The 52,180-nt window shown below is 42.7% G+C and overlaps 2 protein-coding genes across 5 annotated transcripts; one reads left to right on the forward strand and one right to left on the reverse strand.

Annotated features, from left to right (window-relative positions):
- Positions 1-12,715: 12,715 nt before the first annotated feature.
- PNN (pinin, desmosome associated protein) lies at positions 12,716-21,650 on the reverse strand. The gene is made up of 9 exons (XM_004055108.4): positions 20,263-21,650; positions 19,507-19,578; positions 19,061-19,129; positions 18,171-18,243; positions 17,968-18,062; positions 17,739-17,814; positions 16,417-16,572; positions 16,201-16,339; positions 12,716-15,162 (listed from the first exon to the last, which is right to left on the reverse strand). Exons 1-9 carry the CDS (start codon positions 20,373-20,375, stop codon positions 13,790-13,792), a joined length of 2,166 nt encoding a protein of 721 aa, XP_004055156.2. The 5' UTR covers positions 20,376-21,650; the 3' UTR covers positions 12,716-13,789.
- A 3,215-nt stretch (positions 21,651-24,865) lies between these two features.
- TRAPPC6B (trafficking protein particle complex subunit 6B) lies at positions 24,866-49,920 on the forward strand. 4 transcript variants are annotated; one of them, XM_004055106.5, is made up of 6 exons: positions 24,866-25,685; positions 38,207-38,274; positions 39,349-39,466; positions 43,455-43,538; positions 45,894-45,987; positions 47,349-49,920. In XM_004055106.5, the coding sequence occupies exons 1-6, from the start codon at positions 25,605-25,607 to the stop codon at positions 47,378-47,380; spliced, it is 477 nt and encodes a 158-aa protein (XP_004055154.1). In that variant the 5' UTR covers positions 24,866-25,604; the 3' UTR covers positions 47,381-49,920. The 4 variants fall into 4 exon arrangements, with proteins under 4 accessions (XP_004055154.1, XP_018865667.1, XP_055217962.1 ...); XM_019010122.4 differs by having other exon boundaries at positions 24,867-25,817; XM_019010121.4 differs by having other exon boundaries at positions 25,184-25,682.
- Positions 49,921-52,180: the final 2,260 nt, after the last annotated feature.

Below are 52,180 nucleotides of genomic sequence, written 5' to 3' on the forward strand. Positions count from 1 at the left end.
TTTGCCTCACTCAGATAAGAATAGCCATTCAAGAACAGTCAAGGTAAAACCAGCCACATTCTTTCATATTCCAAATTGCTAGTGCCTCCTCTAAAACTTAAGTTCTGCTTCTAAAATAGTGTATGCCAACATAGGGGAAGGAGTGGGCATGGGAGTGGATTTGAAGTCTCAAAATAACCTGTAGTATGATTTGGGGATTTTGGAAAATCACACTATTCACAAGCAAAATAAGCATGGTCTTAATATTCCCTGCTGTATACTCTTAAATATCAAAAAGCAGAAAAATTACATATCTACAGTGATAGCTGGAAACAGTTGATGCTCGTATAGTATCAGACCGCAGTGGTCTTAGTGCTCCCCTCACATGGAAGTGAGGAGAATGTAGTGCAGTGGAGGGTGAAGATTACACTTACGTCACATTGCTAATGCTGATTTGCTGCAGTGGAAGCACTGGAAGACTCCACAGTTGTTCACACAGTGAGGTTTCTGAAAAGGGAGTTTACCACCTTATGAACCAGAGTTTCTTTACTTTCGAATACAAGAGAAACCATTGTTTCCTACAAATCTGATAAACTACCAAAAGTAACCATGCCGCATGATACATTTTGTCCAAATGGCCAACACTGAGGGATGGTGTTATGATCTATAACATATGATCTAGCATGTGTTATGATCTATAACATGTGATACAGTTATGATCTATAACTGATGGTGGAAATCCACCAACAGTTACAGAATATAAAACTTCTTTAATGGCAAGTATGGATACTTAAGGAGGTTACACAAAGCAGGAGTTAATACAGCATTATCCCCACAATGTGTATTTATCAAGGTAATTCATTAGCTAAGTTTGCAAATAACCCATAAATCTCAATGGCTTAACACGACAAAAGTTTGTCTCTTGTTCACACTGCAGTCTGATGTGAACTGTCCTTTAAGCAGCTAACCGGTAGCTAAACCATATGGAAGTTGAGTTATCTAAGGTCACCATGGCAGGCAAAGAGAACTAAAGAACTCAATTAAAAACTAGGCCTGGCCGGGCCCAGTGGCTCATGCCTGTAATCCCAGCACTTTGGGAGGCCGAGGTGGGCGGATCACTTGACGTCAGGAGTTTGAGACCAGCCTGGCCAAGGTGGCGAAACCCCGTCTCTACTAAAAATACAGAAATTAGCAGGGGTGGTGGCGTGTGCCTGTAATCCCAGCTAGTTGGGAGGCTGAGGCATGAGAATCTCTTGAACCTGGGAGAAGGGGGTTTTAGTGAGCCGAGATTACGCCACTACTCTCCAGTCTGGGCGACACAGAGCGAGACCTTGTCTCCAAATAAAAAAAAAAAAAGACCAGGCCTGGAACCCGGAAGTGGTGTATATTACTCCTCTTTTTTTTTTTTTTTTTTTTTTTAATAAGGAGTCTCACTCTGTCACCCAGGCTGCAGTGCAGTTGCGCCATCTCGGTTCACTTCAACCTTCTCCTCCCAGCTTCAAACAATTCTCCTGCCTCAGCTTCCTGAGTAGCTGGGATTACAGGTGATCACTGCCCGCCTTGTCCTCCCAAAGTGCTGGGATTAAATGGCAGATTCCACATGTGAGGAGGTGTGTACACATATATATGTAAACAAAATAAAATAACAGTGGTTTGAATATTCATTGAGGGGAAACACGTGCAATTCTATGACATAAATTAATTAACTAGAAAATTTATATAAAGAAATTATACAGAATTCAGAATAGAGAGACATAGAAATGTGAAAGATAGATTCAAAAATACTTAGAACAGGTCGGGGACAGTGGCTCACGCCTGTAATCCCAGCACTTTGGGAGGCCGAGGTGGGCGGATCACGAGGTCAGGAGATTGAGACCATCCTAACTAACACGGTGAAACCCCGTCTCTACTAAAAATATAAAAAATTAGCCGGGCATGGCGGCGGGCGCCTGTAGTCCCAGCTACTCGGGAGGCTGAGGCAGGAGAATGATGTGAACTCGGGAGGCGGAGCTTGCAGTGAGCTGAGATTGTGCCACTGCACTCCAGCCTGGGCGACAAGTGAGACTCTGTCTCAAAAAAAAAAAAAAAAAAAGAAAAAAAAATACTTAGAACAGATTGAGGTATAACATGTCTAAGCTGAATTCAAGGAGAAAAGAGAGAATGGGACACAAGCAATATTTGAAGAGATGTTGGTTAAGAATGTAAGCCCCATGAGGGCAGAATTTTTTTTCCCCAATACTGTATCCCTAAACCTAGACTAAAGCCTGATATATAAGTACTTAATAAATATTTGTTGAATTATGTTGGATTCTATTTCCAGTAATATGAGAAACTATACACTTACATAAACCATCCAGCTGAAAACATTCAAAACTGGGTAAAATGTAAAAATAAAATCTTCTTAAAATTATTTCTGAGATCCCAAGGAAACTTTTGTCAAATTAGAGGCAGAAGATGAGATAAAGGAGCCTTTGCAGAAACAAATTTGTGTGTATTTTTAAATAAAACCTCAACCTTCAAAAAAACAAAGAAGTTTTGTGGTAGAGCTCATCCTTTTACTGCATTTGGGGGGCATTTTTTTCCTCTATATGTAAGAGGTATTTTGGAGAACAAGTTGAAACAGCACTAGTTATGGCAAGTACATTAAAATCTTTCAAAGGCCACACTATATCCTCTATTCTCTTCTCCCCCACCCTCCACCCACAACTTAAAAAAAAAAAAACAAATCCTCCATTGAAATTTCCCCCCTTCTTCATGAAAAAATCTGCAGTAACAGGAAAAGGGGATAGCTGGAATAATAATCTTTTTATTTGTTTATGTTGAAGAATAAGGTTTTGTTTTGAGACAGGGTTTTGCTCTGTTGCCCAGGCTGGAGTACTGTGGCACAATCACCATTCACTGCAGCCTTCAATTCCCAAGTTCCAGTGATCCTCCCACCTCAGCCTCCCAAATAGCTGGGACTACATACAGGAGTGCGCCACCACAACCAGCTATTTTTTTTTTTTTTTAATTTTTGTAGAGAAGGTGTCTCGCTATGTTGCCCAGGCTAGTCCTGAGCTCCTGGTCTCCAGTGATCCTCCAGCCTCAGCTTCCCAAAGCGCAGGCATTACAGGTATGAGCCACTGCATCTGGCCTAAACATCTTGCTGTCTGGTAGAGAAAGTCTTCACTTTGTTCTTCAAGGTTGTTTTAGTTCTTTACCTTTTCTGTTCCTATACACATTTTAGAAACAGCTTGTCCATTTTCTCATACCTCACCTCCCTCTTCCTACACACACTGCTGAAATCTATACTGGAATTATATTGAATCTGAAGAACAACTTGATGAATATTAACATCTTTATTACAGTGAATCTTCTAAGGATTGAGCCTGGTACATTCTTCTACCTATTTCTTTTAAAAATTGTCTCAATTTTTTATGGTCTTCTGCGTAGACAGTTTTCATTTTTCCTTTCCAATCTTCCTCCCATCTATTTCATCTTCTTGCCTTATTGCACTAAGATGGTTCATCCAGTAAAATGTTGAATACATGCAGGAATAGTGGATATCTTATTTTGTTCCCAATCTCAAGGGGAAAGTGTTCAATATTACACTATTGTGTATCCTCTTCATATATGGCTGGACTTAATCTTCTAATATTTTGTGTAAGATTTTTACATATATATGTGAGATTACCATGTAAATTTCCCTTTCTTGTGATATATTTGTGACCTCCTGCTTTCAGGGTCATATACGCCTCATTAAATGAGCTAAGAATTGATTCCTTTTCCTCTATCCTCTACTCTCTGGAAGAATTTGTATAAATTGATAAAATTAGTTAATGAAATCTTCTGGACTGGAGTATTTCATCTACTCCCTGCCTTCATCTCCCTTCACGGAAAAGGTTTGAATTACCTTCAAAGGAGACTCTCATGTGGCTTCTCAACACAAACAATGGAATGCAGAAAACAGATAATTAAAACAATAATTCAAATTGCAGAAAGAAAATACTCACCAATAGAACTCCAAACAGAACAAATATATCCTTCAGAAAGGTAGGTGAAGTAATTTTATGACAAACAAAAACTGAGATAATATCACCAGAAGATCCACATTAATGGAAATTCTCAAAGATGTTCTTCAGGCTAAGAAAATGTGGCATGTATAAGCAATGGAATACTATTCAGGCATAAAAAGAGAATAAAATCCTGTCAAATGCAACAACATTGATGAGCCTGGAGAACATTACATTAAATGAAATAAGCCAAGAATAGAAAGACAAAAAACACATGACTTCATTCACTCATATGTTGAATCTAAACAAAACTGATCTCATAGAAGTTGAGAATAGAATAGTAGTTACCAGAGACTGGGGAGAATAGGAGGAGGGGGTAAATGGAAGAACGTTGGTCAATGCGTACACTGTTACAGTTAAACAGGACTAAGTTCTGATATTCTATTGCACAGTAGGGTGACTATAGCTAAAAATAACATATTGTTTTTTGCTTTTTGTTTTGAGACAGGGTATCACTCTGTCACCCAGACTGGAGTGCAATGGCACAATCTCGGCTCACTGCACCTCTGCTTCTGGGCTCAAGCGATCCTCTCACCCTAGCCTCCTGAGTAGTTGGGACGACAGGTGCATGCCACCATGCCTGTCTAATTTGTGTGTGTTTCGTAGAGCTGGGGTTTTTCCCAGTTGCCCAGGCTGCATTATATATTTCAAATAGCTAGAAGAAAGGATTCTGAATGTTCTTACAATAAATAAATCATAAGTGGCCAGGTGTGATGGCTCATGCCTGTAATCCCAACACTTTGGGAGCCTCAAGCCCAGGAGGTCAAGGCTGCAGCAAGCCGAGATTGCACCACTACATTCCAGCCTAGGCAACAGAGCAAGATCCACAGATGTAAGAAGGTATGAAAAGCAATGTTAAAAAGCGGTATTCAATAAATGAATACTGAATGTTGTATAAATCAATAATAATGTACTGTGAAGCTTAAAATATAAGTAGACAAACTACATAGAAAAAGTACCATAAGTGGACTAAAATGTTCTAAGGATCTTGCATCATGTATGGATGTGTGTTGTAAATTCTAGGAAAGCTGAAAACCACTGAAACAACTGTAAAAGAATGCAGAAGTATCAATTTAACAGAGGGGGATAACAGATTAATAATTATTCATCCAGTTCAAAGGAAGAAAAGAAAAACACAAAATAGGCAAAACAAAAAAAAAAGGCGGGGGTGAGGGCAATTAGCCAGGGCTCGGTAGCTCACGCCTCTAATCTCAACCCTTTGGGAAGACAAAGCAGATGGATCTATTTAACTGGATCGCTTGAGCTCAGGAGTTTGAGACCAGCCTGGCCAACATGGTGAAACCCTGTCTCTACCAAAAATACAAAAAATTAGCTAGGTGTGATGGTGCAGGCCTGTGGTCCCAGCTACTTAGGAGGCTGAGGCAGAAGAATCACTTGAGCCCGGGAGGTGGAGACTGCAGTGAGCCGAGATTGTACCACTGCACTCCAACCTGGGTGACAATGAGACTCCCGTCTCAAAAAAAAAAAAAGGCAATTAGTAAAATGCTAGATTTAAACCTAAACGTGCCAATAAACTTAAGCCGACTGCCAAGACAAAGGCTGTCCTAATTTTTTTTTTAAACCTACCTATAAGACACATTGTTAATAAAAGGATTACAGAAAGCTTGAAAGTAAAAGGATACGAAAAGATAAACCATACCAACATTATCCCAAAGAAAGGTTAAGTAGCTATACTAATGGCAGCAAAGTAGACTTTAAGGCAAAAGCCTTGTTTGGAATACAGATATCTGAAAATTCCAAAAGGATTAATTCATAAGGAAGATAAAGCAATTTTAAATGTATATGCACCTACTATAATAGCCTCAAAATATGTAAAATAAAAATAGAAAGGAGAGGCCAGGTGTGGTGGCTCACATTTGTAATCCCAGCACTTTGGGAGGCCAAGGCGGGTGGATCACGAGGTCAGGAGTTCGAGGCCAGTCTGGCCAACACAGTGAAACCCGTCTCTACTAAAAATATAAAAATTAGCTGGGCATGGTGGCAGGTGCCTGTAATCCCAGCTACTCGGGAGGCTTAGGCAGGAGAATCGCTTGAGCCCAGGAGGCGGAGGTTGCAGTGAGCCAAGATGGTGCCACTGCTCTCCAGCCTGGGCGACAGGACAGAACTAGGCTCCATCTCAAAAAAAAAAAAAAAAAAGAAAGGAGAAAGATAAATCCACAAATCACAGTGGAAGATTTTAACATACTTCCCTTGGTATGTGATAAAACAAGCCCACAAAGACTTGGTAAGGATATAAAAGATTTAAATAATACAAGTAATAAAACTGACCTAATTGGCACAAGCTAAACTGCATATAATAGCTAAAGAATCAACTTTTCTTTCAGGGCCACATGCCTGTAGTTTCCAAACTTAATCATATGCAGGGCCCAATAGCAACTCTCAACAAATTTTAAGTGATTGAAACTATACAGAGAATGCTCTTTGATGAAAGTGGAATTAAGCCAGAAATAGATAATAAAAAGATAATTAGAAATTCCCATACATTTGGGATTTGGTTTTCAAAAGTTTTATTATGATGTGCCCATGTGGTTTTTTTAAAAATTACTTATTTTTTTGAGATCCGGTCTCATTCTGTCACCCAGGCTGGAGTGCAGTGGCACAATCACAGCTCACCACAGCCTCAACCTCCCAGGCTCAGGTGATCCTCCCACCTCCACCTCCGGAGTAGCTAGGACTACAGGTGCCCGCCACCATGCCCAGCTAATTTTTGTATTCTTCGTAGAGGCAGGTTTCGCCATGTTGCCCAGGCTGGTCTCGAACCCCTAGGGCTCAAGCGATCTGCCCACCTCAGCCCCTCAAAGTGCTAGGATTACAGGCATGTGATTCACCACACTTGGCCAGTTGTGGTTTTATACTGAGAAATAAAAATAAAATGCCAAGTCCCCGACTGAATGGACCCCCTCTTAGCCAAGGGGACCCCAAAGAAACCTGGGAAACAGTTCATAGCTATGAGGGGATGAGAGGTCCAACATGCCTCATTATACCTACTCCCTCACCAAATGCCATTAGGCTTTCCTCCCCAAGGGCTAACCAGAAAGCAGCCCTTTCAAGACTCCACATTGATAATGTCGATTACTAGCTTATCTCCCCAGAGAGAGAACAAAGACAAGATTAATCAGTCCTTCACCTCTCTGCTTCCTCTATTCCTATTTCTTCAAATGTTCACCTTACCTTATGTAAAATGTAGATCTACTGGGCACTAACTAAAGTCTCATAAGTCTGCAATCATTCATCTCACTGCCACCCTCACCCTCCTCAGACTTTTAAAGGAAAATGTATAAATACTAAACCTCCCGAGAACCTCTTTGGAAAAAAATAGGCACAGATACATCCGTGAAACAAGTTTTTTTTTCCACCGGGCATGCCCACAAGCTAGCTCAATAAACCTCGATGACTAAGACTTAGGTCTCAGTCACTTATTTTGGTTGTCGATATTTATCCAACTTGGGTTCAAGACCATAGGCTTGTTGTGTTTCTCCTGTTGTAGCAAATCCTCAGCCATTTTCATTGACTATTACCTCTATGAATTACTTTACCATTTTCCTCCCTTGCATACACTGCTCCAGCCACAAGGGCTCTTTACTGTTTATTGAAAGGACCAGTCTTGTTATTCCTTTGCTTGGAATTCTCTTCCCTCATATCCAAATGGCTTGCGTCTTTACCTATCTGATCTCTAAACATCACCTCAGCGAGGCATTGTGACCATCCTACCAAAAACTGCAAAGCCATCCCACTTCAGAACTCCTAATCTTCCTTCCCTACTTCCTCTCTGTAACATTTATCACTCTAATTTGGCCCTTTTCTGTCCCTCCTGCAAATGTAGGCTCTATGCAGGCAGAAACTTTTGTTTTGTTCACTGTTGTAACTCAGTAATGAGAACAGTACCTAGAATACAACATATGCTCAAGAGCTATTAAATAGCTTTTCTTTATTCTTCCAGGTCACTTCACCTGCAAAGCCTTCCCTCAATTATCACATCATTTGCATGAGAATAACATTTTGTAGTTTTTTTTTTGTTTTTTTTTTTTGAGACGGATTCTCACTCTTGCCCAGACTGGAGTGTGGTGACACAATCTCGGCTCACTGCAACCTCCACCTCCCAGGTTCAAGTGATTCTCCTGCCTTAGCCTCCCAAGTAGCTGGGACTACAGGCATGTGCCACCACACCAGGCTAATTTTTCTATTTTTGTAGAGACAGGGTTTTGCCATGTTGGCCAGGCTGGTCTCAAACTCCTGACCTCAGGTGATCTGCCTGCCTCAGCCTCCCAAAGCACTGGGATTACAGGCGTGAGCCATCACACCAAGCCTAGCATAGCCTAGTATTTTGCATTTCTAACACAAAGGTCAGCAGCCTTGAACATACTGCTCTGTGGGTATGTACCTATAAACAGAAGCACATACACAGGGCTGTGAGAACAAAGGCCCAACAGGCATTAACAGAAAACTTAAATTTGAAGGGTGCATTTATTTTGTGGCCCATTCCCCACTCACCCCTATTTCACTCTGGAGCACCAGGGGATACTGAATTCCACAATAAAAGATCATTCCTTATAGTTAACGTGCTGGCTGTCAAAAACCAAATTTTTGGAAAGGTCAGGATTGCCTGATGTAGAGTCCAGAACATCACAAATGGCAGGTCTTAATACAGAAAACTAGACGAAAGGATTGTGATTTGAGGGAGGGGTATCTGGATGAAAAAGAAGTCTGAGAGTATGAAAGGCAACTAAATTCACATAAATAAGAAATTAGAAGAGAAACAAAAGCCCTTTGTAATCTTCATTATATAATCTCGGTTCCTAGATAACTTTGTTCTTCATCCATCAAAACAGAGATATATAACATATTTAAAGAGGTAACACTAGTTCACTAAGACAACAAAGATTCTTAAAAGGGTTGGACTGTATCTGAAATCTCCAAAAAGGCTGAGTAATTTCACAAAGAGCCCCAAATAATTTTGATTCCTCCATACTCCTTTTCAGATCTACTATGTACAAGGAGCACTCTGGTCACCCTTTAGCTGCACAGCACACAAAATATTTACAAAAAATGTCACAGAAACTGTTGTTTCCATTATTTGGAAGAAAACGAGGACAAATTTCAGGATGTGACTTGGCTCACCGTTTCAAACATATTTGGATGTGCTGAAAGAGAGGAAAGAAAGTGGGAAAGAGAGACCAAGCCACTTAACACCAAAGATTTTTTTTTTTTTTTTTGATGGAGTCTCGCTCTGTCCCCCAGGCTGGAGTGCAGTGGTGCAATCTCGGCTCACTGCAACCTCCGCCTCCCGGGTTCACGCCATTCTCCTGCCTCAGCCTCTCGAGTAGCTGGGACTACAGGTGCCCACCACCACGCCTGGCTAAATTTTTTATATTTTCAGTAGAGACGGGGTTTTCACCATGTTAGCCAGGATGGTCTTGATCTCCTGACCTCATGATCAGGGGCCCACCTCAGCCTCCCAAAGTGCTGGGATTACAGGCATGAGCCACCGTGCCCGGCCATCACCAAAGATTTGGGGACAGTCATGGCAAGGAGTGGCAGCTATTACAAATTTGAATAGGGTAGTCAACTGGCCATGGAAAGTGGAGTTGCAGGCATTTGAGTATCATAATTTTTTTTAGTATAATTATTTAAGTTCCTTTTTTGAAAAGATTGGTTGGACATGGTAGCTCACACCTGTAATCTTAGCACTTAGGATGGCCAAAATGGGAGGATCGCTTAAGCTCAGGAATTCGAGACCAGCCTGGGCAACAGGGCAAGACCCTCATCTCTATTAAAAAAAAAAAAAAAAAAGTCATGCTAGCTGAGACAAAGACAGGCGTAAGAAAAACGTTCTCAGATACCTCTTGTTTATTTTTACCAAGTTGTAGTCTCTACCCCGCTGGCTTACTAGAGTAGTGGTATTGAATCAAATACATAGCTACATTTTCTGGGCTATGTGATTTAATAGCATTCATTTTAACCTCAAAAAGGGAAAATGGGTTGGATTTGTCCAGTTGGATTTCAGAAGATATTTTAAAGTTTGACTAGTCATAAAAAAATTCTTACATAATATTAGCCATAAAAGAAATTCTTGTTTATGTACTTTAAACCCACATCTTAATGACTGACTCTAATAGCATTGGCCCATGTAATCACTACTCTCTTTCCTTTTGAATTTATGTCAATACATTATTGGTGTGGTGGCTTTTGCTTTGCCCAAATTACCTGAGTAATCATGTGAATCGTTATCATTCTACAGATAGTGTGTAGAAGGACCCTAGATTGGAAATACAGCTCATTGAAGTTCAAACTATCTTTATTTTGGTGGTTACCCAAACCTTGGTATCTTAAAAGATGTTTCCTTAATAGCCCCTTAGACATCTCTGCCAATTTTTTTTTTTAGACAGTCTGTCACCAGTACGGAGTGCAGTGGCGCCATGAGAGCTCACTATAACCTCAAACTCCTGGGTTCAAGCAATCCTCCCACCTCAGCCCCCGAAGTAGCTAGAACTACAGGTACACACATGGCTAAATTTTTCTATTTTTTGTAGAGATAGATTCTTGCTGATGCCCAGGTCAGTCTTGAACTCCTGGCTTCAAGCCATCCATCCTCTACCCTCAGCCTCCCAAATTGCTGGGATTACAGGTGTGAGCCATAGCACCCAGCTTGTCTTTCCTCATACAGCTCTAAACTCATTTCAGTCCTAACTCGCCATCTCTATCCCCTTTCAGCTCCTAAGTTTTCCATAAACACTATTTGGGTTTTTTTGTTATTTTTTAGACAGGGTCTCACTGTCACCCAGGCTGGAGTGCAGTAGTGTGATCATAGCTACTTCGCCTCAACCTCCTGGGCTCAAGCAATCCTCCTGTCTCAGCCTCCAGAGTAGCTGGGACTCAGGCTCATGCCACCACAATCGGCTAGTTTTTCTTTTCGTAGACAGGTTTTTGCCATGTTGCCGAGGTTGGTCTCCGGCTCCTGGGCTCAAGCAATCTTCCCACCTCAGCCTCCCAAAGTGTTGGAAATTACAGGCCACTGCACTTAACCATAAACACTAGTTTGTAATCTCCAGTAGGAAGACCACTGCGTGTTAGCTGGGTGCCGTGGCTCATGCCTGTAATCCTAGCACTTTGGGAGGCCAAGGCAGGTGGATCACGATGTCAGGAGTTCGAGACCAGTCTGGCCAGCACAGTGAAACCCCCAACTCTACTAAAAATACAAAAAAAAAAAAAAAATTAGCCAGGTGCGGTGGTATGCGCCTGTAATCCCAGCTACTTGGAAGGCTGAGGCAGAATTGCGTGAACCTGGGAGGCGGCGGTTGCAGTGAGCCGAGATCTGCACTCCAGCCTGGGTGACAGAACGAGACTCCATCTCAAAAAAAAAAAAAAAAAAGACTACTGCATGTCTTTTCCCCCTGGGAAACTGTCATTACTTTTACATTCTTATTCCTTGTGTCTCTTCAAGTGCAATTCCACGGTTCTCTGAACATTAAGTTCCATAAAATTTTAGTTCAAGGATAAAGCACTGATCGGAAACAAAAAAATCTAAAATCTTGTATTTAAAAAATTAAACCTTCCAACCTAAAAATGAATACCACTTAAAAATGTTAGTACAATCTGTTATTAAAATTCCTGTGCTTACTTCAGCAGCACATACTAAAATTGGAACACAGACCAAGAGTGGTGGCTCACGCCTGTAATCCCAGCACTTTCAGAGGCCAAGGCAGGAGTTCGAGACCAGCCTGGGCAACATAGTGAGATCCTGTCTCTACAAAAAATAAAAAATTAACCGGGAATGGTGGTGCACACCTGTAGTCCCAGGTACTTGGTAGGCTGAGGTGGGAGGATCCCTTGAACCCAGGTCGAGGCTGCAGTCAGATGGTTTGTGCCACTGCACTCCAACCTGGGTGACAGACTAAGACCCTGTCTCCGAGAGAAAAAAAAAAGATTAAAATGGCCCCTGCACAAGGATGACATGCAAATTCATCAAGCATTCCATATGAGAAAAATTCCTTTCACATACTATGATCAGTAGCACTTAACTGAAATTATTGAAAATTATTTTCCCCTCAAGCATTCATTATACCCCCATTACTACCCCCTCCTATAGTAGAGCTTCAAGCCAATACTAGCCTTTTCTATAAGCAACATGAATATTGTTCAGATTTTCCAGGTACAAATCAGTAGACAAAACTTAATTTGTACAAAGGATTTTAGTGCATACAAACTGTCATCAAATAAGGTGCTTTTTAACCAGGTTAAATTTTATGATCATCCCTTTAATTCACTGTTTACCAACCTCTTTCCTGCCAGGGCACACAGGAAATGAAACATTTTGCTGGATAAGCCACAGATGAAGGTACTAGTGGTGGAATTGGCTCATGGATACAGATTGCTGTGCAAAGCTCTATGCATTTACTGTTTTAATAATTACTCCAATAAAAGGATTTTAAAAAAGAGATCTTTTAACACATCCACTTACACAAGTGAGTTATATACACACAAAAACTAACTGGAAATACTTCTTCACATTTTCACTGTAACCATTTACTTGTCAAGGGAAGGCAAAATGAATATTCAAAGTCAAGGCTAAAGTTACAGTGTTAAACTCAAAGAAGGCTGCAATTTAAGTGCTCTCTTGTATAAAGCATCAGAAAGTTAATACAAGTACTAGTCTTAAGCAGTCACACAAGTCTAAGCCACATTTATTTGCACATGTATAGTAATGGCCAACAGATACTCCAAGTTCATACAAATTTGTAAAACAACAAAGTTAATAATCACTTGGTACACTTGTGTGTTATCTTGCTTACATATTAAAACCTAGATGAACTTCCTTCATTTTGTGGACTTCCATACAATACTTCCTTAAACAAAATTCTTGAAAACACATATCGGCATGTTTAAGTTAGAGCCAACACAAAGTTAAGACAAGACACAAACTCAAAAACCAAGTTTAAAAGATACTTTTCTACCTCCCTCCCCTAGAAAGAAGTGATTTTCTTTAACAGATGTATGCTATATCACACAAGTAACCATGAAGACAAAAGAATGACGCTCCCATCATCAGGAAGAAAATGCCAACCAGATCATACTGTTTAGTTATCTACCGAACATATGGTTAAAATATGAGAAACGGGGGAAAATGCTTAGATTAAAATAACAAGAGAGAATAGAAAATAGCAAATGATTTTAAAGAGAACTGTTCCCCCTCAAAGCTGCAAAGCTCTGACTCTGACAACTAAAAATTGTCCAAGGCAAATAAAAACGAGGAAACCTTCAAAAACATTCTAATCACGTGCAGTATCTAGTGTTAAAAGCTGAAAATGATAAAGAGGATATTATACAAGTGTCAACGAGGACATCCCAAAAATAATGAAATAAACACACATTTATTTCTACAAAAGCAATGTATGATACAGAATTAGAAGGGAACAGACTTAAAGATTTGCCTATTAAAATATACAGATTCTTACTGAAGAGTATAGGATATTTAAAAAAGATGACAAGGGATGTTAATCTTTTTTTATTATTATCATTTTTACATATTTTGGAACCTCACATAATTTTGATAAATAACTCTTACAAAATTATGCAAAAAGTACAAGAATGTCTGGTAAACAAACAGTCTGTATTTTCCAAAAAGATTTTTTACAACATGCAATTCTTAAGGCAGCATCCTCTTTACAAGGAAAGGTAATCCTTTTATATCAAGAAATCTTCTGCTGCAAAGAATGGCTAAGAAAGCCTGGCTTCTTCCATTAACGCCTTTTGTCTTTCCTGTCTGATTTTCGGTCTCTTTCACTTCTTGAAGATCTTTTGCCTGATCGACTACTCTCTGATATAGACCTCTTTCTGTCGGACCGGGAATTCTTATCCTTTGATCCTTTTGTATCTCTACTACTACCACCTTTTGAAGATTTGTGACTTCTTTCTAGTCCTGAAGTATCCCTTCTCTTCCGATCCACGCTCCTTCTGTGCTTTCTATCTCTATTATGTCCCCGGCCCCTACTCCGACTTCTACTCTCACTACTACTACTAGTGCTACTGCTACTATCTCTGCTGCTGCTGCCACTTGTACTGGAGCTGCTACTGGAACTACTGCGACTGCTACTACTTCCACTGCTGGAACTACTTCCACTGCTGCTACTGGTTGAACTGCTACTAGAACTGCTACTGCTACTGCTTCGACTTCTACTCTTGCTTGTTTTATTTCTAGCTCGACCTCTACTTCTGCTCCTAGTTTTGGTTTTGCTCTTGCTCTCTGGATGTACTGTCAAGACTGGCTCTACTGGTACCTCAGTGAGTTTTACAGATTCTACAGGAAAATCCTTCCTCTCAGGTAGTAAATGCCCTTGCTCCTGAGTAACTTGGGGTGTTGGCTGTAAAACAGCTAATGACAAATCCTCAGGCTGAGAGGGAGGCTGGGACTGGAGTACTGGTTGGGACTGGGATTGAAGCTGAAGCTGGGGCTGATGCTGGGGCTGAGGCTGAGGCTGAGGCTGAGCCACAGGCTCAGGTTGGGGCTCAGATTCTTTTTCTTCTTTTTCCTCAGACTCCTTTTCCATGTCTAAAGCACTGACATTCTCTTTCCCAGGAGAAAGGGATTTACATTCTTTATCTGGCTCAATTTCAAATTCCATTTCTGGTTCCAATTCTTTGCTAGCTTCATTTTCTGAAGGTTCTACACTTTCAACTCGATTAGTTTCCATTACCTCCTGGTCAGCAATTACATGTTTGACATTCTCAACCATCTCTAGCACATCCATAACTTCTTCAGGCTGACTATCCTGCTGCTTCTCACTTTCCCTTACCTCAGTTTCCTCCTCCATCTTAACCTCCATTTCCTGTTTTTGTTCTTCCTCCTCCTGTTCTTTCTCTGCATCACTATGAACAATCGCTATTTCCTTTTCCTCTTCCTCTCCTGCTTCCTCTATTTCTACATCATTGTGCTGATTACCTGTCTCCTCCAACTCTTCCTCTCGCTGAGCCACCTTACCCTCTTCTTGTTCCGCCTTCTGTTCTTCATTACGCACCACCTGATGCTCTTTTTCCTTCATTGATTGTCTTCTAGGCCTAGCCTCCATTTTATTTATTTGTTCTGCAAATTCGATGCGCCTACCTTCAAATAAAGCTAAAGAATAAAAATTTACACGTGTAAAATTTACCGATTAAGAAAATTCAAAGCCACAATTTTATAACTGGTCACAAACTGTCATTAAGCTTCATCTGAATTTGTTTTTGTAAAGTTATGACAAAAGATTATGGCAATTAAGTAACCACAAACTGACATAAAATTATAAAAGCAAAGATCCACGGGAAATCTACATACTAGAAATTGTGGCAGACAGAACTAGACATTTTCTAACTGATAAAGAAGAAAACAGATCAATCTTTATGTCTGATGAAAAATAAAACTTCTGTAAAACAGAACCAGTTTTGGCATAAAATCATATATATTAATTTTTCTGATCCCAAAGAGATAAATCATCATCTTAGCAGTGTCTATCCTTCCATGTGTTTTCCATCTAGAAACTGAGTTGGTTTTCACATTTGTCTTATTAGCATTTTATCAGAATAATAGCATGCAAAAAAAAAGTAATTTTACACAAATGCTTAAGGAATACAGATGCATAAGCACTGTCTATAACTTTCACATTAAACTCCATCATGATACAAATATTCCTATACTACAAACTCACCAGCATCTCAGAATGTATCTTTTTTTTTTTTGAGATGGAGTCTAGCTCTGTTGCCCAGGCTGGAGTTCAGTGGCGCAATCTCGGCTCACTGCAACTTCCGCCTCCCAGGTTCAAGTGATTCTCCTGCCTCAGCCTGCCAAGTAGCTGGAATTACAGGTGCCCACCACCATGCCCAGCTAATTTTTTTTGTATTTTTAGTAGAGACTAGAGACGGGGTTTCACCGTGTTAGCCGGGATGGTCTTGATCTCCTGACCTCATGATCCGCCTGCCTCAGCCTCCCAAAGTGCTGGGATTACAGGCGTGAGCCACCACGCCTGGCCTAGAATATCTTATATCTTATTTAAAAAAAAAAAAGCAAACACAGCAAACCAATCACTGAATCATAATTATTTTAGAAAACAAACGTGTGCATATGAACATATTACCTTACCCACTATGAGCAATTCAATGGACCTCTTCGCATACTTACCGTTCATTTTTCTCTGTGACTCTTCTATTAGTTTTTGGGTAGCTGGACACATTCTTCCAGGAATATAAAACAAATGGGGCTTTGTCTTAGTTCTTATATATTTAATTATTTTGGCATTATGTTCATTCCATTCTTCTTGCTAAAGAAAAGGTAAAAGGTCAGTGCTTTTGTAAACTCAAAGGATTACCAATCTTAGAACTCCAAATTACCACTCACCAGCTGCGCAAGCTCAACTTTCTGTTCCAAAAGCCGCAGTTCTGTCTGTTTAGCACGCCTCTCTTCAAACAGTTCTCTCCTTTCATTTTCAACCTGCTTTCTCTCTTCTTCTGCCTGAACTTCAAGTTTTTGTTCAATTTCCTGGCGCCGCTTTTGCTAAAAGTTAAGTAGCCTGCTTTAATACTTATGTGTTGAAATAGTTACAAGAAAAGGTATATATGATTTCAGTTCAATTATGATAAAAAGTTATTACACATACTAATTACATGAAACATTAGAGGCAGGTAGATCATCTGAAGTCAGAAGCCAACACCATCTCTACTAAAAACACAAAAAAATTAACAGGGCGTGGTTGCACGCACCTATAATCCCAGCTACTTGGGAGGCCGAAGCAGGAGAATCACTTGAACCCCAGAGGCGGAGGTTGCAGTGAGCTGAGATCACGCCACTGCACTCCAGCCTGGGCAAGAAGAGCCAAACTCCATCTCAAAATTTTTTTTTTTTTTTTTTTTTTTTTACTATGTAAAGGTATCTGCAGGCCGGGCACAGTGGCTCACACCTGTCATCCCAGCACTCTGGGAGGCTGAGGTGGGTGGATTGCTTTGAGCTCAGACCAGCCTGGGCAACATGATAAAACCCCATCTCTACAAAAAAAAAAGAAAAAGAAAAAAAAAAAGGTATCTGCATATGCTTCACATTTTTTCTTTTTTTGAGATGGAGTTTTGCGCCTGTTGCCCAGGCTGGGGTGCAATAGTGTGATCTTGGCTCATTGCAACCTCACCTCCAGGGTTCAAGTGATTCTCTTGCCTCCGCCTCCCAAATAGCTGGGATTACAGGCGCATGCCACCACAGGCGGCTAATTTTGTATTTTTAGTAAAGACAGGGTTTCACTATGTTGGCCAGACTGGTCTCGAAAAACTCCTGACCTCAGGTGATCCACCTGCCTCAGCCTCCCAAAGTGCTGGGATTACAGGCATGAGCCACTGCACCTGGCTGCTTCACATTTTCAATTCAGGATACCAACTAACTAGAACTTAGCACTTGGTACTGACTGTAATTTGTCTTTCAGGAAATGGAGACTTGAGGCTTTTTTTTCACATATCTAAATTTCAAGGCTGTTAGCTATGATATCAACAACTGTTATATTCCAACACAATGTTTAAGTAAAGCTGTTCTATAAAAAGTTAAACCAAGTTTTTAGTTGGCTTTGTTTCAGGTTTACAGTTAGGTCTTAAAAGAGCTTTAAGGCTTTTTTAAAAAAACATTAATCTACTACTTTGATAACTTAAATATATGATGCAAAACAAAACTTGGATAAATACCCTTTCAGTAGCAACAGTGGATTCTTGTTTAAATTTTTGAAGGGTACCCATCAACAAGCCAAATATTCGCCGGTTCCTAAAGAACAGAATAAGAAAATTTACTGTCAACAGGATCCATTTCATTCAAACCCATCATTTTCTAAGAAATACTACAGGACGCTTGAACAATCCCTTGATTTTCCTTATAACTGCATTATTTCACTAGAGTTTTTTTCCCCCAGGGAAATACCTTTGCTTTCCCTTTTCATCCATATTTTGATCCTGGATAAGGTCTCTACGTGTGCGCTCTTTGGAGGTAGCTACAACTGAAGACTGCAATGCTGGCTGCAGAAAAAGAAAATCTCAGTAATTTAACTAGCATATGAGTGGGGTGCTTTTAAATGTAGTAAAGTGAAGGTACTACATTCATTTAAGTTCTTTCAATCTCAATACCTTTTTAACATCATCATCCTCCGGGTCGCTTTCCTGGCGTGATTCTCTTCTGGTCCGACGCTCCCCACCCAGCCTGTCATAGAAAATATTAATTTTTTTGAGACAGGGTTTCACTATACCACCCAGGCTGAAGTGCAGTGGTGCCACCACGGTTCACTGCAGCCTCGACCTCCCAGGCTCAAGAGATCCTCCTGCCTCATCCTCCCAAGCAGCTGAGACTACAGGCGTGAGCCAGCATGCCTGGGTAACTTTTTTGTACTTTTTGTAGGGATGTGATTTCACCATGTACCTAGGCTGTTCTCCAACTCCTGGGCTCAAGCGATCTGCTGGTCTTGGCTTCCCAAAGTGCTGGGATTACAGGGATGAGCCACTGTGCCTGGCCAAAAATTAATTTAAATGACCACTGAGGTATTTATGTAACTGCAACCCAAGGGCAAATGCCCTCTCCTCTAGGACTCGTTTCCAGAAGCTTTGTTCTATCAAGTCTCCATCCCATTTTATTCTTTCCTCCAGCAGAGAAAGGATACTACAATGTATGAACTAACGCCCAAACCAATTCTGCTCTCCTGTATTTTCTAAGTATTTCAAACTGGTTAAGTTTTTCAAGTACAAGTCAGAAAAAATGGTACTAATTGACAATTTTTCCAATTTTACTCTTCACATGACCTTTATTTGGATAAAACTTAGGTTATCATGAGTGCAGAACTGCGTTTTGAGGGAACTGATAGTCAACTGTTCAGTCAAATACCAACAGAACTTGGGGGGGGGCGGGGAGTGGCATACCACTCAATTTTAATATTGCTGAAACAGAATTATTGTTAATAAATATTTATATTTGTGTGGTACCTCAGAAACTAAAGAAGCCTTCAGGAATCTTTTTTTAAACCTACCTACTGACTGCCCCTTCAAGGTCTCTCTGTTTGGCTGGGGGTCCTCCTCCACTATCTGAGAATCCACGCCTGAAATTTAAAATGTTCAACATAAAACACTTGAAATACAAGGTAAATGGTATTTCCATTTGACAAGAGAATATGGTTAAACTTTCAAAAATCTTTCCAACTAAAGTAGCCTTAAACGGGCATTCATTCCAAAATGCTTTTATAGTGTTACTTTATAAGAATTAAGTTCACTCAAAATTGGTACACTTAATATATTCTTCAACCTCCAGTTTTTCAGGATAACTATATTTATACAGAAATCTAGTCTATTACAACATTAAACAAAACAAAGACGACAAACACTGGGTTATTGATTTTATCACAGGTTTTGTTCAAACCAACATATTTAGTAAAGTACCAGTAGTTTCAGCATGGGTAAAGTCCAAAGGAAATCTTACCTCAGTAATAAACTACCACGTCCTCTACCTCCACCAGGACCAGAAAGGGCCAGCAATCTGGCTTGGATGGGCCTGTAAAAGATTTACAAATCAGTGCAAGATCATATGTAGACACACACAGTCGCACCCAAATACTTTCAGAGATGTGGATCATAAGGAGAAAAATCACAAAAGTTCCAAAAAGATAGTTTCAAATAAATCTAAATGTCTGAAACAGGACAGGAAGTACTATTTCATTTAACTTCCTCGTTTCTCCAGGACCTGTGTCACAGAAATTATATTCACCTCGATGCCCCCACACAGTAACAAGCCTGGATCAGGTCCCCATCCCGCCATCCCCGAGGAGGCTGCACGTGGGCAAGAGGCTGGGGTAAGGCGGCGTGTTGCGTCCCGGCAGGGTCTCGGGGCCAGCATCGCGCCGGGTGTCCGCCGGAGCGGGAAGAGGCTTTGTGCTGCAGTTCCGGGCCTGCAGGGCCGAGAGCGGGAATCAGCAGTCCGGGTCTTCTCACAGGCCAAGAAACCATGCCGGCGCACCCAGGCCTCGCTCTCCTTCCTCAGGGACCTGAGACCAGCGCTCTACGGTGGGGGCCTGGGGCCTCTCCACCTCGGCGACAACAGGGTTTTACCCGCCGCCCCGCGAACAGGCCTCGAGGTTCCAGTCTTCTTAAGGCTGGCCGCCCTCCCCGCCCCCAATTCACCCCGACCTGAGGGCTGCCTCTCCGAGCTCCGAGTTCCGAGTTCCCGTTAGGCCCTTACCTCACGTCATTCGGATCCCGCCCGGTGAGCTTGCGAATATTCTCATCCACGTTCTTAAGACTCTCTTTGGCCTTTTCCAGCTGTTCCTGCAAAGTTCTCACTGCGACCGCCATCTTCTCCCTGCGGCAGGCTTGAGACTGCTTTACAGGCCGCGCCGGGCTATGCCGCGCCGCCGAGGCGCGAAAGGACTGACAGCAGGGCTCAGCCAATGACGATGAGCGTTGTCTTCCGGCCTCAACCACTCAGCGACCGGAAGGGGGAAGAACCTGCAGCCTTTGTGACTCTGAGCCAATGAAAAGTCAGCCAGGCAGTCACCTCCCTCCCCAGTTAGCTGCGGGTGCCTGGATCCCGCTGCTAGCGCAGAGTCGGGGCGGGTTTCACATCCCTGAGTTCTCGGAGTCTTGGGCTCGCGAGTCTGCAGTTCTGGCAAGGAGAGCGCGGAGTTTTCTAGGCCTTTTAACCTATGATGTAATGTGCCTTACACCGTTTTAACGTGATCACATCAGAGTGGGACTTAGCCAAGCCTCCTTTTCTTCCTTACCCTCACCTTGGTTAATGATTTAATTAGGAAAGGGCGCGGCTATTCTGTTGGTGCGCATGCTCAGAGAGGGGGTGGGCGCGTGCTTTCCTCTATTAGGTTAATTTTTTTTTTTTTTTCATACGGAGTCTCGCTCTGTCGCCCAGGCTGGAGTGCAGTGGCACCATCTCGGCTCACTGCAACCTCCTCCTCCCGGGTTCAAGCGATTCTCCTGCCTCAGCCTCCTGAGTACCTGGGACTACAGGCGCGTTCCAACACGCCTGGCTAATTTTTGTATTATTAGAGACCGGATTCCACCATGTTGGGCAGGCTGGTCTCGAACTCCTGACCTCAGGTGATTCGCCTGCCTCGACCTCCCAGGGTGCTGGGATTACAGGCGTGAGCCACCACGCCCAGCCTGATTAGGTTAAAGTGAGCAGAGGGAAGACAAAAATGACAACTAGTAAAAGTCATTAATCATAATGGCTAACGTTTGTTAGGGGTTGATCTTGTTCCCGACCCTCTGTGAAACCGTCTACATGCCTTATTTCTCACAAACTGAAAGTGTGGATTAAATGCCTGTTATTACTGATAAGGAAATTGAGACTGGAGATAATATAACTGTCCTTTGGTCACGCCAGTTGAGAATCAGTCTCTGATTAGACGCTGAGCATCTATACTAGAGAAAAGAAAGCAGTGGCGAGACAGACAGGCAGTCATGGTTGAGCTAGCCTCTTCACCTGGCCTAGAGCTGGTTAAGACCAGACCTAAGGGAGCGGCCCTGTTGTTAGTGGTGTCTGTGTGTTGTCCCGCTTCTGGTTCTGCCCTACCTGCACTGCCAATGTAGGAACTAGTTTTGTTCTATAAATATATATACAAATTGAAGCTCAGAAAACATTTTTTCACAGGCCAGGCACAGTGGCTCACGCCCGTAATCCCAGCACTTAGGGAGGCTGAGGCAGGTGGATCACTTGAGGCCAGGAGTTGGAGACCAGCCTGGCCAACATGGTGAAACCCCGCCTTTACTAAAAATACAAAAATTAGCTGGGAGTGGTGGTGCACGCCTGTAATCCCAGCTACTCGGGAGCCCGGGATGCGGAGGTTGCAGTGAGCCGAGATTGCACCACTGCACTCTAGCCTGTGCGACAGAGTGAGACTCCGTCCCAAACAAACAAAAAAACAAAACACTTTCCCACAGAAACAATGCTTTAAATAATCTCAGCCAGGCATCTATCTTCCTTGTACAAGCATTAGTGGGCCAAGTGTGTTAATTAACTCAAGCTACCACTTTAATCCAGCAATCTTTTAGAGCTTCCATTGTGTATCAGCAGTAAGCTAGGGTTTGAAAATAAAGCCTAGAACAAGATAGTTGTGATTCCTGCTTCTGTGGGGTTTGTGGGCTTCCAAAGGAGCAATGATCATTCATTAGTTCAACAAATACTGAGGGCCCACTATGTACCAGGTGCTATTCTAGGCACTTGGGTATATCAGTGTACAATAAAGATCTCTGAGCAAGTCCAGTGGATTGTGCCTGTAATCCCAGATACTTGGGAGACTGAGGTGGGAGAATCACTACAGCCCAGGAGTTAAGACCAGCCTGGGCAACATAGCAAGAATCCTGTCTCTAAAAATAAAAATTTTAAAAATTGTACTGGAGAGGCTGAGGCGGGATGATTGTTTGAGTCCAGGAGTTTGAGACTGCAGTGAGCTGTCATCACACCACTGCACTCTAGTCTGGGCAGCAGTGAGACTCTGTCTCAAAACTAACTAGATAAATAAATAAATTGTATAGCATGTTAGAAAGCGGGAAGTACTATAGGAGAAAAAAATGTAGAGATGAATAATGGGGATGAAGATTGACAATTATTTAATTCTGATTGTGAGCATACTTAGCCTCATTGATCTTATTACAGGTCTGTGTACAACCTTAGGCAGTACCTGAGGCATGAGAGTGTGATAATAGTACAGCGTATTCAGCAAGTGTAAGAATGTTTGCATGTATGGTCGGCCCGGTAATCCCAGGATTTTGGGAGGTCTTGGTGGGCGGATCACTTGAGGTTGGGAGTTCGAGACCAGCCTGGCCAACATGGTGAAACCCTGTCTCTACTAAAAATACAAAATTAGTCCTGCATGGTGGCAAGTGCCTGTAGTCTCAGCTGCTTGGGAGGCTGAGGCAGAATTGCTTGAGCCCGGGAGGTGGAGGTTGCATGCAGTGAGCCAAGATCATGCCACTGCACTCTGGCCTGGGCAACAGTGAGACTCTGTCTCAAACAAAACAAAACACACACAGCTGGGCACAGTGGCTCAAGTCTGTAATCCCAGCACTTTGGGAGGCCGAGGCAGGCGGATCACCTGAGGTCACGAGTTCGAGATCAGCCTGACCAACATGGAGAAACCCCATCTCTACTAAAAATACAAAATTAGCTGGGCGTGGTGGTGCATGCCTGTAATCCCACCTACTCAGGAAGCTGAGGCAGGAGAATCACTTGAACCCGGGAGGTGGGGTTGCAGTGAGCTGAGATAGTGCCATTGCACTCCAGCCTGGGCAACAAGAGCAAAACTCTGTCTCAAAACACACACACACACACACACACACACACACTCACTGTCCTTGCTTCCATAGGATCTATTCCTAGGAGCCTTGGCAATTTAACTTTATGGAGAAGGATAAGTAGGATGCTGTGTTCAATAGTTAGTAGGTCCTCATTAAATAACAGTTTCCTTTCTATCCAGAAACGTACTTTAAAAGCCTCATGTGGTTGGAGAAGTCAACTTTGATAAATTGGCATTTACTTACTTTTTGACTTGTGTGGTGGACTTGGACTCCTTTTTCTTGATGGTAGTGATGAGGGCAAGAATGTCATCTAGACATAAAGGACCAGATTTCGCATAAGGGAAAATTTAGTGCTGGAAAAATTAAGATTACCATGGCAAAATACTCTTCAAAATTACACAATTTGGTGTTTTCAAAGGCTTAAGTGGAGCTTTTATGCTGGATTTATGTGATGAATGGAATAAACTGATTCAAACATTAGAAGGGACATGTTTAAAAAAAAAACCTACCACAATTAAAATTTTGGAACATGATCTTAAATTCCTGTGAAAGGGCATGAAGAGTTTGTGTGTGTGTGTGTGTGTGTGTGTGTGTGTGTGTGTGTGTGTGTGTGTTTCGTTTTTTGAGACGAAGTCTTGCTCTGTCGCCCAGGCTGGAGTGCAGTGGCACAATTTCTGCTCGCTGCAACCTCTGCCTCCCAGGTTCAAGTGATTCTCCTGCCTCAGCCCCCCGAGTAGCTGGGATTACAGGCACCTGTCACCACGCCCGGCTAATTTTTGTATTTTTAGTAGAGACGGGTTTTCACCATGTTGGCCAGGCTGCTATCAAAACTCATGACCTCATGATCCCCCCCACCCCCGTGCCTCGGCCTCCCAAAGTGCTGGATTTTACAGGCATGAGCCACCTTGCGGTATGTTAATTTGGGGGAAAACAACAGGGACAATTGGGGAAAATTTTTGTTTTGTGAATTAGCAATGGAAGAACTAATCACAGGCTAAGCAACATGCTTAAGGTTGAATTTGCCAAATTTAAGATGTACATACTATGATGTAGCATGTGTATTTATTTTCACATGCGATGGGACAATTCCTACAGTTGTCTCACACTGCTGTAGATTATTAGCAACTCCATCCTGCAGTGACATCGCTTTTCTGAATTCTATAGCACTTTTCACCTAATCCTCTGATTAGTCTGTATTTTCCGGTTCAAGTGTATCTTGTTTTTCGTTTGCTCCACTTCCCTTGTCCCTTGCACCCCACTAACAGGAAAATTCCCGGTGGTCAAAATGGCTCTAATTCTTTTTGTATACCCGGGCTTAATTCAATAGGAATTGGGATAACTTTTCAATATTTAAAAAATTTGCACTGTGAAAACGTATATTTTAAACTCTTTCTACAACTTTTCATATTTGAAGAACATATGGCAGGAAGTGGATGCTTTTGATGAAGCCAAAAGAAATTTTTTAACTTCTATTGCTAATTAACAAGGAGGTGGCCGCGGGAGCTCTTTTTTTTTTTTTTTTTTTTTTTTTTGAGACGGAGTTTCACTCTTGTTGCCCAGGCTGGAGGGCAGTGGCGCGATCTCAGCTCACCGCAACCTCCGCCTCCCGAGTTCAAGCGATTCTCCTGCCTCAGACTCCCGAGTAGCTGGGATTACAGGCATGCACCACCAGGCCCCGCTAATTTTGTACTTATAGTAGAGACGGGGTTTCTCTGGCTGGTCCGAACTTCCGACCTCGTGTGATCCACCCGCCTCCGCCACCTAAAGTGCTGGGATTACAGGCGTGAGTCACCGCGCCCGGGCCAGGCGGGAGCTTTAGGTCTTATTTTATCTTGCTCTGCCCCCGACATCGTGGTGGGAGGGGAACCTTCCTCATATCTGGGCGCTGGCCTCTCCGGGCTTGGGAGAGAGGAACTCAGTGATCATAGAGCTGGCCGAATGCCGGGGTAGAGGGGACCGGAAGTTGTTTTTTTCGCCCCCGCCCAGCGGCCGGATAGCATCTCAGCTGGTTGGCTTTGGTTAGAGCTCCCGTCAGACTTTCGTTCGGCCCTAGGATTTGGTAGCCCCGAAGTGTGGGCTCTCTCCAGTACCAGACTCATTTCAGTACCAGCCTTTGGGAAGTCGTGTGAATACCTCGGTCTCTTAGCCACAGGGACAGAATGGCGGCCTGACGGAGCCGCGGCGCCGGCCAAGTCGCTGAGGCGCGAGCTGGAACCCCCAGACCAGCTCAAACGGGAGCCAAAACTCGAAGCTTGGAAGAATTAGCAGGAAATGGCGGATGAGGCGTTGTTTTTGCTTCTCCATAACGAGATGGTGTCTGGAGTGTACAAGTCCGCGGAGCAGGGGGAGGTGGTGAGTGCTGCCACACGCCCTTGAGGTCCTTTTGCGGTGACACACCTTGTTTCCCCTCAGTGCTTTCCTTCAACCCCTGTCCCATCGCCACCCGACGCCTCCCGAGGTGTACACAAAATGGTCCACCTCCAGGTATCCTAAACCCTAGAACCTGTCAGTTGTCTCCTTTGAACCGTCATCTTTCATCGTTTTCTCTTTCGTATCTTCTATTTGATTCCTTTTTGTCTATTCCCGTACGTTTGTCTTGCACGCTACAGATTTTGGTACTTTTAGTGTTGTCCCTGCCATTATTTACGAGAGGGTTAACTGCAGAGCCTACTTAGTTTTGCTGGCACTTACAGCACTTGAGCCATGCACTGGACAGACCTGTGCCAACCTGAGAAGCCTGTCCCTCCTTCCTCATTCCTAATGCTCAGTACAACTCCACACAACTTGAGAACTGAAGCCTAATGAAGGTTGAGTTTGCAAGGGAAAGTTTGCAGGCGTTAGGATAATTAGGGAACATAATTTAAATTAATTATTTCAGAAAGTATTTATTTAGTGCACTTATGTCAGAGCGATTTCTAGGTGCCAGGGATGTAGTAGTGAATGAAACAATGGCCCCATCCTTGTAGAGATTATTTTTTTAATCTAATTTAATCCGAAATGTGATAGTATGTAGCGGTTACTTCTAATATGTGGGAGTCCTTATTCAATCATTGTGGGCCTGTCACTGCTGACACTGCTAGATAAATTAAATAAAATAATACTCCTGCCTCACAGTATTTAGGGAATAGTGATTTAATTAATAGTTAACACTGAGTATTGGCTGGTAGAATCATGGAGTTGTAACGGATTTTAGAAATACTCCAAAGTCATGCTCAAGTCAGGAGCCCTTTCTTTAATGCTATTGATAAAAAATGAGTGGAGAGTGGGGATAGGAAATGTATCCTAGGCAAAGATAAAGAGGTAGAGGTATGAAAGAGTGGTGGATTTAAATATACTTAAGCATTTCTTTGGACTAGACTGAATAGAGAGTGAGAAGAATTGAGAGGTGAAGTTAGAAAGCTTTGTGTAATTAAAGAATTCAGATCTTTTCAAGGGAATATTTTTAAGGAAGGGAATGATGTGGACCATTTGCATTTTAGAAAAGTAATCCAGTGTTTGGGCTAGAGAGGGAAGATCCTTGTAGGGGGAAAATCCTTTATTACGGGAGTCACTGCAGGAGGAGATGACGATCTGAATTAAGACAGGGATAGTGAGAAAAGGAGATAACAGATTTGAAAGTTAGAAAGTGGAATTCTGTAGGCCTTGTTTAAGGATGGGAGTGGGAGTTGAAAATTATCGTCAGGTTTTCAGCTTGAGCAGCCGGGTTGGATGGTGGTACTATTAATCAGAAAAGGGAATAAAGGAGAAGAAAAAAATAAGGAGGTAAGATAATGAGTTATTTCAGGGCAGGTTGAACTTTTGAGGTGCCTGTATGACATCCAAAAAAAGGTACTGCCAGTTTGCACAAGAAGGATAGGCAGGATACATTTGGAAGGTTATTGGAAATGAAGCAAATTCTATTCTTATTCAAATGACCCATCTATAATAGAGATTTTTTTCAAGTCACAAACTTCTGACTTTATTATTGACATCAAGGTTTACTGTTTGTGCAAAGCTAGCCTTCCTTTTCCCTCTAGAACAGTTAACACACCCCTTTTACTTTTTTGTCATAACCCCCGATCCCCCCAAACCACTTGCTTATTCAGTTCTCTTCATTCTCCCCTCCCTTCTTACCTTTCCTCTTCTCTCTCTTTTTTTTTTTTTTTAGATGGAGTTTTGCTCTTGTCTCCCAGGCTGGAGTGCAGTGGTGTGATCTCAGCTCACTGCAGCCTCTGCCTCTTGGGTTCAAGCGATTCTCCTGCTTCAGCCTCCTGAGTATCTGGAATTACAGGTGCCGGCCACCATGCCTGACTAATTTTTTTGTATTTTTAGTAGAGACGGAGTTTCACCCTGTTGACCAGGCTGTTCTTGAACTTCTGACCTCAGGTGATCTGCCCGCCTTGGCCTCCCAAAGTGCTGGGATTACAAGCGTAAGCCACTGCGCCTGGCCCTTTTCTGACTCTTGTCTAGAATAATATTTTTTCTTCTTTTTAAAATATCTTTTTTTTTTTCCAGTGGGTTAATCCTAAATAAAATGAACAGAGCTGTTCTACTCAGGCCTGATAATTTTAAGAGATGGACTAATCACACAAGAGAAAGGAAGTTCATAGTTTTGAATCATTTAAGCTAAAAATAACTTTCTTTTTCTACTGCGATGTATTTATGATGGGGGGAAAATTGAAAGTACATAATAAGCAAAAATTATATAAATAACAGTTATGTGGTAGTCTTCACAATCAGAACCCATACTGAAATATGGGTATATAAGGGTTCACATTAGTGTCCATACTTTGAGTGTGCTTGAAATTTTTCATCATGAAAAATGTAAAAGATACATAATCCTGTCATCCAGAGGTGATGTTTAGAGATTTTTTTCAGACATAAAAAGATCTGTAAAAACTATGTTGTTTATGTCTGAAAAGACCTATAAAATCCATTTCTTGCTGACAGGATTATGTGTCTTTTTTTTGTTTTTGTTATGGAAAGTTGTTTTAAATGAAATAAAGTTTTATAAATTTTCAGTATAGCAAAATAAACTTCCATAAGACTTGAGGTGAGATAAAAGAAAGAAACAGTGTTCTAACCCTCCAAATCAAGGTTTTTCAAACTATGCTTAAAGAGGAATTCTCTTAAAATGGACTAATTGGGCATTTCTCAATTTATGGTGAATGGATTTTGAAAGGCTAATGGATAAAATGTTCTCAAGTTGAATTTTTCTTAAAAATTTGGTGCCTACTCAAAAGTGCATGAACAAGTAGCAAAATTAAGTAGTAGGGCTTAATTCAAAAGCTCATGTGATCATAGGATTTGAGTGTGTCTGCATATAAGCATATTGTTTTTTTTTAATTTTTTTATTTTTATTTTATTTTTTATTGATCATTCTTGGGTGTTTCTCGCAGAGGGGGATTTGGCAGGGTCATAGGACAATAGTGGAAGGAAGGTCAGCAGATAAACAAGTGTACAAAGGTCTCTGGTTTTCCTAGGCAGAGTGTTTGTGTCCCTGGGTACTTGAGATTAGGGAGTGGTGATGACTCTTAATGAGCATGCTGCTTTCAAGCATCTGTTTAACAAAGCACATCTTGCACCGCCCTTAATCCATTTAATCCTGAGTGGACACAGCACATGTTTCAGAGAGCACAGAGTTGGGGGTAAGGTCATAGATCAACAGGATCCCAAGGCAGAAGAATTTTTCTTAGTACAGAACAAAATGAAAAGTCTCCCATGTCTACCTCCCCCTACACAGACGCAGCAACCATCCGATTTCTCAATCTTTTCCCCACCTTTCCCCCCTTTCTATTCCACAAAACCGCCATTGTCATCATGGCCCGTTCTCAATGAGCTGTTGGGTACACCTCCCAGACAGGGTGGTGGCCGGGCAGAGGGGCTCCTCACTTCCCAGCAGGGGCGGCTGGGCAGAGGCGCCCCTCACCTCCCGGACGGGGCGGCTGGCCAGGTGGGGGGCTGACACCCCCACCTCCCTCCCGGACGGGGCGGCTGGCCGGGTGGGGGGCTTACCCCCCCACCTCCCTCCTGGACGGGGCGGCTGGCCGGGCGGGGGGCTGACCCCCCCACCTCCCTCCCGGACGGGGCGGCTGGCCGGGCAGAGGGGCTCCTCACTTCCCAGTAGGGGCGGCCGGGCAGAGGCACCCCTCACCTCCCGGACGGGGTGGCTGGCCGGGCGGGGGGCTGACCCCCCCCACCTCCCTCCCGGACGGGGCGGCTGGCCGGGCGGGGGGGCTCCTCACTTCCCAGTAGGGGCGGCCGGGCAGAGGCGCCCCTCACCTCCCGGATGGGGCGGCTGGCCGGGCAGGGGGCTGACCCCCCCACCTCCCTCCCGGACGGGGCGGCTCGCTGGGCGGCTGGCTGACCCCCCCACCTCCCTCCCGGACGGGGCGGCTGGCCGGGTGGGGGGCTGACCCCCCCACCTCCCTCCCGGACGGGGCGGCTGGCCGGGTGGGGGGCTGACTCCCCCACCTCCCTCCTGGACGGGGCGGCTGGCCAGGCAGAGGGGCTCCTCACTTCCCAGTAGGGGCGGCCGGGCAGAGGCACCCCTCACCTCCCGGACGGGGCGGCTGGCCTGGCGGGGGCTGACCCCCACCTCCCTCCCGGATGGGGTGGCTGCTGGGCAGAGACGCTCCTCACTTCCCAGATGGGGTGGCAGCCGGGCGGAGGGGCTCCTCACTTCTCAGACGGGGCGGCTGCCGGGCGGAGGGGCTCCTCACTTCTCAGATGGGGCGGTTGCCAGGTGGAGGGTCTCCTCACTTCTCAGACGGGGTGGCCAGGCAGAGATGCTCCTCACCTCCCAGACGGGGTCGCGGCCGGGGCGAGGCGCTCCTCACATCCCAGACGGGGCAGCGGGGCAGAGGCGCTCCCCACATCTCAGACGACGGGCGGCCGGGCAGAGACGCTCCTCACTTCCTAGATGGGATGGCGGCCGGGAAGAGGCGCTCCTCACTTCCTAGGTGGGATGGCAGCCGGGCAGAGACGCTCCTCACTTTCCAGACTGGGCAGCCAGACCGAGGGGCTCCTCACGTCCCAGACGATGGGCGGCCAGGCAGAGACGCTCCTCACTTCCCAGACGGGGTGGCGGCCGGGCAGAGGCTGCAATCTTGGCACTTTGGGGGGCCAAGGCAGGCGGCTGGGAGGTGGAGGTTGTAGCGAGCCGAGATCACACCACTGCACTCCAGCCTGGGCACCATTGAGCACTGAGTTAACAAGACTCCGTCTGCAATCCCGGCACCTCGGGAGGCCGAGGCTGGCGGATCACTCGTGGTTAGGAGCTGGAGACCAGCCCAGCCAACACAGCGAAACCCCGTCTCCACCAAAAAAGTATGAAAACCAGTCAGGCGTGGCGGCGCGCACCTGCAATCGCAGGCACTGGGCAGGCTGAGGCAGGAGAATCAGGCAGGGAGGTTGCAGTGAGCCGAGATGGCAGCAGCACAGTCCAGCTTTGGTTCGGCATCAGAGGGAGACCGTGGAAAGGGGAGACGAGGGAGAGGGAGAGGGAGAGCCATATAAGCATATTGTAACTGCCCAGTGGGGGGTTCTTCCCCACTGCCCAGGTAGAGCTGATCTATCAAGACAGGAGAATTGCAATAAGGAGTTTATGTAGAGCTGCTAAATGGGAGAGCAGAGTTTTATTATTGCTCAAATCAGCCTCCCCAAACATGCAGAGTCTAGGGTTTATCAAGGATAGTTTGGTAGGCTGGGGGCTGGGGAATGGGTGCTCCTGGTTGGTTGGGGATGCAGTTACAGAGGTGGGGGCCAGAGGACCAGTTGGAGTCATCCGAAATGCAAAAGTCTGAAAAGACATCTCAAAAGGCCTTTTTTAGGTTCTACAATAGTGATATTATTTACAGGAGTAATTGGGGAAGTTACAAATCTGTGACTTCCAGAATAATGTCTGGTTATCATTTAACTACCTACATTTTAGCAGAATTCAGACCCCTCTCATAATCCTAACCTTATAGTCTTTCATTAGTTTTGCAAAGGTGATTTAGTTTCGGGAAGGGCTATTGTCATTCTTGCTTTAAGCTTACACTGTAAACTAAATTTCTCCCAAAGTTAGCTTGGGCTGCATCAAGGAATGACCAAGGGCAGTTTGGAGGTTAAAGGCAAGATGGAGTTGATTAGGTGAGATCTCTTTTACAGTCATGATTTTCTTACTGTTACAATCTTTGCAAAGGTGGTTTCAATAGTTCCTGCTAATAAATATGTTCCTAGGTAATTCTACAGAGAGCAGATTATTCCAAAAAGAGCATCATGATTTACAGACACTTATTCTAGCTGAACTTGTTTTTTTTTTTTTTTTTAAGAGACAAGTCTCTGGGTTAGTGTGGTGGCTCACACCTGTAAATCCCAGCACTTTGGGAGGCTGAGGTGGGAGAATTACTTGAGCCCAGGAGTTGGAGACCAACCTGGGCAACATAGTGAAACAGTGTCTCTATTTAAAAAAAAAAAAAAAAAAGAGGCCAGACACGGTGGCTCAGGCCTGTAATCCTAGCACTTTGGGAGGCCAAGGCAGGCAGATCACAAGGACAGGAGTTCCAGGCCAGCCTGGCCAACATGGTGAAACTCCGTCTCTACTAAAAATACAAAAAATAGCTGGGTGTGGTGGTGCACACCTGTAGTCCCAGCTACTCGGGAGGCTGAGGCAGAAGAATCACTTGAACCCAGGAAGCGGAGGTTGCATTGAGCCGAGATTGTGTCACTGCACTCCAACCTGGGCGACAGAGCAAGACTCAGTCTCAAAAAAAAAAAGAGAGAGGGAGAGAGAGACAATGTCTTGCTCTGTCATGCAGGCTGAAATGCAGTGTTGGGACTTTGGCTCACTGCAGCCTTGACCTCCTGGGCTTAAGTGATCCTCCCACATCAGCCTCTCGAATAGCTAGGGCTATGGGCATGCTACCATGTCCAGCTAATTAAAAAAATTTTTTTTGTAGAAACAGAGTCTTGCTGTGTTGCTAAGGCTGGTCTCAGACTCCTAGTCTCAAGTGACCCTCCTGCCTCAGCCTCCTACAGTGCTGGGATTATAGGCATGAGCACTGCGCCTGGCCTCATCCTAAGCATGTTTGAGAAGAAGTGTGGGGAATAGCAGAAAAACTGAAGATAGTGATACGTACAGTAATAGATGTATGTACAGAATTTTACGACAGCATAGGGCCTAAGGAAGTTTCAGGGAAGGCATCTGGGAGAATGTAATACTTGAGCAGAATTTAAAGAATGTGAATGCCGGGCGCGGTGGCTCATGCTTGTAACCCAGCACTTTGGGAGGCCGAGGCGGGCGGATCACAAGGTCAGGAGATCGAGACCGTCCTGGCTAACACGGTGAAACCCCATCTCTACTAAAAATACAAAAAATTAGCCGGGCGTGGTGGCGGTCGCCTGTAGTCCCAGCTACTCAGGAGGCTGAGGCAGGAGAATGGCGTGAACCTGGGAGGCAGAGCTTGCAGTGAGCCGAGATCATGCCACTACACTCCAGCCTGGGCAACTGAGCGAGACTCCGTCTCAAAAAAAAAAAAAAAAAAGAATGTGAAGTCTAGGGAAGAGCACATACAAAGGCAGGGAGACAGAAGAGAACATGGCACTCTGGAGTTGCTGCAGAAATTTCAGAGTGGTAAAAGGGAAGGAGGTTTGTGAATTTGGTTAACTAGCCAGGAGTCTTTAAGGAAAGGACATACCATGATGCCATGCTAAGGAGTTTGGACTTTATTTTTTGTTTGTTTGTTGGTTTGTTTTGAGACAGGATCTCACTCTGTTGCCCGGTCTAGAGTGCAGTGGCTGGATATTGGCCCACTGCAACCTCTGCCTCCTGCACTCAAGCCATCCTCCTACCTCAGCCTCCCAAGTAGCTGGGACTATAGGTGCATGCCACCATGTTCACCTAATTTTTGTAATTTTTTTAGAGATGAGGTTTCACTATTTTGCCCAGGCTGCCCTCGAACTCCTAAGCTCAAGCAATCCTTGGCCTCCCAATGTACTGGGATTTACAGGCATGAGTCACTACATCAGGCCTGGACTTTATTTTGAAGAAAGGGGAGTGGGTGCTGAAATTCCAGTAGAGAATAACATGATTTTTTTTTTAGACAGAGTTTCACTGTTATTGCCCAGGCTGGAATGCAATGGGGTGACCTTGGCTTACTGCAACCTCCGCCTCCTGGGTTCAAGCAATTCTCCTGCTTCAGCCTCCCGAGTAACTGGGATTACAGGCATGCGCCACCATGCCCAGCTAATGTTTTATGTTTTTAGTAGAGATGGGGTTTTTCCATGTCGGTCAAGCTGGTCTCGAACTCCTGACCTCAGGTAATCCGCCTGCCTCGGCCTCCCAAAATGCTAGGAGGCGTGAGCCATCATGCCCGGCCGAGAATAACATGATTTTTTTTAGAAATTTACTTTAGTAGAAGTTACACTACCAGAAATATAGAAGATGACACAAAGTAGGAAAAAATGAGACAAGACCAGTTGGAAAGCTATAGCTAAAAACCAGGAGAGAAATGATAAGGCTTTACTTAAGAAGTAAGGGTAGAGAGAGACGATGAATTTTGAAAAGCTTGTAAGAGATAGGCTCCACCGGACTACAGTGTATGGGGGGTTGGGAGCACAGGGGTGAAGAAAATGGAAGTTTTCTGGTTGGAGTAACTAGGTGAATGGTGGTGCCATTAATGAAGTTAGGAAATTTTGGAGGCAGAGCAGGCTGAAGACATTAATAAAATGAATATCATGTTGAATATGCATACTTCGAGGGTCCTGTGGGACCACTAGATGTCTATGCACAATAAAGTCTGTACTAGAAACACAGATTTAGTAGTCACAGCACCATAAGCAGAGTGCATGGTTCCTTAGAAGAAAGTTTAGCAAATAATAAGCCCTATGATTTCCTTAGTGGGAGACAAACAGCCTTCAGAATATACAAAAATCCCTGCCTTTTTGGAGCTTTATTTTAGCAGAGAGGGGAACAAGGGGCACATGGGCAATATAGAATAGTAAAATGTATAGTATATTAAATGGTGAAAAATTCTGTGGAGACAGATTAAGCAAGGAAGTGGGACTGAGTATGAAAATCAATTTTTAGAAGGCTTGTTAAAGCTGATTAGCAGCCCCATACCCAGAGTTTCTGATTAAGTAAATTGGGAGTGGGACTAGAGAATTTGCAAGTTCCCATGTGATGCTGATGTTGCTGGTCTTTTTTTTTTTTTTTTTTTTTGGTGATGGAGTCTCGCCCTGTCACCCAGACTGGAGTGCAGTGGCATGATCTCGGCTCGCTGCAATCTCTGCCTCCTGGGTTCAAGCGATTCTCCTGCCTCAGCCTCTTGAGTAGCTGGGACTACAGGTATGTGCCACCATGCCCGGCTAATTTTTTGTATTTTTAGTCGAGATGATCTCGATCTCCTGACTTCGTGATCCGCCAGCCTCAGCCTTCCAAATGCTGGGATTACAGGTGTGAGCCACCACACCCAGCCAACCCATTTTTAAAGTCACTAGGATAGAGAGTTGCCAAAGGGGTATGATGTTGCCCTTTTAAAGAAGATGGTTAAAATGGGCCTAAGATGGTGACATGAGAGTAGACTCAAAGGAAGTGAGGGAGTTGGTTGTGTGAATATCTGGAGGAAGAGTTGATGCAAAAGCCCCTGGAATGTGCCTGGCATGTTTAAGGGACGGGGCAGAGTGCGTCTGCAGAAGGTTGAAGCCAGAGAGGTATGGGGTCTGGATTGTAGAGGACAGTCCATCAGTCATCCATAGGATTTGGATGTGTTCAGCATAGAGGTAGTATTTCAAGCCTTAAGATTGAATGAGATTGTCAAAGAAAGAGCAAAGCAATCTCATGATTTAAGGCAAAGTGTGATAATCAGCTAAGACACTGAGAACTGGGAAGCCTGGATGATTCTGAGACATTTTGAAGCAAGGAACAATAGAACTTAGAGCAGACAGCAGATGACTCAGGGAAAAACATCGAAGGTGATACCAGGTTTTATAACCTAGGAGAGAAGAATGATTGAAATGGGGATAAAAGGGAGATGAGGAGTAATTAGGAAGAGGATTTGATTTCTGAAAATCAATTATAAGCAGTAGTTCCCTGTTTATCCTATTGCCTTGTGCCAGGTGCAGTGGCTCACACCTGTAGTCCCACAGCTTTGGGAGGCCAAGCCAGGAGGGTATCTTGAGGTCAGGACTTTAAGACCAGCCTGGGTAACAGAGTGAGATCCCATCTCTTAAAAAAAAAAAAAATAGCCGGGCATGGTGATGTGCCTGTAGTCCTAGCTACTTGGGAGACTGAGGTGGGAGGATTGCTTGAGCCCAGGAATTTAAAGCTTCAATGAACCATGATCTCGCCAGTGCACTGCAGCCTGGGCGACAGAGCAAGACTTGTCAAATAAATAAGTAAATAGCAGTTTGGTCCTTTGTTGGAAGAACGTCTATTCTTTGCTTGGATACTGCGGTTTTTCCTTGGGCAGCAGAAGCAATGTGGCGATTGAAGAAGTGACCTAAAACTTTGATGTTAGGTAGAAGCAAATGGCCCAAGCCGAGACAAGTGCTTGTAAATCCACTGGTGGGAGCCCTTCCTCCTAACAGCAGGTTATTAACGCTGCCAGAAAAAAAGTGTCCCCTCTACCGGTCTGGTGAAGAAACCTCATCGCTACGGGCCTGGGACTGTGGCACTTCTAGAGATTCTCGTTACCAGAAATTGACCTAGCTTCTCATCTGGAAGCTGCCTTTCTAGAGGTTGGTGAGAGAGATCACCCAGGATTTCAAAACCAACTTGAGGTTTCAGAGCACAGTCATTGGGGTGCTGCAGGAGGCTAGTGAAGTGTACCTGGTGGGTTGGTTTGAAGATGCTAATTTGTGTGCCATCTACAGTAAGAGAGTTGGCTCTCATGCCCAAAGACATCCAGTTGGCTCGCCAGATACAGAGAGAGCGAGCTTAAGTGAAGGCAGATTATGTTGCATTTGTGCTTAAGTCATTCCGTCTTTTGGGATGAATGTGAAAAGTGACTGTTCATAGACCTCAGTGACGTAAGCACTGTTGCTCAGGAGTGACAAGTTGCTAATACGCAGAAGGGATGGGTGACATTTTTTGGTTCTCATGACGCATGTTTCTGTATGTTAATGACTTGTTAGGTAGCTATTAAGGAACTAGAGTTGATAAATAAATGTGTATAGGTTCCTTTTGCAATATAACTGGTTATGACTTGATCCAAGTGTTTAACATTTGGAGCTAAGTCTGACCATATATTACCGTGATAGAATGTGGGCCTTTTCAAGGGTGAAGATACAAGCCTTAACCACAGTATAACTTAACAGTTTCCTTAAACAAACAAACAAACAAAAACCTAGCATGGAATACATTATGTGCATTTATAATAGCTATTTTAAATATTGTAATGTCAACATTCAAAAATTAATTATTTTACATTCACAAATGGTGGGGAGTCTTGTCATTAAGGTGTGTATAACTTAGAATCCACTTGGTTTTCTCCTAACTGGACTGCATTTGTTTTCATAGTAGTAAAATGTTATGTGTATTACACCTTGCATAAGTCCTCATTCTACTACGTGTTAACTAACCCTCTAGATAATAATGCAAATGCTAACTGTTTGATTTTATTTATAAGAACTCTAGAATAAATACCAGTTATTCCTACCAACATCGGCTGTTACTAATATTCTGAAGTAGTTAGTGCAACTTTTCATTGTGTTGTGGTTGGTCTCCTAAGTAGGTTGGATTTTTCTCTTCTAAGAGAAAACAATAGTGAAATTATTTTCTTTCTCTTTTCTCTCTGTTTCTGTCTCTTTCTCTCTCTCTCTTTCTCCCTTCCCTTCCCTCCCCTCCCCTCTTCTTTTCTTTTCTTTCTCTTCTCTTCTCTTTTCTTTCTTTCACAGGGTCCCTTGCTCAACCTGTTGCCCAGGCTGGAGTGCAATGACATGATCATGGCTCAGTGCAGCCTCAACTTCCTGGACTCAAGCAATCCACCCGCATCAGCCTCCAAAATGGCACATGCTACCATGCCCAGCTATTTTATTTTTTCTTTTAGTACAGATGTGGTCTTGCTATGTTGCCCAGACTGGTCTTGAGCCATTGAGCTCAAGTGATCCTTCTGCCTTGGCCTCCTAAAGTGCTGGGATTACAGGCATGAGCCACTGTGTCTTGAGGGGTTTGTTTCTATTAAAAAACTTGGTGTCTGGGAGGAGCACAAAGCTTTAACCCATTGAACCTCTGACAGTTAAGATGGTGTTGGGTTAGGTTACGTCTGGTTACTATCCTGGGAAAATCACTTCTATAGAGATGGCCTTCCAAGTGGTTTTAAAATGTATCTTTCTGTCTGGGCGCGGTGGCTCACGCCTGTAATCCCCGCACTTTGGGAGGCCAAGGCAGGTGGATTGCTTGAGGTCAGGAGTTTGAGACCAGCATGGCCAACATTTTGTATTTTTGTATTTTCTCTACTAAAAATACAAAAATTAACCAGGCATAGTGGTGGGTGCTTATAATTCCAGCTACTTGGGAACCTGAGGCAGGAGAATCACTTGAACCCTGTAGATGGAGGTTGCAGTGAGCCGAGATGGCCCCACTGTACTGCAGCCTGGATGACAGAGCGAGACTCCATCTCAAAATAAATTTTAAAAATGTATCCTTCTATTGAAGTTTTTAGGTTAATTATGTATATGTTGACTAAACTATGAATTAACTTGTTTATCAAAAAGAAAAGTAAAAAGTAAAGTAAGTAAAAGTAAAGTAAAATAAATAAAATCAACCTTATAATTCACTTTTTCTTAAACTGTTTCAGGGAAAAAAGTATAAATGTTTACATTAATATTTTTAACCAATCTTGTAAAACAATTTCTGAATACTAACATCCTAGCATTCTAAAAGTATTTAAAACTATTGTTTTTTAAAATAGGAAAACGGACGATGTATTACTAAGCTGGAAAACATGGGGTTTCGAGTGGGACAAGGATTGATAGAAAGGTGAGCAGGTTGGATTTGAAAATTTTCTTGCAGGTAGGTTATAAACAAAGATGATCTATTTCAAAAGATTGCATAAAACTTGAGATATTTTAATTTTAATTCCTGAATGTTATTCTCTTCAAAAATTAAAATTTCTTTTTAGATCCAATGCCATTTAACTCATTTATTCAAATTTTATTTTAATGTTTAAAGAAAATATATATTTTATATATTTTAGACTTTCTTCCTGAAGCTATTTTAGACTTTCTTCCTGAAGCTATTGAAGCAACTATCTAAAATCTTACTGCATTTTCAACTTAAGATCTACTAGGTTCTTTAACCTGCATAGAATTTTTAAGTACATAGGTTTGAAATAACTATAGTCTATGTTTATGCGTGTAATTATCTTTGAACTTATAAATCAGTTCTTTTTTGTATTTCTTTCTCACTACCTGAATAGTTAAACTCGGAGTATATTTTATATAACAATGTCATGATAATGCTCAGCTCTTTGTTCTTTTGTGGTTTTTTGATGTGCTAGAATGCATTGCACCTGAAATTTTGGCTATAATGTTAGACTAATTTGAGGCCTCGTAATTTATATAACATAATGTGAATTCATTGAGATAGGATCATGTTACCTGGTGCTTATGACTTTATTAGTGTTAATAAATGTTCAGCCAGGTGTGGTGGCTCATGCCTGTAATCCCAGCACTTTGGGAGGCCAAGGTGGGAGAATCTCTTGAGCTCAGGAGTTTGAGACCAGCCAGGGTAACAAAGTGGGACCCTGTCTCTTCAAAAATATACAGATTAGCTGGGCATGGTGACATGTGCCTGTGGTCTCAGCTGCTAGGGAGGCTGAGGTGGGAGGATAGCTTGAGCCTGTGAGGGAGGTAGACGTTGCAATGAGCCGAGATTATGCTATTGCACTCTAACCTGGGCGACAGAGCCAGAACCTGTCTCAAAAAAAAATTAAAATTAAAAAACCCAATAAATGTTCAGTGCTGTTCTGGCACTTGGAAATTAGTTAATAATTAGTCCCTCTTGCTTTTTTTGGAGGATAAATACTGTATTACTTCTAGTTGATCTTTTTAGGTTTACAAAAGATACTGCAAGGTTCAAGGATGAGTTAGATATCATGAAGTTCATTTGTAAAGATTTTTGGACTACGGTATTCAAGAAACAAATCGACAATCTAAGGACAAATCATCAGGTAATTAAATTAATTAAGGCCTATATTTTAAAGTCCTTTAACTTGATATAAATATCGTATTTTAGTGACTTATTTAAAACCTAAAATAATTTCTGGTTAACTTTGGAATATGTTTATGTTATTAATAAGTTATTAGTTTTTTTCTTCTAATAGTGTGAACTGAATAAAGACAAAGGGACAGTTATCAGTAATGATAGCTGTTCCTTTCACCCAATTATATGCTATGTTAAGTTTTTTAAAGTAGCAAAAGTCAGGATGAGAATAGCTTTTAGTATTTGGTTCCTTAGTTACTGTTAATTAGTGGTAATAATATGCAGAACCACAAATATATCACCTTTATGTCTTTAGAGTCATTTCTTTTTTTTGAAGAAGAATAATTTGGATTATTTTAATTATTTTTATATACAGAAAACTCAACAGTGTACGTTTAACCCAGTTTGGTGTCAAGTTCTTTAGCCTTTGCCTTTTCCTGCTTGACAATTCAAGCCACAGACTTGAGACCCAGGACATTGCCCCCCCAGAGACAGTGGATTTCGTTGTGTCTGTCGTAATTGGTTCTGATAGCTTCCACCAGCTGAACCTAAGCTCCATTGTCCTCCGAGTTAATCTGTGTAAAGGCGACAGTGGTGCGCGTCTTCTTGTGGATTAGACGTCCCAGTCTTGCCTTCCCCTTGATAATGCGGTAAGGGACCCCCATTTTATGACACAAGGCAGGCAGGAAGACAGCCACCTTGATGGGATCCACATAGTGTGCAGTCACCACCAGCTGAGCCTTCTTGTTCTCCTCCAAGGTGGAGATGGTGTTAACTCCTGCTCGGAGGACAAGTGGTCTCTTAGTGGGGACATCCCCTTTGCCTGCAGCTTGCTTTTCAGCCCGGGCCAATAGCCTCTGCTTATTTTCTTGCTTTGTCTTTGGTCTGTACTTGTGGGCCAGCTTAAGCAGCTAAGTAGCTATTTGGCGGTGCAGGGCCTGGGTGAACTGGTTAATTGTAGGAGGCACTTTCAGCTGCTTACAGAGGATGGCTTTGTGCCACTGCAACCTGATATAGCGGGGCCATTTCACAAAGTGAAATGAGTGAGGTCCGTTTTGGGTGGATGTCCTGTCCAATGTCAGAATTCTTAGGCCTTTTCTCAAACAGGGGATTCACCACTTCCTTTTTTTTTTTTTTTTGAGATGGAGTCTTGCTGTGTTGCCCAGGCTAGAGTGCAATGGTGCGATCTCGGCTCACCGCAACCTCCGCCTCCTGGGTTCAAGCCATTCTGCCTCAGGCTCCCAGGTAGCTGGGACTACAGGCATGTGCCACCACTCCGGCTAATTTTTGTATTTTTAGTAGAGGTGGGGTTTCACCATGCTGGCCAGGTTGGTCTCGAACTCCTGACCTCAAGTGATCCGCTTGTCTCGGCCTCCCAATGTGCTGGGAGTACAGATGTGAGCCACCACGCCCAACCAGGATTCACCACTTTCTTGGCCTCCTGTTTCTTCATGACAGCAAGGGCCAGAGCCACCTCCTTCCCCTTGGCCTTTCCTTTTGGCATCTTGGGTGGCAGGAAGAGATTCTTTATAGTCATTTCTAAGGTCTAATTTATAGAGCATTTTACTCTTAAATAACTCCTGGATTATTACTGCTGTCATATTTTCTACTCTTAAAAGATTTTCTTACTACAAAATTAATAGACTACATAGAAAACTGTGTATTTATTAAAATTTTAAAAGGGAGACAGAGTCTCGCTTTGTTGCCCAGACTAGTCTTGAGCTCCTGGACTCAAGTAATTCTTTGGCCTCAGCCTCTTGCATAGCTGGGATTATAGGCATGCACCACCACTCCCAGCTTCATTAGATTTTATTTTATGAACTTCAAGGAAATACTAAGAGTAGATTTGGAATTTTGATTCAGTAAAAAATTAAAGAAATGTATCTGGTACTCTCAATAGGATAATTCATTTATTTATTTATTTTTAATTAGAGACAGTGTCTCACTATGTTTTCCAGACTGGTCTCAAACTCTTGGGCTCAATGGATCCTCCCACCTTGGCCTCCCAGAGTGCTGGGATTACAGGTGTGAGCCACTGTGCCTGGCCTAGAATTCATTTTGTACCAACTTTAGCTTGGAATTACTGGAAATGCTAATAGGAAGAAATGACTATGATTTTTTTACTCTCTAGACATGATTTACTAATACATATCAGCTGGCTGGACATGGTGGCTCATGCTTAGAATTGCAGCATTTTGGGAGGCTGAGGCAGAAGGATTGCTTGAGCTCAGGAGTTGGAGACCAGCCTGAGCAACATACTTAGAACCTATTTCTACAAAAAACTTTTAAAAAAGTTTCACCAGGCGTATTGGTATGTGCCTGAGGTTTCAGCTACATGAGAGGAGTTCAAGGATACAGTGAGCTACTACACTTTTGCCTGGATAACAGCAAAATTCTGTCTCTTAAAAAAATAAAGCTGGGTGCGGTGGCTCACCCCTGTAATCCCAGCACTTTGGGAGGCCGAGGTGGGCAGATCACCTGAGGTCAGGAGTTCGAGACCAGCCTGGCCAACGTGGTGAAACCCTGTCTCTACTAAAAATACAAAAATTAGCCAGGCATAGTGGCGCACGCTTATAGTCCCAGCCACTCAGGAGGCTGAGGAAGGAGAATTGCTTGAACCCGGGAGGCAGAGGTTGCAGTGAGCCTAGATCACACCACTGCACTCCAGCCTGGGCGACAGAGCAAGACTCTTTCTCAAATAAACAAATAAATCCGGGTGCGGTGGCTCACGCCTATAATCCCAGCACTTCAGGAGGCCGAGGCGGGTGGATCACCTGAGGTTGGGAGTTCAAGACCAGCCCTGCCAACATGGAGAAACCCCGTCTCTACTAAAAATACAAAATTAGCTGGGCGTAGTGGCGCATGCCTGTAATCCCAGCTACTTGGGAGGCTGAGGCAGGAGAATCACTTGAACCCGGGAGGCAGAGGTTGCGGTGAGCTGAGATCGAGCCATTGCACTCCAGCCTGGGCAACAAGAGTGAAACTCTGTCTCAAAAAAATAAATAAAAATAAAAATTAGGTCGGGTGTGGTGATCATACATGTAATTTCAGCACTTTGGGAGGCTGAGGCAGGAGGATTACTTGAGCCCTGGAGTTCCAGACCAGCCTAGGCAACATAGGGAGACCCCCTTTCTACAAAAAATAAATAAAACTAGCCAGGTGTGGTGGCATGTGCCTGTGGTCCCAGCTACTCGGGAGGCTGAGGCAAGAGAATTGCTAAACACCCAGGTGTTTGAGGGTGCAGTGAGCTGTGATTGCACCACCACACTCCAGCCTAGACAACAGAGTGAGAGCTCATGTCTAAATAAATAACCATACAAACAAACAAACAGCTTATTTCATGTGGACATGTATTAATGATTCCATCGTACTAGACTATGAGTTTTTAAGGATAGGGACTATGTCTCAGACAGTCTTTTTATCTTCAGTGTATAAAACCGTTCGGTATATATTAGTGTTGTGAAAATACTGAACTCGCAACTCTTCAGCTTGAACATTGCAAAACTCCTTCATTTAAACAAAATTTGACCAGGCTGGGCACGTGGGCTTATGCCTGTAATCCCAGCACTTCAGGAGGTCAAGGTGGGCAGATTGCTTGAGCCCAGGAGTTTGAGACCAGCCTGGGCAACATGGCGAAACCCCATCTGTACAAGAAATATAAAAATTAGCAGGGCATGGTGATGCACGCCTGTAGTCCCAGCTACTTGGGAGCCTGCGGTGGGACGATCGATTGAGTCTGGGAGTTGGAGGCTGCAGTGAGGCGTAATTGTGCCACTGCATTCTACCCTGGGCGACAGAGGAGACCCTGTCTCAAAGAACAGAAAAAGAAAACTTGGCCAATGGGAAGGAAACTTTTAATAACTTTAAAAAACACTTAAATTGTTTCATAAGAATAAAAAAATTTTAAGGACTGCTAGCTACATTGACTTTGGATGTTTTTTCTATTTTTGGAACAGGGCATCTATGTACTTCAGGACAACAAATTTCGCCTGCTTACTCAGATGTCTGCAGGAAAACAGTATTTAGAACATGCATCTAAGGTATTTAATGGAATAGAAGGTGGGGGTTTCTGTTAATAGTAGGACTACAGGGAAAAGTACAGTGCTAATCATGACAAACTATTGAATTAAAAATATGTTTTAAGGTGTTCTTTTTTGTTTAAAGAGTTTTCTATGAAATGAGAGACATGTTACAATAACACTAAACTGTAGCTAAATAGTCATAGAGTGACCAATTAAAGAAACACTGGCGGGGCGCTATGGCTCACACCTGTAATCCCAGCACTTTGGGAGGCCAAGGCAGGTGGATTACCTGAGGTCAAGAGTTCAAGACCAGCTTGGTCAGCATGGTGAAACCCTGTCTCTACTAAAAATATGAAAATTAGCTGAACATTCTGGTGAGCGCCTGCAATCCCAGCTATTCGGGAGGCTGAGGCAGGAGAATCACTTGAACCCAGGAGGCAGAAGTTGCAGTGAGCTGAGATCGTGCTATCATTGCACTCCAGCCTGGGGTATAAGAGCAAAACTCCACCTCAAAAAAAAAAAAAAAAAGAAAAAAAAGAAACACTATAAGTAAATAACAGTGAAATGTAGATGTATGGTAGATCACTTCTTTTTTTTTTTTTTTTTAAGACAAGGTCTTGCTCTGTCATCTAGGCTGGAGTGTAGTGGTGCAATCATGGCCTATCTTGACCTTGACCCCCCCGGGCTCAAGTGATCCTCCCACTTCAGTCACCCAAGGAGGTAGGACTACAGGTGTGGGCCACCATGCCTGGCTAATTTAAAAAAAAAAATTTTTAGAGATGGGATCCCACGATGTTGCCCAGGCTCGTCTTGAACTCCTGGGCTCAAGTGATCACTTCACCTCGGCCTCCCAGTGTGTTGGGATTACAGGTGTGAGCCACTGCATCCGGCCTGATTGCCTATTTCCTATATTTTTGGGGGTATCCAGGCTCTAATTACATTTTTATGGTTAATGTGTATATTTTCTCTCTTTTTTTTTTTTTTTTGGACGGAGTCTCACCCTGCCACCCAAGCTGGACTGCAATGGCGCCATCTCGGCTCACTGCAACCTCCGCCTCCTGGGTTCAAGTGATTCTCCTGCCTCAGCCTCCTGAGTAGCTGGGATTACAGGTGTGCGCCACCATGCCTGGCTAATTTTTTGTATCTTTAGTAGAGACGGGGTTTCACCATGTTGGCGAGGCTAGTCTCAAACTCCTGACCTCGTGATCCACCCACCTCAGCCTCCCAAAGTGCTGGGATTACAGACGTGATTACAAAAGCCACCCAAAATGCTGGGATTACAGCCTCCCAAAGTGCTGGGATTATAGGCCATGCCTGGCATATTTTCTCTTTTTTACTAACTTCTTAGTTTAATATTTCTGGTTCTCACTTAACTTTTTGGGATCTTGGTTTCTTCAGCTGTGAAAAGAGTAAGTTGGACCAATTCAGTGATTTCTAACTATTTTGAGTTATGGACATCTTTGAGAATTGGAACACCTTTCCCCATAAATACGCACATATACATGGTTTTTATTTTCATAGGGGTCACAAATTCCCAGATTAAGAACTCTTGGGATGAACAATCTCTAAGGCCTCTTCCAGCTTAAAATTTCATGACTCAGATCTAGTTACTTATTAGTACCCATTTATGTATATTATTTATAAGATAATATTTTATATTATTCAAGATAATGTAGTATGTTGAACATCATGCAGTATAGATGTGGATAATCAAAAATTCCCTGAATTGCTAATTTTTCAATCCAGTTCTTGTCATGACTTTTGGTTTTGTAGCTCAGCCCTATTCCCTTTCTTTGTTTCTATATGACAGGGTTTCTCAACATCCAAACTGTTGATACTTTCAACCAGATAATTCTTTGTTGTGGCAAGCTATAAGTCTTGAACAAGTCAAGATTCTTGGTTGTAAATAGAGGAAAGAAATTCTGCTTGTAAGCTAACAAAATTGATAGCTCAAAAAATAGTCAATAACCAGGGGAGGTTAAGGCAGCCAGTAAGATAGCCAAGTCACTCCGCAGAATGTATCTACTTAGAATCCTGCAGGCAGCATGGACTGTAGACACAAACTACCTTTACTGCCTCCAGAACTAATTCTGATCAGTTTCTGGGTTGTTTTTGTCACTGAGTCTAGATTCACAGTCCTGGACTGGAGTACTTAATTGGCTGAGCTTAAGTCTTAAGTCGTATGTCCGTGCTTTAGTTTCCAGGGAGCTGGGAAATCTGTCAATATTTTTCAGTAATTTGAACAGTTCTTCAAAATTCTTTTTTTAAACAGGGATGACTTACTGATGATAAATCATGTAATGTTGTATTTATCAATAGCTTTACTATTTTAGTAAATCCTTACTATTTTTAATGATTTTTTTTCCCTTTTAGTATTTAGCATTTACATGTGGCTTAATCAGAGGTGGCTTATCAAACTTGGGAATAAAAAGTATTGTAACAGCTGAAGTGTCTTCAATGCCTGCTTGTAAGTTGAATTCACCTTTCTTACAAATGTTTTAGTAATTTGTTTTCAGGTCTGTTTTTTTTTTTTTTTTTTAATTTAACTGAGAGGAAATTTAAAATGCTGAAACTTTCATTTTAGTTTTATCAATGTAACATTTAGTGTAGTAGTATGTAGCATACTATATTCGTATTCAGTAATTTTTGAATAATGGACTAAAATCCAAATTTATAAGACAATTTAAGGGATGATTTTTAACTTTTCTAAAGTTGTTCAAACTGTAACTTTTTTAAAGATATTCTTCTGAATATCTCCTGCAGTGTTTTAAGATAGCAAATTTCCCTAGAACATCGAAAATGCTATTTTTTTTTTTTTTTTGATACGGAGTCTCGCTCTGTTGCCCAGGCTGGAGTGCAGTGGCGTGATCTCGGCTCACTGCAAGCTCCACCTCCCGGGTTCACGCCATTCTCCTGCGTCAACCTCCCGAGTAGCTGGGACTACAGTTGCCTGCCACTACGCCCAACTAATTTTTTGTATTTTTAGTAGAGATGGGTTTCACCGTGTTAGCCAGGATGGTCTCCATCTCCTGACCTTGTGATCCATCCGCCTCGGCCTCCCAAAGTGCTGGGATTACAGGCATGAGCCACCGTGCCCGGCCCGAAAATGCTGTTTTTAAACAATTGTTTAGGATATATCTATTATATCAAGCTAAGTAAAACCAAATATTCTTTTATCACTAAATGTCTCCCTAAAGATCTTTTCACCAGAGCTACCAACCAAGAAAAAATGGACTTGAGCTTTATTGTATTTCCTTTCAATTTACAATGATCATTAGCCATGAAATACTGTACCCAAATGTAGGATTCATAAAGAGAAACAAAAGTGCTTACTCAACAAACCATATAATCATCCCATAAAAATAGAATTGACTGGCTGGGCGTGGTGCCTCACACCTGTAAGCTCAGCACTTTGGGAGGCCGAGGTGGGCATATCATGAGGTCAGGAGTTTGAGACCAGCCTGGCCAATAAGGTGAAACCCTGTCTCTACTAAAAATACAAAAATTAGCTGGGCGTGGTGACGGACGCCTGTAGTCCCAGCTACTCAGGAGGCTGAGGCAGGAGAATCACTTGAACCCAGGAGGTGGAGGTTGCAGTGAGCCGAGATCGTGCCACTGCACTCCAGCCTGGGCAACAGAGCAAGACTCCATCTCAAAAAAAAAGAAAAAATAGAATTGACTTTATTGAATATTATGAAGAATGCGAAAAAGTTTTTGACATAGCAGATTTCTTGACTGAAACTATTTCCTATATGGAACAGAAAATTGATGTTTAGACTTGTTTTCTTTGTATCTAAAATCAAAGAATTATTTGTATTTTTTTTTTAGGCAAATTTCAGGTGATGATACAGAAGCTGTAGAACATACTGAAATGCAAGGCTTCAACAGTGTAAAGAGATAAATTATTCATGTAAAAGTATTTCAAGTAGTGATGATTTAATTACATTGTTCGATGTTTGTACAGGAGTAAGCATGTATTTTTATCAATTTAATACAGATCAAAGGAGATGAAGGGACATTCTGCCATGACATACACTTAACCAAAACTATTCAAAATGAAAACCTGATTTCAAATAACCAGAGACCAAGATGCAGGGCCCTTATTTTAAACCTTTTTATTTGGTTAGAGTGATATGTATTTAGCCATAGATGGAGAAACAAAGCTCAGGGTTTGTTGAATTAGCATGAGAGAAAATTATGTACCAACAGAATTATTTGTGAGAAGAATGAACAAATTTTGACAAAGTATGAATTTGTTTTATTTTAAAAAGCAAACATACTAAATTTTTTTATTTTATTGCTTATAATTTATTAAGAATGTTTACACCTGTATAAGGATTTCATATATACATTGTATGTGTGTATATATAAATACATATATGACTGCCTAAATTGTTTATAAATTTAATTTTTCTTTAATAGGTTTCATTCCTTCAGAGCTCCATTAATGTAATCAAAATGAAATATAGATTAGTTTAAATGTGAATTCAGTGACTCTAGGGCCAAAGAATGTTAGGTATGTTTGGAAAGAATTTTTGTATTTATTCCTGTTACAGTTTTGACTTTCAACTTCTCTCCCCATGCATGGAAGTCCTGGTAAAGGGTCTAACATCTTTATTCCCTTCTTTCCTCTTCCAGCTGAGCAGAGTTGGATAATTGAATTAGTCATTCTGACATTCTTTGAACCATATCATCTTAGTGGTTTGGGGTCAGTGCTCATCTGATATATCTTTCTTACCACCTCTTCTACTTACTTTCTCTTACTTAAATTATCTGACATAAGCAGTTATCTCCAGCTTTTGTTAGAATCTTGCATGTTGATTACTAAAACTATACTTTGTTTCCCATTTATTTATTACCCTTTTGCATGTATTTGTGTGACAGGGAACTCTGCAGCAGGGGGTGACTGACACACCAAACAAGATGTTTCAGTGGGTACTCTGCCATAGAAATGGCAGATTAAGAAGATTGACTATACCAAACATTATATTAAAAACACGAAATAAAAACTATAAAAATGTACTTTAGGACATTAAAGAAAACTCAAGTTAGAAGCATACCATTTTCCTTTCATGGAAGGGTACAGTATTACAAAGATAATTTGTTTAACTTGATTTATTAAATTCTAGTTGTGTGCCCTATAATGATGTTTCAGTCAGTGACAGACCTCATATATGGCAGTGGTTCCATTAGATTACAATACTGTATTTTTACTGTACCTTCTTTATGTTTAGATATGCAAGTACTTACCATTGTGTTACAGTGTCCTACAGTATTCACTACAATAATATGCTGTACAGGTTTGTAGCCTAGGAGCAATAGGCCATAGCTTAGGTGTATAGTAGATCATACCATCTAGGTTTGTGTAAGTACATTCTGTGATTGTACAATTTTAAAATCTCCTAATGATGATGCATTTCTCAGAATGTATCCCCTTTGCTAAGCAATGCATGACTGCAATCCTAATTCTCACATGTTTTGGGGAAAAAATTTTAATTTTGAAAAAATTTAGGAAAGTTCCTACCAAATATACGTGTATAAAGTTTATTAAAAGTCATAATGACCCAGGAATAGCTAATGACACAGAAGTAGATCAAAATAGAATACAATAGAGAACTTCAAAATAAAACAGATGTGGGAATTGTGTGTGTGAAAAAGGTGGGTTCAAATAAGTTGGTTTGTTAGACATTCATATGCCTACCCATCAGCCATTTCGTTCTCCCTTCCTTGCTGACAAAGCCCCATTTTTTTTTTCTTTTTTTTTTTGGTCTAAAACTCTGTATGGCTGCCTTGTGCTGTAGAATAGGGTGCTTCCCTAGCCTAGAGAGGGTGAGTGTTGATTAGATTCTGTGCCAATCATGGTAATTGGCTTACTTGATCATTAGATGGAATTTAGGCTAATGAGACAAAGGAAGTCTGAAGGCTTTGAATAAGAAATTTTCTGTTGCTCTTAATAATTGATACAAGATAGGGATTTGCCGGCATCCCTCTTCTGCTTTTCAGTGAAGATATGTGTTATGGATGTTTGAAGCTAATCTGCAACAGCCTTCTGATGGCCATGAAAGGACAAGTATGGAGATGAAAGCTATCACACTGAGGATAGTGGGATGTAGATAGAAAGCACCTGAATTGTGCTTCTGAATTAACCAATCCGGGAACTGCTTTACCTTTGGACTTTTTGTTATGTGAGATATTCTTTATATTGTTCCATTTGCTTTGGGTATATGTATATTGTTACTTGTAGCCAAAAAGAAACCTCTCTTAGTAGAAACAAAGGGAGAGTTAGGTTATTCAAAAAATAGTATGAGACAATTGAATATCCCTTTTTCTGCGGCAGTAGGTGGGGAGAAACTTAAAGGTTCACTTGTAAAACAATAAAGTACTAAAGAATATGTGATAATACTTTTGTGATTTTGTGGTGGTGAAAGCCTTTCCAACACACAAATGTAGGAAATCATAAAGGAAAATTGTAAAACAAAACAAAGAAATGTAGTAAAATCTCTTCAACAAATAGTGTTGGGAAAACTGGACATTCACATACAAAAGAATGAAATTGGATTGTTGCCTTAATGCGGTACATAGAAATCAACTTAAGGCCGGGTGTGGTGGCTCAAGCCTGTAATCCCAGCACTTTGGGAGGCCGAGGTGGGGCAGATCATGAGGTCAGGAGTTCAAGACCAGCCTGGCCAAACAGTGAAACCCTGTCTCTACTGAAAAAAATACAAAAATTAGCTGGGTGTGGTGGTGGGCGCCTGTAGTCCCAGCTACTTGGGAGGCTGAGGCAGGAGAATTGCTTGAACCCGGGAGTCGGAGGTTGCAGTGAGCCAAGATGGAGCCACTGCACTCCAGCCTGGGCGACACAGTGAGACTCTGTCTCCAAAAAAAAAAAAAAAAAAAGAAATCAACTTAAAATGGATTGAAGATTTAAAAGTAAAATCTGAAACTATGCAATTCTAGCAGAAAACATAGGGGAAAAGCTTCGTAACATTGGTCTTGGCAATGATCTCTTGGGTAAGACACCAAAAGCAGGCAACAAATCCAGAAATAGACAAGTGGCACTACATCAAACTAAAAAGATGCACAGAAAGGACAGTGAAAAGGCAACTTAGGGATGGAAGAAAATATTTGCAAGCCATATACACTCGGCCCTTTCTATCTTGACGGTTCAACCAAGAATTCAACCAACCTTGGTTTGAAATATTTGAAAGAAAAAAAAAAAGACAAGGCCGGGCTCACACCTGTAATCCCAACACTTTGGGAGGCCAGAGTGGGCGGATGACCCGAGATCAGGAGTTCAAGACGAGCCTGGCCAACATGGCAAAACCCTGTCTCTACTAAAAATACAAAAATTAGTTGGGTGTGGTGGCACATGCCTGTAGTCCCAGCTACCCAGGAGGCTGAGGCAGGAGAATCGCTTGAACCGTGGAGGTGGAGGTTGCAGTGAGCGGAGATCATGCCACTGCACTCCAGCCTGGGTGACAGAGTAAGACTCCATGTCCAAAAAACAAAAAGAAAACCAAAGACAATATAAAACACATTTTAAAACTACAGTATGACAATGATTTACGTAGCATTTACAGTGTGCTTGGTATAAGTAATTTTTTTCCTCTCAATATTGATCACGTGGCAGGTATAAGTAATCTAGAGTTTTTTTTGTGGTTTTTTTTTTAAGGCAGAGTTTCGCTCCTGTTGGCCAGGCTGGAGTGCAATGGTGCAATCTCAGCTCACCACAACCTCCGCCTCCTGGGTTCAAGTGATTCTCCTGCCTCAGACTCCCAAGTAGCTGGGATTACAGGCATGCGTCATCACACCTGGCTAATTTTTTTGTATTTTTAGTAGAGACAGGATTTCTCCACGTTGGTCAGGCTAGTCTCAAACTCCCGACCTCAGGTGATCCGCCCACCTCAGCCTCCCAAAGTGCTGGGATTACAGGTGTGAGCCACTGCACCCAGCCTAGAGATGATTTAAAGTATATGGTGGTGTGGTGGCTCCCACCCTGTAATCCCAGCACTTTGGGAGTCTGAGGTGGGCGGATCACCTGAGGTCAGGAGTTTGAGACCAGCCTGGCCAATATGATGAAACCCTGTCTCTACTTAAAATACAAAAATTAGCCGGGTGTGGTGGCTGGTGTCTGTAATCCTAGCTACTTGGGAGGCTGAGGCAGGAGAATCAGTTGGACCTGGGAGGTGGGGGTTGAAGTGAGCCGAGATCTCACCACTGCACTCCAGCCTGGGTGACAAGAGTGAGACTCTTGTCTCAATCAGTCAATCAATCAATCAAGTATACAAGATGGCAGAGCAGGCCAAGCAGGCTGGGTGCAGTGATTCACACTTGTTAGCCAAGCACTTTAGGAGGCCAAGACGGGATTGGTTGAGCTCAGGAGACCAGTCTGGGAAATGTGGCGAGAGCTCATCTCTTAAAATAAAAAAAAAGTTAGCCAAGTATGTACTCCCAGTTTCTTGGGAGGCTGAGGCAAGATGATTTTTTGAACCTGAAGGGTTTCATGAGCATGGGAGGTTGAAGCTCCAGTGAACTGTGATAGTGCCCTTGCGCTCCAGCCTGGGACCGGCGAGATAAGGGATTTTCTTTCTCCCTGGGTATGTTCAACCTGTGAACGTACACAATGACGAGGTCAGGGTATAGAGTTTATATGAGGGCTT

Source organism: Gorilla gorilla, chromosome 15, assembly GCF_029281585.2.
Source record: "Gorilla gorilla gorilla isolate KB3781 chromosome 15, NHGRI_mGorGor1-v2.1_pri, whole genome shotgun sequence".
Classification (NCBI taxonomy): Eukaryota; Metazoa; Chordata; class Mammalia; order Primates; family Hominidae; genus Gorilla; species Gorilla gorilla.

Coding starts and splice junctions, on each gene's coding strand:
- PNN (XM_004055108.4), bottom strand. CDS start 20,375: ATGGCGGTCGCAGTGAGAACTTTGCAGGAACAGCTGGAAAAGGCCAAA. Junction 17,815..17,967: donor GATGAAAAGGGAAAGCAAAG/GTATTTCCCTGG, acceptor TCTGTTCTTTAG/GAACCGGCGAATATTTGGCT. Junction 15,163..16,200: donor GTCACAGAGAAAAATGAACG/GTAAGTATGCGA, acceptor TTTATTCTTTAG/CTTTATTTGAAGGTAGGCGC.
- TRAPPC6B (XM_004055106.5), top strand. CDS start 25,605: ATGGCGGATGAGGCGTTGTTTTTGCTTCTCCATAACGAGATGGTGTCT. Junction 25,686..38,206: donor CCGCGGAGCAGGGGGAGGTG/GTGAGTGCTGCC, acceptor TTTTTAAAATAG/GAAAACGGACGATGTATTAC. Junction 45,988..47,348: donor AGTGTCTTCAATGCCTGCTT/GTAAGTTGAATT, acceptor TTTTTTTTTTAG/GCAAATTTCAGGTGATGATA.